The sequence below is a fragment of the Solanum dulcamara genome, chromosome 11, assembly GCF_947179165.1.
Source record: "Solanum dulcamara chromosome 11, daSolDulc1.2, whole genome shotgun sequence".
NCBI lineage: Eukaryota > Viridiplantae > Streptophyta > Magnoliopsida > Solanales > Solanaceae > Solanum > Solanum dulcamara.
The window spans coordinates 56910603-56976555 of NC_077247.1; the positions used below are offsets into that span (position 1 = coordinate 56910603).

At 33.0% G+C, this 65953-nt stretch overlaps 7 protein-coding genes and 1 pseudogene across 9 annotated transcripts in view; 3 read left to right on the plus strand and 5 right to left on the minus strand.

The window, feature by feature from the left end:
* Positions 1-5242, plus strand: part of LOC129873058 (suppressor of RPS4-RLD 1) — a 22141-nt gene extending 16899 nt beyond the window's left edge. Inside the window, exons 17-23 of the mRNA XM_055948055.1 lie at positions 1634-1720; positions 1985-2084; positions 2403-2494; positions 2609-2647; positions 2779-2869; positions 3847-3944; positions 4024-5242. Of these exons, the coding sequence (XP_055804030.1) occupies positions 1634-1720; positions 1985-2084; positions 2403-2494; positions 2609-2647; positions 2779-2869; positions 3847-3944; positions 4024-4312 (796 nt within the window). The 3' untranslated portion in view covers positions 4313-5242. The remainder of the gene's footprint in view (positions 1-1633; positions 1721-1984; positions 2085-2402; positions 2495-2608; positions 2648-2778; positions 2870-3846; positions 3945-4023) is intronic.
* Positions 5243-5912: 670 nt separating this feature from the next.
* On the minus strand, positions 5913-8752 carry LOC129873059 (uncharacterized). 2 transcript variants are annotated; one of them, XM_055948056.1, is made up of 2 exons: positions 6600-8750; positions 5913-6267 (listed from the first exon to the last, which is right to left on the minus strand). In XM_055948056.1, exons 1-2 carry the CDS (start codon positions 8350-8352, stop codon positions 6092-6094), a joined length of 1929 nt encoding a protein of 642 aa, XP_055804031.1. In that variant the 5' UTR covers positions 8353-8750; the 3' UTR covers positions 5913-6091. The 2 variants fall into 2 exon arrangements, with proteins under 2 accessions (XP_055804031.1, XP_055804032.1); XM_055948057.1 differs by having other exon boundaries at positions 6266-6354; positions 6600-8752.
* Positions 8753-15319: 6567 nt separating this feature from the next.
* On the plus strand, positions 15320-17516 carry LOC129874244 (lysine-rich arabinogalactan protein 18). Its single transcript, XM_055949504.1, has 2 exons — positions 15320-16023; positions 17177-17516. The coding sequence occupies exons 1-2, from the start codon at positions 15394-15396 to the stop codon at positions 17249-17251; spliced, it is 705 nt and encodes a 234-aa protein (XP_055805479.1). The 5' UTR covers positions 15320-15393; the 3' UTR covers positions 17252-17516.
* Positions 17517-20129: 2613 nt separating this feature from the next.
* Positions 20130-24502, plus strand: LOC129872740 (uncharacterized; annotated as a pseudogene).
* Positions 24503-26439: 1937 nt separating this feature from the next.
* LOC129875027 (uncharacterized) lies at positions 26440-27447 on the minus strand. The gene is made up of 2 exons (XM_055950460.1): positions 27182-27447; positions 26440-27065 (listed from the first exon to the last, which is right to left on the minus strand). The coding sequence occupies exons 1-2, from the start codon at positions 27432-27434 to the stop codon at positions 26866-26868; spliced, it is 453 nt and encodes a 150-aa protein (XP_055806435.1). The 5' UTR covers positions 27435-27447; the 3' UTR covers positions 26440-26865.
* Positions 27448-30160: 2713 nt separating this feature from the next.
* On the minus strand, positions 30161-34123 carry LOC129872919 (metal transporter Nramp3-like). The gene is made up of 4 exons (XM_055947872.1): positions 33405-34123; positions 32522-32658; positions 31749-32401; positions 30161-30817 (listed from the first exon to the last, which is right to left on the minus strand). The coding sequence occupies exons 1-4, from the start codon at positions 33929-33931 to the stop codon at positions 30602-30604; spliced, it is 1533 nt and encodes a 510-aa protein (XP_055803847.1). The 5' UTR covers positions 33932-34123; the 3' UTR covers positions 30161-30601.
* Positions 34124-40076: 5953 nt separating this feature from the next.
* LOC129873283 (E3 ubiquitin-protein ligase APD1) lies at positions 40077-42411 on the minus strand. Of its 2 annotated transcripts, XM_055948348.1 has the most exons (5): positions 42221-42411; positions 41123-41257; positions 40975-41044; positions 40576-40873; positions 40077-40461 (listed from the first exon to the last, which is right to left on the minus strand). In XM_055948348.1, exons 2-5 carry the CDS (start codon positions 41201-41203, stop codon positions 40383-40385), a joined length of 528 nt encoding a protein of 175 aa, XP_055804323.1. In that variant the 5' UTR covers positions 41204-41257; positions 42221-42411; the 3' UTR covers positions 40077-40382. The 2 variants fall into 2 exon arrangements, with proteins under 2 accessions (XP_055804323.1, XP_055804322.1); XM_055948347.1 differs by lacking the exon at positions 42221-42411 and having other exon boundaries at positions 41123-41429.
* Positions 42412-47603: 5192 nt separating this feature from the next.
* LOC129875256 (probable indole-3-acetic acid-amido synthetase GH3.1) lies at positions 47604-50108 on the minus strand. The gene is made up of 3 exons (XM_055950709.1): positions 49745-50108; positions 49496-49597; positions 47604-49242 (listed from the first exon to the last, which is right to left on the minus strand). Exons 1-3 carry the CDS (start codon positions 50062-50064, stop codon positions 47865-47867), a joined length of 1800 nt encoding a protein of 599 aa, XP_055806684.1. The 5' UTR covers positions 50065-50108; the 3' UTR covers positions 47604-47864.
* Between the last annotated feature and the right edge of the window lie 15845 nt (positions 50109-65953).

Consider the following 65953-nt stretch of genomic DNA (forward strand, 5'->3'; position numbering starts at 1 on the left):
TTGGAGGACTAAGACCTATTTCACTTTTGGACTTACCAAAAAAAGGAGGATTCTAGCATATATGATTCTTGAAGTTTGGTTGAAGATTTTGGAGGACTAAGACCTATTTCACTTTGGCTCGTCTAAGACTAAAATCATTAATTCATACTTAAGCCGGGATAACCAAAATATACCCTACTAACCATGTGGACTAGATGCTTGTGTATGAAGAGATCCCCCTCTAGAAGTCGTAGAGATATTCAAGAAATGCTACAGGATCAATTAGTTTGATGGACATGAATATCTTGGTTACTGATGATGTCAAGATATTCTCATTTTTAGTGTTTGGCTGTTTATTCTTGTTTTTTCCTTTTCGATTTCAGCCACACTTCTAAAGTAAACATTGCATGTGTGGTTGAACATCTTTCATTCAGCTGTGTAGATACTTTGACTGGGACTACCAACTTCTCTCATAAAACATCAGTTCACTGAACCTCCTGCCCCTGTCTTTCACGTTTGATGTGTAGTTTTCTCTCATTGCCTCTCTTCCTTAGTCCATGCTTTTGCATATATATCTCTACTTCCCTAAAAGGAAAATAGCTTCTCAGGACTCATGGGGTGCTTTAATATCTCTCTTCGCTTATGTACAGATAAAGCTCCTTGGTCCATTTCGGTGAAGGATTCTGTTTTTTTATTATTATTTAAAAAGTGAAGGATTCTAGTTAACTCGACTCCATCAAGGCATTGAAACTCCTCATTTAGGCCTGTCTTACTAGCTTGTGATGTAGAACCATGATTTATTGACATAGATCATATGTAATGAAAAATGATCATGAAGCTGAAAGGAGAAAAATTTTAACAGCTAAAATGATGTTGGCTGTTGTAAGCTAAAACAACAAACTGAAGGCTGAATAAGTTAAAGATGGAGAAGGATATCTTAACGCTGTTATCCAAGAGATTACTTTTGAGGTTCTCTAGTCACCCAGAAGATTTAAGATTCTATGTTCTCTTCAAACTTCTGTGATGGATTTGTGGTATTCACAAACATTTTGATTTAGAAAAGCTTTTCAACAGCTTCTCCAAAAAACAAAAGCAAAGCCAAGAGGTTTAGAAAATAGATTTTGCTTTTCAGAAAGTAGACTGGAATGTTTCCCAGAAACTGAATTGTCGCAATTAAAGGTTTTCACAGAAAGTAACACAAATGTTCTCCAAAGATATTTTCGGATAACTAGCCAGATTCAACTTTTCCTGAAATTGTCCAATAGAGATTTAAGACCCTAAACCAAATCCAAACACTCGCTTGTGTTTCTCTTGGTATTATCAGCTATGTATCTTAAATGGAAAAAGTCATGAGTTTAGCCTTATGCATCAATATATGGATGGAATCCTTGTTATATTTGCTCAGTCTCTCCATTACTTTATCAATAAAACTATATGCATATATTTTCTAAGGCTGTATGTAGCATGCGTATGGATCTTAAAAGTGTATCTCCTGTATTTATATTTTTCTTCCATTAAGCCCCCTCTTCTTTCACTAAGTCTGCATGGATCCCAAGAAATTGTAGGTCCTTCGAGACAACTTCCTTCCAAGTGGCTACAATTCTAATATGCCCCTTTAGCACTTTTTGATGAGAATTCTCGTCTTTTTGCATAGTGAGGAATTCAATACTGGATTTGGGTCTCACACTCCTCTTGTTCTCGGTCAAGCCAAAGTTGTTCGCTACTATCCCAACTTTCAGAGGTAAGAGCTTTACCTTTCTGATTAAGTACAAATGTATTTCCTTACTGTTATTTTTTGTGTAACACGGATACTGCAAATGATACCGATGCCATGATTGACCTTTCGAGCTCGTTGCAGGATGTGTAATTGATGCTACCCTTGTAATTTTTTTACAACACCTTGCTGCTGGCCATCTATAAAATTTCCTTTTAATGGTCAAAAAGCATAACCTTTCTTATTTGTATTAGCTCCTTCTCAAGGTTCTTATTGTCTGTCAATGTTCAGAACCTTGACTGTTGCCAAGGCTGTTATCAAGGAAAAGAAATCAGTGTGCAACAAGGAAGACAAGATAATTGATCTTTCTGAACCACATAAGTTACAAGAAGTGAGTTTGTTTGCTTATGACCTTAGTTCAATCTTTTGCACTGTTGTCCCTTTCTCACATTGTATTGTTTTTGATGGTTGATAATTGGTTTTTTGGTTCATGTCAAAATACTGAATTTATAGCATCTCCCATGACAATAAAACCATCAAGTTGAGAAATCTTTATTAGGCTGATTTTATATTGGTCACATTTCTTCCTTAGATGTATCTGATAGCTCTCTGAAATTGAACTAGATGTCCACTTGCTAGGATTACTACTTTTGTTGCCATGCTTTTTTTCTCTTCTGGTGGTAATCAACACCTGGACTGTACTTTGCAGATAGTGGCTGCAGAGTCCAGCTCTGATCTTTACAGAGTTGTTGGTCAAGACTTTTGGTTGGCCACCTGGTGTAACAGTACGGCACTTGAAGGGTACTTTTTCATATGTACTCCTCTTTATACTGTATAACAGTTTGTTACTCTTGAATATTTTCTCTGACCAGGGTCTTTTTTCTAATTTTCCCTCCTTTGTTATTTCCTGATCAGGAAGCGTCTTGAAGGAACAAGGATCACTATTGTGAAAATGTAGAACACCATCTAACCTTATTAGCATTCAACCTTTTGTGTGGGGAAAAGGAGGGGGTGACTTGAGTAAAGTATCTCTTATACCAGTTCTGATTTTTCTTATTCCTGTCAACTTTTGTTGTTCCTTCCAGGGGTGAGATTGGTTACGACTTTGCAATTAGAACACCTTGTACACCTGCTAGATGGGATGACTTTGATGTGGAGATGACATCAGCCTGGGAGGTATCCTCTTGATTTATTATCTAGAAAGTCATTTCTACTGCCATGACATAGTTTTTGGATATTTGAAAGCAATATAACATCAATGTAAAACAGTAGCAAAAAAATCCTTTAGGGGTCGTTTGGTAGGGTTTATTAGGTAGAATAATGCTAGTACTAAATTTTAGTACAATGTTTGGTTCCAAATCTCTCCTGTGTACTGCTAATACCAGTATTACTTATACACCCTATTCAATATTATTCTTATACATAGTAAACCGCGGCATTAACAATATCAATACCATTCATATACAAATACACCCTATTCAGTACTATTCTTGATAATGCAATGCATGTTTGATTGTTAGTTTTAATACAACAAACAAAACAGTCAATAAGAAATAATGTCAGCATAACTAATCCCAGTACCACTTGTTTTCGAACCAAACGGCCCCTTATAGTACAGTTTTTCATGGTTTATTCATCTTGTGCCTGCTCGGAGATGATCAGTGAAATCGTACAATAAGCCTATATTAATCAGATTGAGAATCTGTTCATCAGACTATGCTCTCACTTTTATAAAGAGATTTTGTCCCCCCATCCCTCTCTCTAAATTATTAAGAAACAACCAGAAGTAATGAGCCTTTTCCGGTCTGAGACATAGAAGTAAGTATTGTACCCTGAGATGCTCTGGGTTTTTTTTCAGTATAATCATTCTTAAATGATTTGGAATATATTTCTTACTTGACCTTGTTTGTAGACCTAATATTTGGTTCCTAACTGAAGCTTCATCTATGCCCATTCATTTGCTATTGTTGCTTGCTTCTGTTTGTGTAGCTACCATTCCCCCCTCCCCCCCTTTTCTTCTGTTAATTTGTTCTTGAGACACACATTTTTTTCTGTTTGGTATTTAAATGATAGTGTTCTAGTTAAGTTAACTAAGTTGAGACTTAAATGATAATGTTCTGGTTAACTAAGTTGAACACAAAACTGTTATGCAGGCTCTTTGTGATGCTTACTGTGGTGAGAATTATGGGTCAACAGATTTTGATGTGCTTGAAAATGTGAGAGATGCAATCTTAAGGATGACATATTACTGGTAAGATATATTAACTTCTATTTGGTTGATCTCAAGGGAAGTATATGGTTCTCTTAAATTTGGCTGATAATTTTTGCAGGTATAATTTTATGCCGCTTTCAAGAGGAACTGCTGTTGTCGGGTTCATAGTTTTGCTTGGATTACTCCTCGCTGCTAATATGGAATTCACAGGAAGCATTCCAAAAAGTCTGCAGGTGGATTGGGAAGCCATCCTGGAGTTTGACTCGAATTCCTTCGTAGATTCTGTGAAGAGATGGTTGTACCCATCTCTCAAAGTCAGCACATCTTGGAAAAACTACCCAGATGTCACATCAACATTTGAGACGACTGGATCAGTTGTTGCTGCTCTGAGCACCTATTCAGACTAAGGGAGATACGTCATTTATCGTAAGTTGCTGTACATATGAAGGAAACAAATTTCTCTACTCTATTCTGCTGGATATTTAGGTTTGCTGTTTGTAGTTCAACAAAATTTGGAGAACGTCCTTGTGTGTAATGGTTTCCCTCGTATTTCACCTCTCCAATTTTAGTAGGAGTATTCAATTATACTAAGACCATGCACTTGACAAAGGGCAACTTAATCTACTAAACAAAGGGGTGCGTGCACAATAGTCTTGAAATGAGATTCTTCTAATCTTTTTAGCCACCAGTACCAAAGGATTGAATTGTCGGTGGCTAAAAAGACTAGAACCCTCATTTGGGGGACTCTGGTGCTACGCACGAGGATTGTCAGTCAACTGGATGTTTTTGGTCTCTGCCAACTTGTAGCATCATTGGAATTAAAACCAAAGGAAATTACTTAAATTTTAAGTGGTTGAAGTATGGGATACAGTACTAACACCTTGACTCACAAGGGCATGAATGCAATTTGGCTTTGGTAGTTCCTGTTCATAAGCCCTAAAGTTTCTCTGAACTTGTTAATATATTTCAGCATCTAAATTACAATGCTTTTTATTGGTGAGAACAATGTGAAATCTGAGGGTACAACTACTTGAGTGGGTTGCTTCCATTTAATGTCTTAAATTTACCATATATTCGCTGCAAATAGGTTTCATCTGAGATTATTTATCCGGAGGAATTTAGCTGGTCCATTACCAGACTTGATCCTGCTGTGGATGAATTGAGGCGAGATGTTTTACATTGTTGACATTCTCCAAGTGTACCATTACTTGTGAATTGTTGTATTTTAGTTGTATTGTGTATGATCTGCTCTCTCATTGTTTCTTTTCTTTTAGATTACCATGTTAGATTTCAGGATGATTATTGGAAAAGAAATGAATAAATGGGTTTTCTAGTCTTGTTTTCTCTCTGTATTTTGTGTTTCTATATGCAGTTAGACAAACCCGTTTCTTCTATAATTTGCAGGGTGATGATGAATGAATGAAGAAATGGGGGTCAAAATTCTCACTTTCTAGCCCATGTAGTGCGAAAATAACCATTGAAAATGGTGTTTCTGAACTTTTGGCCCCTGTTTGCTGGTTGGCAGACTTTCCTCCACCATTTCCGTCCTTACACTCTTTATCTGCGTCATTTGAAAGAGGCAAGTAAAATACACAAAACGAGTCCATATCAAACGGTTGCATAGTGAGAAGCCATAAGGACTAAAAATTATATTTAAAAAAAAAAATTATATTCTCCAACTAGTGTGAATGAAAATAAAATAAAATAAACATAAGCAAATGCACACCAGTTTTCAGCATTTGGAACCAACAAATTCTACCTTGGCGGGTTAGGTACGATACGATACGATACCTCAGCAGATCTATTTTATAAATGTCGTCTATTTGGTATCCATTTATGGTGTATTTGTTGAGTTGTCTTGTCGAGGAGGACCATATCAAACCAAAAAGTGCATTGTCTGAAAAGGATTGATAAGATGACAAAATCACATCTTTCCTCCACTCTTTTGTCAGATATGCCCAAATAAGATTAACTTCCAAAGTGATTTTTGTTTCCACAGAGAAAAGGGGAAACAATGGACAAAATCTTATCTAAAAAACGCCAGAGTATGTCAGGTGGTAAAAATTGACTGGAAAGGTGAACAGGTGGAACATCTAACGATCGAGATGGAGAATATTTTTATTTCTGCATTTGAACAAAAGATAGGAATATCTTTCTCAACATGAAAAAAGACCCGTTTATGAATCTTAAAGTTCCTCAACTTGTAATGAGCTATCACATTTTTCTTGTACTTTTACATTTTTCTTTCCTTTGATATGCTTCAGTAATGGTTCAAGAACACCTCTGCTTCTCCGACTTGTTCTCCAAAGCCGTTCCTTTTTCAAGAGCAGCTGGTCCATGTCTTTCCCCTGGGTCGGCATGCCTGTTTGAGGACGACACCCCCAAATACGTTTATTAGAGATCACTAATGTTGTGTATTTTTGAGTGAACTAAAACTTCATAATACAATCTGTGCCAAAGCAGGACAAAAAAAGATCACATTGCTAGTGTAATTTAACATTTGGTAACAGGCATTCGCCTTATTTTTCAGGTTACTCATTGCTTATATTATAGGCTCTTTTACATGATCTAATAGCATAAAAAAATCTGTCTTTTCAGCTGAGACAACTCAAAACTTGCGCTATCTTGTGAACTTTGAAGCACTAAAATATGTAAAATACGAAATAAGAACAACAAAAATAATTCAGTACTTACTTTTTAGTAGTGCTTCTTCTACCTTCCCTTTCATTTTCCCACCTGCAACGCCCTGCTGGACCCTGGATTTTTGAGTTCCATTGTCATCAATGTCATCGTCAATGGACTTGGCAGCACCCGCGAAAGTCCACGTGGCTGTCATCTGTTTGTTCAACATGCGCATCGCATAGTATGGGATTTTCCTTCCATTGCTTCTGTTTCCATTCAACTTGCTGCGTTCATTGATGAACATCAAACAATCCATTAAACTTAGTCTAGCCAATCCTTTCATGTCATAAGCCTGCGATCTTCGCCACAGGCTCTTTATATGTGGCCTCATTTCACCTGATAAGCATAAGGCTCGAGTTGTATCACTAATAGCTAACTCTGCTTCACCTAAAATTAAATGACATTGACCTCTATTACTATAAAGAACAATCCTTTCTTTCCTTAATTTTAATGGACACAAATCTAAAGCCTTTGTATACTTGTATACAGCTTGTTCAATCTCAGTTGACCGAAATTTCTTGTTTCCTTCACGTTTTAAAATGGAAACCAAAAGCTCTGTTTCTTTCGCCTCTTGTTCGGACATGATTTTATCCCTTTTACTTTTTTCCACTTTCAAGTCCCAAATCTCTTCAATTGCTCTTTGTGATCCTTTTTCGTAGAACCTCAGTTGACCATATTTGATTTTAGCATAATCTTGTAAGAGTAGTTGCGTTATCATGTCACCCGTTTTTCGTCTTCCTTTGATAGTTCTAAGCTCTACTAAATCAGCAAGAAAAGGAGATGCAATGTTTGTTACTCTGTTTCTTGATTTTGGATCCTTTAGAAGTAACAAAAGACTTTCAATTGCCATGAATTGCCATTCATCGGAAGATCTAGAGAGGTTGCAGATATTTTCTACGACTTGTTCTAATTGAGCAATGTTTTTTCGACCATCTTCGCTGTCACAGAGACTTCTGATTAGGCCGATGCCGGAGAAAGAATTCTGGTTCGGTAATCCACCCCATATATCGCATAAATTCTTGAGAAACTCTTCTTTGCATATCAAATTGATGCTTCTTTTCTTTGTAATGAAGCAGTTGAGAAGGTAGAGAGACCAGCACTGCATTTGGCAAGCCCAAGACTCTGCTCTTCTATTCTCCATTTCGAATTCTCCGAGACCTTTTGTCATCAAAGAGCGATGATATTCGACTCTGTTTTCACTTTTCTTGCACACAAACTCGGTATAGATTGTATAAATGCATTTGGAAGCTGTGTCCATGGCTAGCTTTATAACGTCTATTTCATGGACCTTAATGTCTTCAAATGTTCTTCTATGTCGCGCAATGTGACCAAGTGCTCTAACAGCTACTCTTTGCTCAACCCAAGTTATCTTACCTCGTAATAGGTCTATTAACGGTGAAATTACGCCTGATTTAACAGCCAAAACAGAGAATCTAGCTTTGTTCATGGTGTAAGAGCCAATAATATGAGCTGTATAATAAGGAACATAAACGTTATGGCCTCTTGAAAGCCATTTTTGGTCATGGGTGCACCTGTTGAGAAGTCTAGCCATGGAATTAAAGACGCCAAGGGACGGGAATTCAGGGTCATCAGGTTGAGCCAGAGCACTATTCCAGAGGCATCTTAAGGTGAGAACAAGTTCCATATCTTCTATCAGATGCAAATCTTTGAAGCATTGAACTATTAATGTTTTTCGTATCGATGGATCTTTTTCTTCCATGGTACTGCACAACATGCAACTACGACCAGTACTGGTGCATTTCATGTTCAAATTCACGGTAGATTTGCCTGCGGCTGTTTTGTTTTTGCTCTCTGAGTAGTCAGAGAATGTTCTTGATGAAGTTTCTCTGGCAGGTTGTAGAGGTATTAGTTTTAGTGCACTCTCTAGTAGGCAGGTAAGGGTTCATTTTCAGAAGTAACTCTTAGTCAAAGTGTTTTGTCGTTATTCATATATGTCCATCTTACATTAATAACAAGTTGCAATCACCCCACACTTCAAAAAGAAAAGAAAAAACGAGAAAGAAAGTGTTTTGACAAACATGTGGGCTGAATCATGAGACCAGTTGGTCCGACTCTGACCAGAAGTTTGAGTTGTGAGAGTCGTAGATAGACAAAAAGAGGGGATGAAGGAATAAATAGGAATGATTGTACCATTGGAAAAAAAATTGTACCTATAAGATATCTCCACTAACGAATCATTTCAATAGTATAGATGTTGCCTTGCCACGAGGCACGACCATGGAAGCAATGAAAAAGATATGCTTATGAATTTACCAAACTTTTTTCGCCATCTTTAATTTTTTGGTATGTCCTATTTATTATTCTATTGGACTTTCTTCTTTTCACTGCGTGATAGGTCAGCAAAGCATGGGTGGTAGAATTTTAAGACTATTATAAGCATAGAGAGCCCTAGAAGAGCCTCCAAGGCAATCCCTTTTTTTTTTGTGACCTCAAATGTAGTAGCCTCGTGGTGTCTAGATTTAACTTGAAAAGCAAACAAAGCAGTAGTTTACTTTATTTAATGAACCGCAAGTACAAATGGGGTTGGTCTCAAGAAAATGCGGCTAACCTATGAATGAGTATCTTTTTGAGTTGAAGCTGAGTTTGCAACTTACTTCAGCATTGCTTTTGATGCCAAAAATAATCATTACAAATCTGGGATATAATAATACTAACATGCTTAGTCCAGGTCTCAACATGTCTTTAAGTAGTTATTAAGTACTCCCTTCGTTTTGACCATAATTTTTTTAAATATATTTAATTGTTAACGATCAAAACTAAAATATATTTTTTTATATAATTTTTAAATATATAAATTTTATTTTAAAAAAATTTAAGATTTACTCTTCGAATATAAATGGATTGAAAGTCCAACTTCTACCGTCCCAAAAACGATTTCAACTTTGAAACTCTCTGTTTGTTATTGGTCTTTATCCTTGGGCCCAAGCCCAAGGAATCTATGGGCCTGAACAACCAAAAGATGAGGGACAAGTATACCATTCTCTAACCCCCCCACCCCACCCACCCAACCCTCTAGTACGTGTAACCCAGTTATACTGTTTACACACGAATTTTGTATTATCATTTACACCCCTAATATTAGGCTAATAAGAGTTTGAAACAATGTTAATGACTTGAATAGTGATAAGAGGAGTTGCTTGGATGGTAAGCATCCCTCACTTTCAACCTTAAGATTTTGAGTTTGAGTCAAGCAAAGCTGAAAGCTCGGGGGAGGGGGAGGGGAAGGGGAAGAGGGGGGGGGGGGGGGAGTTAAAAAAAGGAGCTAACTTGAGTGACTAAAAGAAGCCTAGAGCAGCTCACTCCCGTAGTCCAGCTGATGGAAATAGATTGACTAATCAGATATATTTTGTGTTAAATGAACTCACAACAATTTTGCTCTAATACAAATAACAATATTATATTCAATATTGTTTTACAAGTAGGGTCTGAGAGTGTGACTTAGAAGCAGTCATTTTCCTGCCTTGCAAAAGTAAAAATGTTGTTTCCGATAGACCATCAACTCAAATAAAGCATATCAAATAGGGTATGGATAGAGAATACAATAGATACAAAATCATGCTAAAAATAATAGAGAAAAGAACAGTAGCAACAACAAATACTACAATAACAGAAGCAAAGAAAACAATATGTAGTTGCTAAAATCGAAGAATAAGATAATAGGAGAATACTTATAATAATACAAAAAAGGAAACTAGATATGATGAGACTATTTACTAACCTTCTATCCTAATCATCAACCTTCATAACCTCTCATTTATGGTCTTGTCCTCCTCGATAAACTGTAAGTGGGTCATTTAATGTCTAATCACCTCTTTCCAAATACCTTTTTGGCCTACCTCTCTTCAGACCCATCATAGTTAACTTCTCATACCTTCTTACTGGGCATTTGAGCATCTCTTCAATCTGCACATGCTTAAACTATCTCAGTATCACTTCCCTCATCTTGTTCACCACGCGGAAGCCATTCCCACTTTATTCCGGATATCTTTGTTCTTAATTCTATCTTTTCTAATATGCCCACTCATCCATCTCTCAATATCTCTATTTACTCTAATACCATGTAAACAAAATTGAGCCTTTCAATCCAAAATTTCAATGTTATAGTTACGTTGGAGTAACCTTAAACTTTTTTGAAATCCTTTCACAATCAATGAGAGTCGTGTATATATTATCTCTTACAATATAAGGTGTTAAATCTCCCTGTCAAAGAAATCCAATAATAACCCTTGTGGTCAGGCCCTTCCCCGGACCCCGCGCATAGCGGGAGCTTTAGTGCACCGGGCTGCCCTTTTTTTTATATTTAGCAATAAGCTTTTTATTTATTGGTTTTCGTTATTTTAAATGTAACATTGATATTATATTTTCTCTTCAGTAGTTATAGTGGGTACAGTAGCTAAGTAAGCTCTTATTTCGATTTTGTTACTTTCTCGATGAAATTGTATATGCATTTTATTCTTTGATCTAATCTCTACAAAAATAATTAAAAGAATCAAATGAAAAAAATCGTGAGATTATAAAAGTATCTAAGATCGCATCATACTGAAGTCCAAATGAAGCAAAGTTTTTTTTATTTCTAGTTTTTTTACAACTCCCAATCGCATTACATTTTTTATTTATTTAAAGTAAACAAAAGAAGAAACTTTTTTTTGCATAAATATACTAGGTAGTTGATTTCAGGTGGAAGCAAAGGAAATTAAAGGAAAGTTGATGATTGGAAAAATTAGAATAAGGCTCTTGAGTGAGACATAAGGGATATGGTTATTCTATCCCTAGTTACTTTCTTCTTCGACAAGTTCAAACTAGGAACTTAAATAATTATCGTGCCACGTCTCTTATATTTTTTCCCTTTTAGATTGTAGAAGCAAGTACTTTATATAAAGAGGAATAATGGAAGGACTTCTTAATTATTTATTTTTTATTCTACGAATTAAATGAAATAGGACTATGGTCCAAGTTACGTTATGTATAGTGGGAAGACGGGATATACATAGTTCACCCTTCATTGGTTTTGGGTTCAAAGTTTTTTTTTTTTGTTTTTTTTTATGAATAGAAAAAAAATTTAGGATGCAGTAAAAAAAAAAAGAGTTTAGGCAACGCAGATTCAAATTTATTATTATAGCAATAAGTTACGAATAATGGATGAATATAAGAAAAAAATTATTATTGTTTTTTTTTCTTTTTCCAGCGTAACCTTTTACGTTAAGCCTCTTTAGTTGCGAAATGCTCGAGCAAGGAAATGGCTGAGTTCGCCAGGAAGGAAAGAAGCATAGTTATAAATGTATAACTCATGATCTTTTTTGTATTGGCTGCTACACAAAGAACGTTTATTTATAATTTTAACAATTCTTTAATTTCAATATTTTACAAAATATATTTAGATTAAATGACAATTAATATATTTGACATATCTTTAATTTAAGACTACAAAATTCAATAGCTTTTAAACTTTCTTAAATTTCGTATCAAATCAAAATAGAACAAATAATTTTGTATCAAGTCAAAATAGAACAAATACTTTTATATCAAGTCAAAATAGAACAAATAAATTAAAATATAGTATACTAATTAATAGTCTAGGCTAGTCACTTATAAGCAATAACAAATAATAACAACAATAACATACTCAAAAGTATAATCCCACAAGGGGATCTGAAAAAGATTTATAAAATGTATATAAATTTTATTTCTATTTTTTATGTAGAGATATTATGCCGGATAAATCCTCGATTGAAAAATGAGGTCTAATCTAATTATTTCTCAATAATATAATTAAAAAATTATTATTATCATGAAATTTGAAAATTGGCAATTAAAATTTTATGATAATATTCTGAAATTTCATGTGCAAATGTGTCCATTAAATTATCTTCACTATAACGGCTAGAAAATCGAGATCGGGTTCTGACTTATTAAAACTTAATAAAACATAGAGCAGCTTTTTTCATACAAGACGGCGTGTTTTATTCTTTCTTTCTCCCTATATAGTAAAAAGATTAAACAGAGTTGGGGAATGGTCACTATCCCTTCTGAGTTCTACTAATCTTGCAAATGAATATAAACAAAGCAGCTGCTTCTTACAGCAACCATTGGGATTCACGTGTATACTATTTGGAGTTTCTTGGAAGCCCATCGTATCAAGGTAAATATAATGGCGGAACCAAAATATTTATTAAATGATGTCAAAATATAAAATAATAAAATACTTGTTGCTATTAGGATAGTACAGAATTACACTTAACTTTCAATTTGTGTGAAGAGGTATCAACACTTATAAATATATTCATTATATCAAATTTTAACCTATATATATAATATAATTTTCCGATAAAAAGTTTCGCTTGACACTCCTTGCCCGAGCCCTTGGATAAATATATGCCTCAAATTCCTATTGTGAAATGTTTCAATAATAATATCGTATGTCTAATTATTATTTTTAATTATTGTTATAATGAAATATTATCGTGTATATAAATAATATAGAGAGTAGTTAACAAACAAGTGAAATTTAGTGAAATTTCATGAATTGAAGTCGAAAAAAAATAAAGTGTAAGGCAACTCTTGTTTCTATTTAATAAAGGAGGTATAATATGGTATAATTTAATATGAAATCAAATAAAATATCGTTATAATAAATAAGATGGTTGTTACAGATAAATTTGATTGAACCTTTTTTTGCCCACTTGTATATTATCCAATTATTTTACTATTGGGTGAGTTGTCTTTTTCTTTCCTTGATGTCTTTAGCTACTTTTTTGCTCAATGCCAATGTAATCAATTGAAAGGATTTAGCAAGGCCAACTGTAAATTAATACCTCTGTGGTTCTATAGTATATGCCAAGCAAAAAAAGGGACAAACGAATTATCAATTGGACCCATAACCACCAATCATGAAATACTACCGTTACCACATCATATCATCGAGAACACGGGCACCTATGATTAAGTAAAAAAAAAAAAATTAGAAAAAAAATTGACTATTTGTTTTGTAAATGAGATAATTTTGTTTTCTGTTTTATTTTTAGCACAAAGATGCATTTACTATTAATTAAGTAGCTCCAAAATACTGTCACAGTTAGTCAAATTGTTCAAAATACTCTTTTCATAAACGATTTCTCGAAATAGATATGGTCAATTGTTCTTATGAACAATTCATAATATGACAATTTTGTCCTCCACTGCCCACAACTCAAAAGCAAAATTGACCATTGGTTTATCCAAGATGGAGCACCAGTAGAAAAAGATAATAACAGTACCAAAATTGCATAGGTTAATTTTAGAGTTAATATTTGAAAAGGTCATTAAATCATGAAAAATTATCTAATAAAGTTATTAAACTTTATTTTGTATCAATAATTTTAATTGTATCCTATTTTAATTTTAATGAACTTTTGCTAAATATATCTTATAACTAGATTAGCGGAACATGGGGCTTTATTTTCATTTTGGAAAAAAGTATTTGAATTCTTTTATATTTTTCCTTTATTTATTATCTATCGGATCATGAAAACTTCTACAATTATTTTTCATCCCAAAACTTGCTTCCCTTGGTTGTTACTATCCATCTTAGTTTTGACATTTGTTATAGTAGAGTAACGTAGAAAAATAAATTATTCAAATAATTGAGAAGGTTTAAATAAAATTATGAATGATTGAATAAGATCCAAAAAAATTATGTAGCTTCCACCGTATCAGCCAAATATAGAAAACTGTGAATGAAAAGAGTATATTTGAATCAATAGAAAATAAAAAATCTTTATATATCTATAGATGAACATAGGGTCAATATAAAATAAATCACTTATATTATGTGTATATATTTGATTACTTTTTTTCCTTTCCATTTTGGTTACAAGTGGGTTCAATTTAATAAATGACGCAAGGTCAATGTTACTGCGTTCGAGTAGTTCCTTGTTCACTAACAATATTAAGAAATCATATGCACCCGAGTTCAGTCTCGCCAATAATGGTGGAATTTAAAATTCAATGATCAAGCCTCAGAACATTTACTTTTTAATGTTATGATAGTTTCGAAATCATTATTATGGATTTACCTATAGAACAAATAAATTTTATTTATAAAATTAAAAGTGAAATAATTTTGAACGGTCACATTACACTCAATAAATAGAAGAGCAGTGCTAAATACTTGGTGAGAAAATTTTCTAAAAAACTTTTCGATAAATATTATTTTACGAAGTTCTGTAGAAATTATTAACGAAAAGAAATTTAATTTCGTTTTCAAAAAGATTTTTGTAAAAGAATGTTACGTGACTAAGAAATTGTTGGAAAAGTAGCTCCACCGCTAGGGTCCTACCATTGTCGGTGGAATGAGAGAGTCCAGCTAAAGTTAGCCAATTTCTTGTTAATCTTCTCCACAATCATCGCTTACGCGTATGGACTTGATTTGCTCGTGACCCAAACGGGTCCTACATCTAGCCATGTTCCAGCTGTAGGCTTTGCCATCCATCGAAGACAACAAATCCCACCTCCAGCTAGAGAAATCACCTCAGACTCCGCATAGCCCAAAACACCTGACGTGGTTAGCCCATTACCTAATCACATGGCCTATTGGGCCCATATTTTCTTCTAAATCCAGCCTGTTAAGAGGCTAATTTTGTATGTTTTTGCATGGACCCACCCAGATGTCGACCCTCCTCTAGCCGTTATGCCTTGTTGTTCCACATCTTTAATTTGCCTACTTATATGCACTCAACTTCACGCTCTTCAGCCACAATCAATACCCTCTCTTTCTGCTCTACATTTTCTTTGATTAATATAAGCCACAATGGATAGAAAATTTGTATTTCTAGTGTCAATTTTGTGCATTGTAGTGGCAAGTGTCACGAGTCAGACACCACCTGCCGCAGCACCAGCCAAAGCACCCGTAGGTGCTAAGACTAGTACTACTCCACCTGCTGCTGCCCCAACTAAGCCCAAATCTCCTGCTCCTGCTAAAGCACCAGCCTCGGCCCCACCTACAGCTGTTCCTGTTGCTCCAGTAACTGCTCCAGCCGCCGCTCCCACTACCCCTGTTGTTGCTGCACCCGTATCAGCACCAGCAAGTTCTCCACCAGCTAAAGCACCAGTACAATCTCCACCACCGGTGGCTGCACCAGTACAATCTCCACCAGTAGCTGCACCAGTACAATCTCCACCGGCTCCTGCTCCGGAAGCAGCTACACCGCCAGCCGTTTCTACTCCACCGGCTGCAGCTCCAGTTGCAGCACCTGTTGCTTCTGAGACAACTCCGGCTCCGGCTCCTAGCAAGGGAAAAGGAAAGGGAAAGAAGAAGGGAAAGAAACATAATGCATCACCAGCACCTTCTCCCGATATGATGAGCCCACCTGCACCCCCATCCGAAGCTCCTGGACCTAGCATGGACTCCGAATCTCCCAGCCCATCTCTTAACGATGAGGTACGTCATCTCATGAAAATCTCTTCAATTCCTAATTATTACTTTTTAAAGTTTTGATCTTCTTTTCCTGCCGAAGATATGATGGATTATTAGTGCGCATCCAGATCTAGTTACTAATGCATACAACCAATTATTATTCATAATATAGTAGGAGTAGTAGCTTATGATTTACACTAGTTGTATACTGCGGATCTAAGGTTCGCGCGGTTATGATTTGGCTGAGTTCAATAATTTTGATCAAATCCTAAATTTAATTAATGTAAATTGAATCAATATCCATAAGTTGAAATTTCGGGTAGTGAAATTCATTTTTATATTAATTAACTGTAGTTGATATGCATATAGGTGCATTAGAGAACAATGTACAATCTATTAGCAATTGGTATGAATAGGGTGTCATAGCGAATGTTAGCATCCGTCGGTGGCGAGTGATGTAAGTCAACTAAAAGACATTTACGTTTTACAGCTTTCACAATTTGGTCTTTTTTTATAGGCGGCTCCATCAGTTGTTCATGATGACATATCATGAAGATGTGACTTTAACTTTTACAACCTGGTTCACAATTGCACATTGTCTTACTTTCAAGTGTGTTTAAGTATTTCTGTGTTGGGCAAATTTGTTGGGTAATACTCTCTCCCCGTCCCATAATATTTGTCTGATCACTTACTAAATTAACATAAAATTAATTAAATTTTTTTCATTTACTCCTACAATTAATATGCTTTGAAAGTTTAAATAAATTTTGAAGATCTAATTTTTTTTAAGAAGCTAATTAATATGAATAAAGATCAAAATAGTAAAATTATTAATTTATTAATGATTTCTTAATTATCATGTAAAATGTTATGATGTTATGGGATCATATGGTGTCTGTGGAAGGTCATTAATGGCTTTCATATATTAAGGCTTATATTAATTGTAGTATTACTTCAAGACCAAATAATAATAGGTTGGAGAAAGAAACATTAAAGGTCGCTAAGCACGAGGCAACACAATGATGTAGGGTTAATCAATGCACATGCACGGCTTCTACTGTGTATTTGCATTATTATTATGACTACAATACATATTGTGGATCTGAATTTTACTCTTTTAATTATTTATAAATTAAGAATACAGATTTTAATACAATATTGTGGGGATCTAATGCAGAGTGGAGCAGAGAAATTGAAGATGCTGGGAAGTTTGATAGCTGGATGGGCTGTGATGAGCTGGCTCTTGTTTTAAAGAGTTCATTATTTTGTACAAGACATATTTTGTCCAGTACTTTGATGATATTTGACATGTATAATTTTATCTTTTGGTTATTTATGGTGCTTTATGGTCAAGGGGGTCCTCATTTGGATCCGCTTAGAGATTTGGCCACATTGGCTCCTTTTTTATATTCTTTCGTGGAGTGTAAGGGTAGAGATTTGTACTAGTCTTCACTACTTTACTCCTTTTGGACTCGCACTTTCCTCTATTACATAGATTTCATTTGTTTATTTGTCCATTTCTGATGTCACCACTTACTCTACACTGCATTTAATGAGCATACACATGATCCTTTTTTCATCAATTACTTCATCTGATTTAATTTATTTTTATTAATATCATTAGATGCAAGATTTAAGAAAATTAAATTACTAATATAAATATTATTAATGTCAATTTTACTAATGCACGATATTCAGCATGCATGCTATCAAACTACACCTTAGTGATTTTTCAAATTTCAACTTGCGATCATTAAAATTTTGTGAAGGGGTATCTGTGTACTTAGCCCTAGCAGCAATCATCTAACGTTAGTCGAGTTTATTTATAACTAGTGAGTAGTGAGTGAAAACTCTAAAACTTGTGAACGAGTCAAAAAGCAATTCCTAAATTTATCTAGGATTGGACTTTGAATCAATCTTGGGAAAAAGTAAATTAAAGTAACTTGTTGATTACTTAATGCATAAAAAAATAAAACCACAATTATTTAACCAGAAACGTCTGTTGTACGTATCAACTTAATCATCTTCAAACAAAAACCTTTTATATTCGGTTTAGGAAAGAAGATCAAACACAACTCTATCATGTTTCTTAAATTTAACAATACGTTTTCCCTTTGTCATATCTATTTTTATACATTACTTTTCGTTACCACTCACCAGTTATTTTGCTTTACGTGTATTACGAAAGAGAACAGAGAACAACAAAGGAAGCAACTGACGAATATAAGAAAATAACACTCACATGGTAAATCGATGTTTAGTCGAAAGCAGAGATTTGAAAGGGAATGGACTTGGTTAATAACATAGCTCTTTACTTGAATTCGAACTGAAATTCATAGGGATACTTTAGGTAAAATGTACACTTTAGCCATCTAGTTAACTAACATGGCCAAAGTATACACAACCTCACTTCGACTGTTTATATTGTATATAGATATGTATAGTGTAAGGACATTTAGAAATATATATAGTATTACCTATATATTGAGTACGTATTTTGTAAACCAGTAAGGAGAATCTTTCTATTTTTTTCGTTTTGTTTTGTTGAGGCACCACGCGCCGATCGAATTGACTAAACCAATGCAACAATCAAGAAGAATAAGGCGATCGAAAAGACAAGATGACCCAAATACATTGGGCTGTAATTTACTAGAGTGAGCACGTGGTTTATTCTAAGGGCAAATTACCTTTTTACACAACTTCCCCTAATATATTTACTTTTACTCCCATATACACCAAAAAATTTCCAAATTCCCTCCTTTTCCTTTCTCTCTCTAAAATCACTGATACATCCGCCCTATCCCTCTTTTCTTGCCCTAATTTGCTACTTCAAGTGTTAATCAGGTTCCAAATAAGGTAATGTATCAATCTTTCCTTATATGAAACTTTAATTCATCCTCATTCAATATGATTTCTCCTAAAATTTGTATATTTTGATTTCTTCTGAAAATCTTTTGATAAATCTTCTAATTTTTTATCATTTGCTTTCTTCTGTAAATCTATCTATTTGTGTTTCTCATACTTTAGCTTATACATATGGATTCCGTTCATGGTCTCAAACAGTCCACTAAAAATCAACGAATTCTTGTTTCTCCCGGGTCTGATTCGTCTTGGGAAGGTTACGACGAAGTTAGATCAAAACATCGTAACGATCCAGCAGTGATGAATAAGCTACGAGAGAATTTGAAGTCAAAAGCTACAGTTAAACATGCACCCAATGAAGTAGTCAAAAAAATTGAAGGGGTTACAACACGCCCTAATCTCCCAAAGGTATGTGTTCAATTAAGTTTTTTTGTTTTAGAATGCATTTTTTGTGAAGGTTTTAATGTTTCTGATACATATCATTTATGTATCAGATACATAATATCTTTTTAAAAGGAAATCTTTTGGAGGTTTTTTATTTCCGATACATCATGTTTAGGTGTCTGTTGTTTTAATTTTTAATGATTCTGATACATATACATTTATGTATCAGATACATATTATCTTTTTCAAATGTATTTTTTATGGAGATTTTATATTTCTGATACATCATTATTAAGTTTTAGTTTCTGTTGTTTTAATTTTTAATGACTCTGATACATATATATTTATGTATCAGATACATAATGTATTTTTCAAATGTAAATATTTGAGATTTACTATTTCTGATACATCATGTTTTAGTCTCAGTTTATGTTATTTCAAGTTTAATGAATCTGATACATCTACATTTATGTATCAGATACATAATGTATGTTTCATATGAAATTTTTTGAGAATTACTAATTCTGATTCATCATCTTTAAGCCTCAGTATTTGTTATTTCAAGTTTTAATGATTCTGATACATATATATTTATGTATCAGATACATAATGTATTTTTCAAATGCAATTTTTTTTGGGATTTACTATTTTTGATATACCATGTGTAAGTGTCATTTTTTGATGTTTCAAATTTTAATGATTCTGATACATATACATGTATGTATCAGAATATAATATATAATTGTTTCTGATACATCTTCTGTATGTATCAGAATCTCATCTTATGCATCAGATATCTTAATGCATATGATACATCGTATCCATGTATAGAGTTCAAGTTGTATTTAACTATTTTTATGTCAATGCAGGGAATGAAATACGTCATCAAGAAGATCCCGTCACACCCATTGAGATTCGGAACGGCATATAGGGCTAATTTTCTTGATGATTTTGAATCATCAATAGGTGAAGAAGGTATAAAGTTATTTAGGCAATCTATATTTGGTCACTACTTAGATATGTCAAACTGCAACTTTCAAGGGCAAATCATCAAATGCCTCTTACTTCTTGAGGTAGACCAAAAAAACAAAGAAGAACTGCACATTCGTCATGTGCAGGGTAATATACTGCGATTTACAATAAATGATTTTGCTATCATTACTGGTTTGCGATGCACCGGTAATATGAATGACTTCAAGTATTCTGATGATCAAGCAAGTAGATTATTGTCTTTATATTTTCCTGGTGCCAAAAATGGGGTCAACAAAGCTCGTTTCGTTGAGCGTTTTCTGGTTGGAGGATGGAAAACAAACGAAGATGCCGTTCAGATGGCCATTCTCTATTTCATCCATACTTTTGTTTTTTCTCAACTAGGTGATGCACCTATATCAGTTGATGATTTCAAGATGGTAGAAGATGGTAGTTATGAGCAATATCCATGGGGGAAATTAGCATATTCAAAATTGATAAAAGGAATGCGTCAGGAGTTTTCAAATGCCAAACAAATGTATCGTCTAGGCGGCATGCCATACGCTCTGAATGTTTGGATATATGAATGTGCATCTCAAGTTCCCTCTGAAATTGCTGTAAGAGTGGGTAATAAAATTCCCAGAATTCTTAACTGGCGTGTTGTCGCCGTGAAGCCAAAATTTGAGACATTCATGTCTACCATCTTCAGTGAGGTACATGCTTTGAATATTATTCGTTTATGCACTGATTCATTATACATAAAATCTAAGATACATTATATATCCATGACCTTGATACAGTATAATTTGATTCATAAAGTGGATGTATCAGCTCATATATTTATGTATCAGGATATAAATGTATCAAGATATAATGTATCTCATACATATACTTTATATAACCTTTCTGATACATATAATGGTATATATCAGAAAGGTATTTACAGCTCATGAAAACTCATTTATCAGTATTTACAACTCATGAAAACTCTATCTTATGTATCAAATTATAATGTATCTAGAATTACATCTCATGATACATCTGCATGTATGTATCAGATAATGTTGTTTTTCTATCAATTTAGCATGTATGAAGGAGTAATGTTTCTGATACATCATGTCTATGTATCAGAATTAACATGTATCAATTATTCATTTTTTTTGCAGTATCCATGCTCCAACATTGTCCAATCTCAACATGAAATGGAATCTATTGTCGTTCATGACAGCCAACGGAAACCTGAAGATTCAACATCGGCTGCCAAGGTCAATTTCAGAAAACCTCATGAAGTCACTGGATTTGAGGACTTCTCAACAACACCACCCACTGAATTTTTAAAGAGATCCAGGGATGTCGCTGAGACATCTTCTCCACCTTCTTCCAAGAGAATGAAGACTTCCCCTGCTAAAAAGCCAATTCAAGTAGAAACAGCCAACATGCACAAGGATTTCATACCACCAAATGAATCAGAAAATCTTGTTTCTCCTGACAATGAACCGGGGGCAAAGTCACCAAAGGAATCAGAAAAGCCTGTTTCTCCTGACAATGTACCAGGGGCAAAGTCAGCTTTAGGAGGTGAATCTTCCGGTCATTCGGATCGAATTATTCATATGCAATTCAAAGCATTGAAGAAGTCCATAAAGAAGTCTCTAAAGAGATACGTAAGTTATTACTTTAAGATGTATCACGTACAATATACTTTTAATTAGGTGATACATTCTGATTTTTCATATACATGTATCAAGGTTGACCGGAAGTTCAAGCGTTTGGAGAACAAAATGGATTCAAATCACATTGATCTTTTGAAAGCCATCGACAGTATGGCGAACCGAATGACTGGCATATCATCTCAAGTTAAAAAAGATGATTTTGATCAATCATTCCATGTGGTTGAACAACAAGAAGCACCTACTGAATTGGAGGTGCACAATTTTGCAAATAAATCTGACCCACCCCAAAAAAATGACAAATATAATGTCCAGGAAGATATTAAGGTACATACATCATGTAATATTTGATATTTATGCTTTTAAATTTCTGAATAATTTTCATTGTCATGTATCAATTGTAAATGTTATTATGTTTTCAGGGACCTGAACCATCCACCATGATAAATCAGGTGGACAACATATCGGAACAAAGCATTTTAGCAGATGTTCCTGAATTATTTGATCAGCAAGTTTATTCTGATACATTAAAGGTAATGTATCAGAAACAAATTGATGAATAATTTGATTCTGTATATATATTTTGTATAAGCTCTACCTCTTTAAATATATATATATATAGACATTTAGTACATATATATCATAAGTAAATGTTATTATGTTTCCAGGACGATGAACCATCCGTCAAGGATGTATCAGCACACCAAATGGAACCACAAAGAGCAGATACTGATCAGCTTATTGCTGATTCTGATACATTACAGGTAATGTATCAGATTCTTTATTGAGATAAAATCAACATTATTAATTTTTTTAATGACTTTATACATTACGTGTAGAACACTGTAAAGAAAGATGGAAGAGTAGCTGATGATAAATCTGCCAAAGTAGAAGAGCAAGTCGAGGAGATTGAAAAAGAAAAAATCAAACCAAGCACATCAGAATCCAATACTTCAGCACCATTTTCGTCAGAAACTCTGGATGTGATAGATGCTCTAATATACGGACTTCCATTACCAGCCATGCCATTGACAGCTGTTAGTCATGAGCAAGTTCAGGATGAATGTCTATTACGCGATAGCCAGCTACCAACCACTCTTCCATCAAAAGCTAATGTATTGTCTGACGATGCGAAGACACCATCTCGAAGAAGCAGGATTCCTTCGAAGATCTTACAATCGCCGTATCTTTCAAACTTTGGGTCGAGTGAAAAGGAAAAGGAAAATTTGTCAGATGTTACGCATCAGACACACCCTTTTGAAGGTTTTGGTATATGCTATCAACCCCCTTCCGAGCTTGTCACAGAATACTCTGAATGGATAGATAAAGGACTTCTAAAATCACATGGCAACAAGTAAGTATGACATATTCAACTTATACCCATACAAGTCGTGTATTATATTTGTTATGTTATTAAACTACAAGTTTCCATTCAGGAATTCGAAGGAGGATCATTACAGATCTAAGTGCTCTTCATTCGGATTTGAAAGAATGGACTTTGTTGTGGCATTTCCTAAAGATAAGAACTGGTTCTACCTAATGTCACAGCCGGACAGATGCTGGAACGATGAGGTAAAAATTTCATCATAAATAATATGATACAACTCATACTAACTACCTGATACATACATATTAATGTATCTGATACATAGATAGATAAATGTATCTGATACATACATAATCTGATATGTGATGCTAGTTGTTATATAACTAATACTTTCTTAAAATGTGCAGCACATCGATGTAATATTTTACTACCTTCGGAAGAAATCGAAGATGCAGTTGAGCAATCAGTATCGATACACAACGACAAATTGCATTTTCAAAAATTACATCGAATATGCACACACACGCTACTATCACCTTCCACCTAACATTTCTACACAAGAAGATATGGCAAGGGCCACTGTTACAGCTCATCAAGAGAGATCCGTGAAGAACATAATAAGAGGTTTCTCAATACCAGCCGGTTTGCCCTGGCATTTGGTAGATGAGGTATACATTCCAGTAAACTGCGACATGGATTTTCATTGGGTTCTTGCGGTAGTTGTGTTGAAAGAGAGGTTGATACGTGTGTATGATTCATCGCCTAGATGAAGAAGTAGCAACCCTTTCCAAGAGATCCAAAAGATAGCAGCAATGCTACCAACATACCTGCAAGACAGTGGTTTCTTTGACAACAACGAACGTACTGATTGGTCGTCTCTTGATTCATACAAGGACAAATCAACCGGTAATATGCTTGAACCACATCACCCATTAGCAGTTGAGTATGTTGAAGGAATTGCGCAACAGGGAAGTGGCAGCTTGTGAGTTTTAACATCGGCTATGTATACCTAAATCATTCATATGTCAATTTTACTTTTTTTAAATTCCTGTATTCCTTTATTTGCAGGGATTGTGGAGTTTTCCTGGCCATGTTTGCTGAATATCTTAGTGATGGAATTTCTATTCCAAGTACCGGACTAAACGCTGAATTCTTCCGTTCAAGATATGCCGCACTCTTATGGAGATATGGTTGTCAGAAGGCCATGGATGGTTATGTTAGCGATAACGACGATCCAAAAAAACCAAGGAGAGACATATCTCCAAACCAAGGAGAACTGATTGATGTTCAATAATTTTTTTTTGATAGTACACATTTTAGGTGATTCTGATTCTTCCAATGTATCTGATATATAAACTGTAATGTATCAGATTTAGTATATTTTAATATTTCCATACCTCAGATTTACTATGTTTTTCTCTGGTATCAAAATGGAATATAAATTCAAAGTTTATGTTTTATACTCTACTGTATCAAACTTGTATCGAGTATAATATTCATAAGTGTCACATTTTGTGAATTCTGATACATGAATCAAGTTTTTTTTATTATGATACATCATGCACATGTATCAGATTCTCATTTCTCAATATTTAATGATTCTGATACATTAATTTTTTTGCATAAGAATTCTGTCTCAAGATTTAAAGTATATGATACATCTTGCTTATGTATCAGATTTGCATTTATCAAGATTTACTGCATATGATAATCTACAACCTATATCAAATAGGATCTTATGTATCACCAACAACTTTTGTGTAATTATGGTTGTCGAAAAGACAAGAATGTTTATGTTTGGGAAAATAACGATACAAAAAATAAACCATGTGAGATTTGTCATTAATCCAAGTCATGGCGAACCGATGGAAGTCCTGTATTTTATTTTAAAAAAATTGTAGCAATAAAATGTTCTAATCTTGATACATAAATAAATTGTCACTAAAAGATTTTTATATTTATGTCACGTGTCAAATTCAAATATAAAATATAATAATAGATGTTATTTTATGATTCAATTAGAATGTACACCGAGATACCACAAACATCATATCTATTTAGGAATGAAATTACAAGTCTTTCTGTTGTGGCCTTCGTGGCCACAACGTCCACAAGAATTTGTGCTACTTGTTATTTTCTCATTAGCAAACTTTTTTCTCCCTTTCTTTGGTCTTCCTGGCATCCTTTTGTATATTGGCGGCAAGACAATTTCTTCCAAAATTTCCTTCGGAGCAGTCCAGTCTTTCTTATCTGGCATTGGAACCATTGGTAATTCATAAGTATTTGCCAACGCCTCTGGTTTGTAGTAATCAGAACAATATGGGTGCAGGTCAGTAATGTTCTTGCTCTTCAACACTGCAATTGCATGTGGACATGGTATCTCGTCTAGTTGAAATCTACCACAAGTGCATGTTTTTCTCTCTAGACACACAATGTATCTTATACCTAATTTGTAAACAGAATAAAGATACTCTGATGAAGCAACAACCTGCAGGAATTATATTTCAAATTTATGTATCAGTATTGCTTCCTCACATACACAACTATGTATCAGAACTGATGTTAAAGGGTAATAATTATCACAGGATATACATATCAGGTGAATCAACAATCAGCAAGAAATAAATTTCACATATATGTATCAGAAAGTACGTATCAATTACAGAAATGATGTATCAGAACTGATGTATCAGTATGTATTTTAAACATGTTATGTTTATATGTGTCAGTACTTATGTATCAACTACACATTTTGATGTATCTGAATTGATATATCAGTGTATAATGAACACAGGCTTTACTTGAATGACGAAGCAACAAACTGATATAAATAAACTTCACATATATCTAATAGTACTTATGTATCATCTACACTAATAATGTATCTACACTGATGTATCAGTATATATTTAGAACAATTTATGCATAACTGATTAATCATCAGCCTGAAGGAAAATAATCTTTACATATATGTATCAGAACTTATGTATCAAATATAGAACTTATGTATCATAATTGAAGTTTCATTATTTAATTAGCACATGTTATACATAACTGATGAATCATCAGCCACCAAGAAATAAATAACACATATATGTATCATAAAGTATGATTCAATTACAGAAATGATGTATTAGAACGGATGTATCAATATATATGTATCAGAAAGTATGTATCAGAAAGTATCTATCATGTATCTACACTGATGTATCAGTATATATGCGTCAGAAAGTATGTATCGTGTACCTTCATTCTCGAACACTTGATCGTGTTTGAAACTAGGATATCTTCGAATTTTCTACCCAAAGTATGTTTTGTATAAGATGCTATTTCTCTATTTTTGCAGTTCCAAGAACCAAATAACATTCTCGTTTGCTCCAAAAAGTCAATTATAGGCAGCTCTCGTGCTTCAACAAGACATCCATTGATACATTCTGCGATGTTAGAAGTCATCATTCTACCCCTGTTGACAGTGGCATGAACCCTTGACCACTTTTCGTATCCTGCATTTTTTAAATATTGTGCCACCCGTTGATCGATTCTTTCAACTTTGGCCATTAATTTATCGACTTCATCTTTTCGGTATGCCTTGGCCATTGAATAGAAGATGTCACTTAGTACAGCTTTGCTCCTTCTGTATTTAGTACACACATTTTTTCATATATGCCATATGCATGCAAAATGAGGAACATTGGGAAATACCATGCTTACACTCTTGATTATGCTTTCGTTCCTATCTGATACAACACACATATTGTCCCTCTCTCCAAATGCATTCTTGAAATTCTGAAAAAACCACGTCCATGATGAATCATTTTCCGTATCAACAATACCATACGCCAACGGCAATATGCAACCTAATAAATCAATAATAGCGATACAATAGTTATTAGAATTCATCAGAATCACAACAAACGTGAAAAATGAGATGACACACTATTATTCAATAAGACACAGTATAAGAAAGTAATACCTGCCCCATCAAGTGTGCTAGCTGATACAAACGTCCCTTTATAAGGTCCATCAAGATGTGCACCGTCAACAACAACTACTGGTCGACAAAACTGAAACCCCCTCATCAAGGGCCTTAACGCTATGAACAAATACATGAATTCATCAGTTGATGACTTGTGCATACTTATGTACGAATTTGGATATACGGTTTTTAGAATATGTATATATACAGGCAGCTGTCTATATCCATCAGCAGGTTTTCCCCTTAACATCTGCAAAGCATGCTCTTTTGAACGCCATGCCTGTTGATAGGTAATATCAATTCCATACGCTGATTTAATATCCTCTCGTATATTATTAGGGGTGACAATTCTCTTATGATTAACCAATTTAGGGGCTGTGAATGCACTAACAAAAGCCTTTGTAGCATGAACTTTGTTGAAAATCCTATCTCTCAGTGCACATGAATGTTCACTATTGAAATATCTAACTTTGAATATATCCGTTTTTTTCCAACATGAAGCTTTCATTCTCCAACAACATCCTTCTGAAAGGCATACTATCACATAACTGCATTTGTATTAAAAAAATGACATGTATCATATCAATATTTTTTCATTTATAATATGAACAAATACAGTGACATACTGATAGGAAGTGTGTCAACCCATGTACTTGATACATGCTTCTTTGTATGTATTGTTAAAAAAACATCTGATACATAGAGTATTATGAACCTGATACATACTGACAGCATTATTATCATTTTTTAACTGAGTTACAGGAATGTAGTTTTGATGTATCATGACATGAAAAATTATTTTATTTTAAGAATGTATCAGATACATACAGTAATATGTATCTGATACATACTGTTGGATACTATCCAACATCAAAATTTCCAAATGCAGAAATGGAGTTTTGATGTATCATGACATGAAAAATTATTTTACTTTAAGAATGTATCAGATACACACAGTAATATGTATCTGATACATACTGTTGGATACTATCCAACATCAAAATTTCCAAATGCAGAAATGGAGTTTTGATGTATCATGACATGAAAAATTATTTTACTTTAAGAATGTATCAGATACACACAGTAATATGTATCTGATACATACTGTTGGATACTATCCAACATCAAAATTTCCAGATGCAGAAATGGAGTTTTGATGTATCATGACATGAAAAATCATTTTACTTTAAGAATGTATCAGATACACACAGTAATATGTATCTGATACATACTGTTGGATACTATCCAACATCAAAATTTCCAGATGCAGAAATGTAGTTTTGATGTATCATGACATGAAAAATCATTTTACTTTAAGAATGTATCAGATACACACAGTAATATGTATCTGATACATAATGTTGGATACTAAACAACATCAAAATTTTCAAATGCAGAATATGCGCATACCTTTTACTGTCGGATCTTTTAACCTTGAAATTAAATTCATTATTGATTTTGTATTTGGCCATTACATCAACTAGAGTTGCTTTATCCTTATAGAATTGATTCTCCTTCACTTCCGCACCATTTGTATCATCTATGTAGTTCGTCAACTCCGATTCTGCTATATAACAACTTGCAACTTTACCAGATTCTTCTAAACCAAAATTATGGAACTCATTCGCATTTGATTCGGCACAAACGATTGCTCCAGATGTACTGTCGAATGATTTTATCTCACATCTTTTTATATCAAAGCTTGATATGCAAAGGGGATAATTCACGAAACCAGGCTCTTTCTTCTTCAACTCTACGTAAAGATTAACACCCATATCATTACGAATATATATTGGCGACGAGTTACCTTCAACTATGTATCGGATTTCAATTTCTTTCTCTGATTCATCCACACTCAATTCAGCAGCGATTGCTGCTTTTAAATTTGAGTAAGATACATTGTCACCGACAACGATTCCATCACTTTTGTATTGTTCATAAGTAATATCGGATTGCCAAACTCCAGAATGTCTCAGTAGTATCGGGATATTCATATCGATTAATTGATGAAACGCGAAGTTTGCTTTGAATTGATGCTCTGTTGTTTTTCTTGTACTCGATGCTCTGACTTTTGACTTCAAAATTCATCTACATAACTGTCGCCTTCTTTAATAGATCAGTAATTGATATAAAGAGCCAATCTTTTATCCATAAATAGCTGATGTGCATTAACTATTATATAGCTAAAGTTATGTATCAGATACATAACCTATGTATCAGCAAAAGTTGAAAAATAAATGAAATCAACTTCGGTATGAATTGATGCTCTGTTTTTTCCATTCGAGACGACGCTGTGTTTTTTGGCTTGAATCTTCATGGACATAACAATTGTTTTTTTTAACAATTGATGTATCATATACATAACTGATCTATCAGATACATAACCCAAACTGGAAAAAAAATGGAAACGAAATTGGTTTGTTTTTATGCTCTCTTTTTTTTGGCTTAAATCTTCAACTGCACAACCGTTCTTTTTTGGGCCAAATTAATCCCATTAATTAGATCACTAATTGATTTGATACCAATCATCCCTTATATTAAGATAATATCCATAAATAGATGATCTTCATTAATTACTGATTGGATAATTGATGTATCAGATACAAATCTAATGTATCAGAAAAGTTGAAAAAAAGGGGATATCGGGTAATTTTGATACAATGTGGGATGTATAGTAATTAAACTTTTCCATTATGGGATTTAGGTAAAGTTTACTTATTCTAAAGTGGTTTTTATCTTAAATTTCTTTTAGACACAGCCACAATTGATTCTTGGCCCAATGGAAGGAATTACATTTTTGTAGGCTGACCATAAACTTAAACTCAAGAGCCCCTCCAGTAATGCATTTAAAGCCAAGAAGTCTCTGGACTTCAGCCTGATATGAGCATAATTGAATGCAAGAAAATAAAGAAATCCCCAAGGAGGAAAAGGCAAGTAAAATCTTTGACTCCTAAACAGAATTCCAGAGATCAAAAGTGAGATGAGCAGAGGAGTGTTTATTTTCCATCAAAATCTAAAACTGCCGGATCAATACAAGTGTTGGCCTATTTAATAAGAAGGAATTATTACAAGCTCTAACTAATTTTCCCAATGCACGTGCTACTAATTACTAACTACACTCACTGTCTCAGTTAAGCATACCCAACAACATGGGATGTAATCACAGCAACTCCAAACACATACAGCATAGTCCAAACCAAAAGGCTAGTGTACATTCTTTTCCTTTTCCTTGTTGGTAAAAAAAAATGTAACCATTGATCAATGATATACAAATACCCAATTGAGCTGCAATCACACTGTCAGCCTGGTTGATTACAGCTTAATGCTTCATAGAGCAATGGCTTGTATAAAGTGTAAATATTTAAGCACGGGCTAAAAGGGTACAACATGATCTCAGCTTTCTGGTAATAACATATATCAATTATCTATGCTCGAGATACTCTTGTTTTTTACAAACCAATTGGAGAAGGTAACTCCACATGAAATGAGGTAAACAATGAAGGCAATGTATGCACCCGTAAATGCAATTACAACAGATGTAAACAACACACCACTGACTGCAGAAGATAAGGTGTCCATCAAAAGATAGCCATTAATCAGCATAACCAGCACAGCAACTAGCCATGATATCACCTAAAAGGAACAGAAGAAACATTAGATGTAAGCAGTATGAGAACCATCAAGTATGCAAAGTTGGATCAGAGAAACTACATTCCCCCAACACAAATATCCATTCTAAGAGACGATGAAAATTCCAGTCAGATTATGTCTAACAAAACATGTGAGAGTATGATCTGAGCAAGGCATATACTAATATTTCATCTACTATTCTGAAAACTGATAAAATTAATAAGCAAGAGTCTCAATCTGCATAACTGCACGTTTACGCCCATAGCAGCTCCTCGGAAATTATACATTCAATCGAATCAAGATAAAATAAAATGTAGGAGATTTAATCTCCTAGACAAGTAAAAATCTAAAATGATGTGAATCAGACAATTCCCACATCTTAATGTACTTTGCTGATACTCTATTAAGGTTAGCAAAAAGACAGGACACAATTAGATAAATAATAGAAAGAAGAAGGTGCTCCAAGTCCTAAGATCTAAAACACCACATAATTCTCAACAAATATACCAACAGATTCTGTCTGGGTCAAAGAGTATTTAGATTTCATACAAACTGAAAAAGCTTGTGCATATCGCAACTTCAGTGGAGAAATGCACCATTTAAAGAACAAATCAAATAGTGGGACAAAAGGCACCTCTAACTTCAATCCATTGTCCACATCCAAATTTAAAGTGAAACTTAATTAATAGTATTCCTTATCTTTTAAGAAAATTCTTTATGAAAAAATATACTATATGGTGCATCGAAATAAGTTACAGATCTTGATAATTTACAGATTTAAGATATTCTGACCCCCGACCTATTGTAAAATGATGGACTGTTAATTTTTGTGGATAAAACCAAGTTCAAGAGGAAAAGGATGAGAAATAGATCCAATTCTGACTTGTGAAAAAATCAGTTCACTCAATCAGAGCGTTTGAAGATACGAACATACCTTCACAGTAGAGCCAATCTTGAAAACACCCATGATTTCTTCTCTGGATACAAGACAAAGAAGGGGGATCAGGGCAAAAGGGATTTGGACAGACTGAAGAACATTGAGCCACTCGTTGAGAACATCTAATGATTTCTCAGAGGTGTCAAAAGCAAGAGCAACCATCAGAGTTGGGAGGATAGCACAACTTCTTGTTATTAACGCTCTCTGCCATTTTTTCAACCTCATATGTAGAAAACCTCCCATAATAAATTGTCCAGCATAAGTACCAGTTATAGTACTACTCTGTCCAGCAGCCAACAATCCAATAGCCCAAATATAAAGGATGGGGAACGATCCCCCACCATACTTTTCCTGAAGATATTGACCAGCATTTTCTAGGCCAATGCTATTGGCTATTTCACTACCATAAAATGACTTTGCGAACACTGTTGTAACAAACAGATTGATAATGAATGAAATTGCCAAGGCAATTGTCGACTCTATGGAGTAGTATTTAAGTGCTTCTCGAACTCTGCCAACCTTACGGTTGTCAATGTCTCTAGACTGCACTAGAGCAGAATGTAGAAACACATTGTGAGGCATGATAACACACCCTACAATTCCCACTGCCTGCTTTATTGTCTTGGAGCTCAGTTTTGGAACCACCACACCTGCAGTTACAATTGATCAGGAGAATTTAAGGTCATGCATAAGAAATGGTTTATGATTTGGACACTTGAAAAGTAGCATATATTAATATTGCAATTATATTTTGTGCTGCATTTTCTCACCAACAAGAAGTTCAACTCCATTAGGTTTCGTTTCTCCAAACATCCACGCAAATGAGACCGCCATAACTGCAATAAGGACGGCAAAGAGTGCTTCCAGCTTCCTCACTCCATAATTCTCAAGAAATAAGAATACAAAGCTGCATACGAAAAGGATTGGAAAGGCGGTTCTTGAGCTCAATAGGCGATTAAACAGTAAACTGAATCACTATTGTGCTTCTTTATTCAAAGGAAAAGAGAAAAACTGTTTTTAAATAAAAGAAAAAGAAACGAAGGAGACACACATGGTTCCAAGTCTTGATAATATAGAATGCAACCTTGGATGGAGACAATTATTTAAAAAAGGTCAACCATTCAACTATACTTCAATCCAAACTAATTAGGTCAGCTATTGAATCATCTTTATCCATTTCATGGACCATTATTAAAAAATTGAATACTATACTATTGTGCATCACTATTTAACTATTTGACCCAACAAAAGTATAACCATTTCTTCTCTTCTGTCCTCTACTTCTCCATTATTCGAGGATATACAAGAAGTTACTGAATGAAAAGACTCGTTAATCAAAATCTGAAATGAACAGTTCTCTTTGTCCCCAATTTAAGTATTTTACTTTCCTTTTCAGCGGTTCACAAAAGAGCGTCTCTTTCTACGTTTAGTAAGGCTTTCAATTCCAACATTCTAACTATGATAAGTTTAGGTACCACAATATTCTAAAATCCTTGTTTTATTTCTTAAACACCATGCTCAGTCGAACTAAAACATTTAAATTCAAACGGGGGGAGTACTATTATACTGAATATGTTAAAAATCAAAGCTTTCAAATGTCCTAAAAAATAATAATTCGAAAAAGGATAAGAAAATAGAAGAAAAAGAAAATACCAATCGAGAGCAGTGATGACGACACCAGACCAGAGAGGCAAGAACCCTCGACTCAAAATCTTTATAGCAATAGCACTTCCAATAACCTCCTGAATATCAGCCCCAATTAGAGCCAATTCAGTCATGATCCACAAAAGCAATCTAGCCCATTTAGGATACTCATCCCTACAAAGCTCAGCCAAATGTCTAGAGGTAGCCACTCCCAAACGAGCCGCTAAAAGCTGAACAAGTAGTCCCATAGCCGTAGCCCAAAAGAGTAGCCATAACAGAGAATACCCAGCGATAGCCCCTGCCTGAAGATCTCCTTCAAGATTACCCGGATCCAAAAAGGCTATACTCATCAAGAAACCCGGCCCAGTAAAAGACCATAGCTTTTTCCAGGAAAAAGGAGGAGCTTTGGTGAAATCTTCATCATCGGGTTCTTCGTCGACTCCGATAATATGGACTTTGTCGGAAAATTCATAGGCTGATTCTTCCTCGTTGGAATCGAGTAATCGCTGGTGTTGTTCATCATCATGTGGAAGCATTTATTTATTTTTATTACACAGCAGAGAAGAAAAGAGAAACGGGTGAAGAAGATTTTGCGGTTAAAAGTTACGGGTGGGTTCGGTCTGTAAGGAAGTGATGGTCTTTATAGTGAAGTATTTATCTTTTCTCGTTTTTTCTTTTCAGACGATAAGACGCTGTGACAAATATCATCACGCTACCTTTTGCTTTTTTCTTTTTTGCCCTTTTGAACTGGTGTCAATTTAGCTAAAATTGAAATACAACATAAAGCCAAATCTATACATGGGTAATCCTATTTAATTTTCTTGTTCAATATATTATTTAAATAATTGTTTGTATTTATCCACTTAAGTAGATTAGGAAAGAACAAATTACTTACTATAAAGATGAGTAACACAGTTCAAACTACAATCATCTTCTCTAACATTCTAATTTTATAACAGACAAATTATTCATAATTAAATATATTCATCTCTTTCGGCACAAGCTGAATCCACGAAAACAAAAAGTATGATGCAAGGTTGAAAAGATAATTCAGTGGGTGTGTTGATGAGACCAGAGGCGGCCAGCTTATGGTCATGGATTCATCTGAACCTCTTTTATTAACAATTATATTATTTATAAACAGTTAACATAATTTTTTATATGTATATACTAAAATTTTAAATTTCTTAATTAAAATTCTAACTCCATGACTAAATGAGATATGTGGTCATCTATACAATATAATTATATAAAGTTACTAATTTGACAGAACTCAATAGCTATTAATTATGTTTAAGAAATTATTTAATATAATATATAAATAATATATTAAATTTTTTTAAATGTTCAATCCATCCAGACAACGATTGACTGTACATTAGCCTCTTCGAAAGGAACCATTTTTTTGTCTTCACCAATCATCCTCCTCCAATAATATGTCCCCCTGTCATTCCAAAATTCCAAAACTTGATTTGATTTGCCAAAACAAGATATTCACGCGTCACTCAATATAAAGAGATTAGAAATGGGTGAGTTTTGAGTAGGCAGGGACAAAATAAGGAAACTACGGGGAAGCCGAGTCTGGCGTCGCCAAGTGCGAGTGTGTGCCGCAATAAGGCAAGCGTGTGTCACTATCGTGGCTGCTCAAGCTTCTCCGCTTCCGTTACGCGACAAACTCCCCGCATTCACCCCCATCGGACATTGCCTTTGGGTTTCAAGTTGTTTGTTGTTTTTATTAGAGATTCTCTGAGCACTAATAAAACAGATTATGCAACAAATTGAAGTGCTCGCCAACGAGAAAATAACAAAGTGCTCTCTCGGATATGTTTAAAATAATCCTTTTAACTATGTATTAAGAATTTGGTCGTTTGAATTTGCTAAAAATTACTCCCTCCGTCTCCCAATGAAGATGTTTTTGTTTGAGAAAGAATTTCCCTTTGATTAAAATTTTCTCACTTTTTAAAAAATATTTTGAATCATTAAAAAAAATTGAATATATAATCCAAATGATAGTCATAATTAAATGTTTGACCCAGTATTGCAAATATTTTTGCATAAATTAAAATAAAAGGAGTAACACTTTACGCATTCATCAAATATTAAAAAGATTAGTGGAAATTTACATTTAGAGGTGTAATTTTTGTATTTTTTTTATTTATTAGTTATTTCTAAAGTATGCAACTTTCTAAAGTGTAATTTCTTTCTAATTTTCTATATATCTTTCTAGTGTTTAGTGCCGATATGATTTTCTTGATGTTTATGATTAAAAAAACTTCCCCATAAAGTTTAGTAAATATTTGTCTGGACTAAAACTGTTCTTTTGTCAAATTAAAAGAACCAAAATTGTTGAATAAATATTTAAGAAACTATTTTAAACCTGCTCTCATCATTTCCTGTCTCTCCAACGCCAAATGTTTTGCTAAAGAATTGAAGAAACAATTGTTAAGTCTAGTGCAAGGCATGAAAAGCACATTTTAATCCTAAAATTTCTCAATCCCTTAGTTTATAATGTATACATATCGTGATCCTAATTCGTAGCTAGTGCTGGTTCATGCTGCTTTTCACAACTATAAGTCACTATCATGTCCACACTATCACACAGCAGCCATCACCTATAGGCGCCTGTGCATTATTATTCTACTCACGTTCGAGTAGGCCTGCATCAGAGGCTACCTAAACGATGTTGAACTTCTTTTTCTTTTTTTTTTGCTTTTTCTTATGATTATTTTCAATTATTTGGATTTAATTGGGATGCGTAAGAAATTTATCTGTTCCATCAAGATTCTTTCCCCCCAAAATAGTGCCTGAAGCTTTTTGGCGCTGTGACAAAATTTAAAAGAAAAAAAGACCAATTGTTGCATCAACTTTTAGTTTAAATTCGTGTTATTTGTCCTTGCACAGTAAAAAAAAAATACTAGTAGTTTTAAGCAATTATAAATATTCATACTATGTTATTAACTAAGAATGTTAAAGTCTTTATTAATATTAGTTAAGCTTTACCAACATTTAAAAAGTGTTAAAATATAATTATCACTAATAACTATCTCTAAAAAAAATAATTAACAAAAAATTAAATTAATTAATTATCAATAAAAATCATTTTTGATGGCGTAACAACTGATTGACTATTTGAGCATTTGCTTTAAGGAAACGTGAGAAGCTGGTGTCTGCAAGGAATATTATAGGGTGGAGGGGTGAATCCTCATGAGTTGGTCAAGCAAGGTCACACTGGGACTAGAACACCAACAAAATATTCTCTTAATTCCATTGACCAGCTACTGTGCAATGCTGCTACTTACTTCCATATTGATGTTTTATTTCACAAGATAACCCATCTATATTAGCACACATTAACTGAAAATGGGCAAAAAAGGTTATTCACATAGGCTTAGCTTAGCCCCTCTTTTGTGGGCTATCACATACAAACTGTGGCTCTACCATTAAAGAAGAATCCTAATTCCACTAACGTAATTATATATATTTTCATTCGTTTATTTTTACTTATTTATTTTAAATTTTATACGCATCTTATAAAATTATAATTAAAATAAATATTTTATCATAATAATCATATTAATAGATATTTAGTATTAAAATTTGAAAATTAATTAATTAATACTAAATGTGAAACATCATTTTTTTTAAATATAAAATTTATGAATAAAAGTAAAAAGCTATCTTTGAATAATGGACAAATAAAATAAACGAGAAGAGTATGGGATAAACTAAGTAGAAAGTTGCAATGGTCCATCCAAATATATATTCTTTTCTCACTACGCTTCACGTACGAATCATGCCTGCTTTTTCAGTGCTATTCTAATTTGCTGGCTACTACGCTACGTGGATTCTTTTTGTTCCTTATTTTATTTTTTGTCAAATTTCAAATGCTTTCACGTTCCTTAAATATCAAGTTGGGCCATTAAAAAGTACTTTTTCAGTTTCAATTTATTTATTTATTTTTGATTTGAGATAAATTTAAAAAAGAAATAAATTCAAAAGAAGAGTAACTAAGAAGATATTAATTATTAAAGGTTGAAATGGACGTTGTAGCACTAAGTAAATAATCTACTAGTTAATACGTACCACTCAATTAAAGTACATGTGAGCATCTCTTTTTATTCTTCTTTTTTACTCTTTTGTATGGATGCGTGTTAAAGCATTTCTATTTTCTTTTAGATCAGTACAGACAAATGCTTTGTCAGCAGCTTTATTCTCGTGTGATGTTTCACTTCTAAATTGAAACTTCAATAGCATGCTGTAACAAGTTCCAAATACTCCCTCCATCCACTTTTATCTATTCACAGTGAATAAGTTAAGTGCATATTCTATTATGATGAGTACCATATTAGTTGGCATGTTGTAGTCCATTAGTCAGAAGTTGGTATCAAATAGTCATGTTTAAAGTTTTGGCAAAATTTGTAGCCCACAAATTTCTACCTACTTCCTTAAAACATAAATTAATAGATTTTAATTTTTCTCTCTCCTCTTTCTTTCTATATTCTCTCCATTGGAGTCCCAAAATACCTTCCCTATTTTTATCTGCCATATTTTACCTTTAAAATTAGGTTTTCAGTTAGTGTTGCGAAATGAGTATTTCATGACCGATGATTTAATACATTTCTTGTGTGATTTTGCTTATAAATTAAGAAAAATTATCTAAATACACAACTTATTTTAACATATTCTCTAAAATTTTCTATCATTTGAAAAAATTACAAAAATTTCCACTATCTCCTATTCTCTGATACATCACTGTACGCGATGTATAGATTGAATTCATCACTTTTGATGTATCAGGAAGTCAGATACATCACTTTATGCGATGTATGATGTATCCGAAAGTGACCAAAAAAAAGAGATTTCGGATAATTTTAAAAGAGTAAAAATAAAGTGTAATTGGGAAGAATCATTATGGAATTTAGATAAAAATTACTATAAATTAATGGGTAAGAGAAGTTTTCTAAAAAAACTATTGATAAAATTCGGGCTAATGATTTCGATTCCGAAGATTCCTCATCTAAAATTTCAAGTTCATCACATGTAAGATCTTGTTGGAGCAAAAATCAAAGTTGTAGCGAATTTGAAAAATGAGAAAAGAGGTGAATATGCAAATAGGTTCACAAAGAAAGGATTACATAAATCTCGTGTTAAGAGTTAATTACATTTTATCTCTATTCTTTTTCAAATTATAAAAATCCCTTAAATTTGGTGGAATCCGCATACATTCCCAAAAGTACCGATACATCACGTAAAGTGATGTATTCGATTGATACATCGCATAAAGTAATGTATTTGGTCTATACATCGCCTAAATTGATGCATCTGACATCCCGATACATCACGTAAAATAATGTATTCGTTCGATACATCGCGTAATGTATCCGAGAATAGAAGAGTGGAAATTTTTATAATTTTTTCAAATGATAGAAAGTTTTTAAAAATATGATAAAATAAATTATGTATTTAGATAATTTTTCATATTTTTAGATCTATAATTTGCTTATTTGTTTTTTTGGCTATGTGCGTGCCAATTATGTAATATTTATATCAATCCCTCCTCATTAAATTAGAAGAAAAAAATTCTTGGAGCAGAAAACATCAAATCATAATTACTTGTCGTAGCTATTGTCTAAAATAATAACCACTTACTGTTGAGGCTTAGATTAAATAGCTAAATATATTATCTTTATATTTGTATATTGTGGGGCTCATATAAAAATCTTTAATTTTGGGGGACTCTTTCTAATTTGGGGGCTCATGTATGTTTATCAAATTTGGGGGCTCATATATAAATTTCTAAATATTTGTATACAAAACGAATTTGAGGGTTCATATGCAAATCTCTAAAATTTTGTATTTGTATACAAAAGAAATTTAGGGGCATATATACAAATCTCTAAAGCAAATTTGTATAAATTATTTAAAATGCAGCAAGATATAAAAATAAAAATTGATATAGCAACTGAAACTATGGCTATGAAACGTAATTAGGCGAATTGTGGCTAAGAAGGCTAATTATATTTCATCACTTAACTATTTATGAAATTTTCTCAATTTTTTTTCCAGTTACTTTTGGGTCAAAGAGTTTCAAAGGCCCATAAGATGAAAAATCTTCAAGGGCTTAAATAGCCAGTATTCAGGCCCATATTAACAGCTTGTATGCCAATAAAGGCATGTCCAACATTGCAGTAGAACAAATGTAATGTGTTGTGGATAAGGGAGGCATGGTACAATGGATACCGAAATGAAAATTTGTAGCCGCGATTTTAATAATATGTTATATATATTTTGGTATTCAGTATTTATAATGATTTATTTTATAAATGATGAATACCAAAACATATATATATATTTACATATACAATTTATATTATATATATTAATATAGTACTAACAAGTAACAAGTTTATAAACAGAGTACATTAGTACGTGACTAATTATTTAAATATTAAAATTTTTAATTACTTTATTTTGATTGAAATTTCTTTTTTGGTGTAATTGATTAGCGAAAGTAATTAATTACTTATACTTTCTTTTGAATATAATTGAAATATTTCTTGAAAAGCTACAATCATAATTATCTATTAGTAATATGATTACATATAAGTCAGATGCCAAATAAACTATAATTGTTGATTTACAAATACTGAAACTAAACTTAAATATATTGAATCATACCGATTTAATTTGATATAGTAATAATAATAATAATTGAAAATTGAAATAACGAATCAAAGTCACTGTACATGCCCCTAGTTGTGGGCATTACCTCTTCCTATTATACAACTATTTTTACAACTTTTCCAAATGGCACTCGCCACTTAGTAATTAGTACACACAAACAAGCATGTTACATCATATTTTACCTAATCCTGTCAAATTGCAAGTCAACAACTTGCTGTAAAAATAAAAAAGTAGTATACTAATATTACCATCGTCGAATTAGAAAGATTCAAGTGCAACATTTACATGAGGGAAATAGTGAGTTTATGCAAGCAGCACTCTTCTTACTCTCCGAATTACTCTCCGGCAAATTGGGCAGTTCTTATTTTCTTCCTCTGTAATCCTGCATATCAACAAAAACAATCCCCACTTCAAATAATGTATAAATCAGTTAAATAATGTAGTTTAAGTTTTTATATTGACGATGCTTATAACTTAAATGCTCGGTATATTTTACCTCTTGGCACATGAGTGACAAGTAGCACAATGGCCACAAGGAATAAAGAAGCAATTTCGTTTCTTGTCATAGCAAACTATGCATATGTTTTCATCATACAAATCATCTGATGAACTAGAACGACTGCAATTTCCCGATTCCAAATCATCTTCATCACACGTTCCGTATGTCAAAGAAGCACTCGCTTTCGATATTAATCTGTCCGTCTCTCTTCGTATAGTATCGTCATTTCTTGCCATTTCCCCATCACAAACTCCAAGTAATTTGATTAGCAACGCCACAACCATCAGCAACACCACTGGTTAAATAAACAATCAAACTAGAAATGTCAATTTCATACAGTAACATCAATTACGCCCATGATTTTTGTGTCTTGCACAAGAGACTATTGAAACTTACGGATAACAGAGGAGTAAACGGCCACATTAAGAAAGTACTCTAATGCAGCCTGTCGTTGATCTTCATCTTCCTGTGACATTTCAGCAAATTCGATGAAAGAGTTGCTCTCTCTCAATTCAAGCTTTTATATAAAATAATCGACAATTACCTGGCTTGAGGAGACCAGGATGTGGTATTGACTGAAATTGAGTTGAATTGGACCTGGTACTAGTACTTGATTGGAAGACATCTTCTTTAAAGTTCTGCTTTTGCCAGGATGAACTGCAATTTAATTTGCCCCTATCTGGATCGAATATATTGATTGAGAGGTGTTACTCAAGGCATCATTTGAAAAAAAGAAAAGAAGAGAACTACTGTTGAAGCTTTCGTAGAGATTACGGAAATATTAATTCTTCGATGACATTGATGAAAGTTTGTAATTATATAGAATTATGTGCCTTCTTTATTTTCACTTTCACAGTCTAAGTTTGCACTATTTAAAGTGGAAAGCAAAAGGGAGGTACTCTCTTACTTTTAATTTTTTTTTTTTTGATTATTAAAAATAGAAATTTTTATTTTTATTTGTCATTTTTAACGTATCAAGAAAAAAATAATTATTTTTTCATATTTTATTTTTAATAGTAATTACTTATTTCTTAATTCATTATCCAAAACTTAATAATATAGGCATTATTATTTTTTAAAATACCTGCAAAGTCTAAAGTGAACGAATCAAAATTAAAGGAGAGAGTACTCACAACATGTATTCTTTATTTTACTTAACCTGGCTTGACACAATTTCCATTAAATTAAGGGTATTAGGAGTGAATTTTATGGATTAAATGGGTGGATATAATATTGAGTTGAATATAATAATTAAATTAAGAGGAAATTATAAGTAAACTAAATAAATATTCATGTCACGTAAGTGCCACGTAAGATGATAAAAGAGGGGGACATGACACTTAACAGTTTCTAAAGTTGGATTGTAAAGACAAATATATTAAAAAAGTATGAGTAAGGATAAATATAACCCTTTTCTAAAAGTACAAAAATAAAAATGACTCTTTTTCAATTATTAAAATAGAGTAATAAAAAGAAAACTTTAAATTTTAGTATAGGTGCAAGTAAAATAAAACCGAGGAAACTGCACAACTAGATTCACACAAAACAAATAATCCAAGGAAAGGAATTGTATCGCCCAAATTTTTTCCCTTAATCAAGAAAAAGGCATAAAATTAAGTTAAAAGTAGGAAACTTCGCTTACATGGAAGAAAACAGATCCAAGTTTAATTTCTTCTGAGGAAATCAATGTATAGAGCCAAAGAAGAGAAACAAACAACTCCACTTGGAAATACTATAAAGAATCCAAAGAAGAAAAGGTTTCTTCTGAGTTGGATTTTTTTTTATAAATAAAATGATATGGCTCCACTCACAATCGATCCAGAAAGAAAGAAAAAAAGCAGCAAAATGGCGAACTTGCAAGCACACGTTACTTAGAAGAAGAGGCTTTATAATTAGGAATGGTAGATAATATGTCCCTGTCAATAGACCGTTACTAGCCAGAATCAATTCGAGTTCTGACTTGTGTGGATTAGATATCTTGATATTGAGTATATTAGGCACAAATTTTATTTTTTTAGGAATGATTTACTTTCACTATAAGATTTTTCGTAAATTCAAACATAAAAAAATAAAAAATTATAAGGCAGGAAGAAACACAAGCACATGTAATATTGCTTTTCTTTGGGATTATTCCTTTACATCAGCTTCGAAGAAGAAATGCACTCCTCCTCTAAACAGAGTAATTATTTAATCAAAATAATATTCCGATAATGTCTACCATTTAGGTGGAAAACTTAGTTTAATATTTTTGACTTTTGAGTCGTACCCCTAACTACATGTCCTTCCTGAAAATTGTCAGTACATATTTTAAGGGGGAGACGGGGGGTTGGATCTATTGATTAGAGTTAGGTAGATAATTGTGTTGAACAATTTAATTTATTAGTAATTAGTTTTAAAATATATCAATTTTTTAATTCATAAGATATCGATTAATTGGTTTTAAATATATTAATTTATTATTCAATTCATAGGATATCGATTGATTCAATAATGATTAATAATGATTGGATGTTTATAGAGCAGTGTATAACTAACGCTGAGAGATAATTAAAATAATCCATCTTCTATTATGAAATTAAAATCACAATTTTCAGTTCTTTTGCAAATATAAAACGACGAAATCTTGTATGTTGTATAGAAAAATCAACCCAACTCCTAGCTTGTTCCTAAGCTAAGAAGTAAATATCGATATTGGACCATCCTATTTTGTCCCCCACCCTTTTGCAACAAATCAATTACACCACGAAGTTTTAGTTTTGACCATTTTTTTTAATTGTTCGTAATAAGCACTTCTCCTTAATAATATAACTCCATTTGGATTAGTCCAATCAATAATTCCAAGCTAGAACAAAAAGGCAGACATGTTCCATTCTCCTTTTCGTGCAACAACAACAACAAAGAAAAAAAAACAATAGAAATGGTCCCACTCCACCACCCGTAATTAATGGATTATGATATTTATATGGAGGGCCTCAATTTTTTAGTCTAATTATATTTCAATTCTTTGTTATTTTTGAAAGTTCTTAATTTTAATATTAACTTAAATTGGGCTGTTATGTTATATTTTGGTTAATAAGTTTGCAGTTGGATTAATACTGTAAAAATTTACCTGCACTTGTTGCCTACACCTAAAGATACTAATCGAACATGTTCAAGTGATAAACTAAGGCATGAATGTGAATAGTTAATATAATTTTATGATAATAATGTAAATGAAGATATGTGTCATGTATATATTAAATTGAATCATACATTTTCAATTGTTTCAGACATTTTTTTCTTCGTACAACTACAGCTTCGTTTGATGTTTAGTAAGTTGCAGGAAGTCATCTTCAGAAAAAAATTCTGTAAGAAAACGTTAAAAAATGTTATGTGTCTATGTGTGTTTAAAAGAAAAAGGAACTCTAGAACATGGAGAAATCATTTTAAGAAAAATAAATCTCATGAAATGATGAAAAAGTAAAAATAGATATCTGTAAAAAAATAATCTTATTATATAATACCATATCAAATAATATATAAAATTTATTTTCTGCGATTTTACTTTCTGTTTAATTTATTGACAATTGAAAAATGAAAAGTATTTAACACCTTGGACAGAAGTTGATAGGGCACATCACTAATGATGGTGCCCATCATGATTAGCTGATCAGTTAGTTAGCTTTCACGCAAAGCATTCTTCAACTGTTTAGAAAATGATTTATTAATGTAATAAATAAAATATAGGTCCCAAGGAAACTTAATTCAAAGAAAAATGCCTAATTAAATACTCCCCGTCGTCTATTATAGTTGTCTTGACTCTAAAAATAATTGGTTTAAAATAATAATTTCCCAAATGATTTGTCAACTTATAAAATAAGAGAGAATTAATTAATTAACATTATCTTTTAATCCTTATAACTAATTATTTTTGAAAGTGCAAATAAATTGAAAAGTTCCCAAAAAAATATAGTAAAACTATTCTTTTTATTTTATGATTTCTTAAGGAACCAGTAAAAGGAAAAAATGAACCACTAATACGAGGAGACGAGGTGTAGACAAGAGAGATATTTGTTCTACTAATAGTATATCCGTTAGTCAACAAATTAAAACTTAAAAGCAACATATTTAAATGGATGGGTAAAAGCGTATGTGCCACCCTTCTATACGTTTATAGAGTTATTAAATTGTTTTAACTATTAATTTAAGTTTTTTCCTTTTCTTAATTTCATTTGACATGTTATAATTACTCGTTGAGTTAACATTACAAGATATTATATGTTCATTTGAGACATTCGTTTATAAGTTAACGACTCAAACCTAATATTTCAAGGAGATGCTTGTGAGAGTTATGTTGCTAAAGAAATTATCTAAACTCATCGAGCAAAACATGAGAGGCTAAAGTGACATACATGTTTTCATAAGTTGTTTTTAAGTCATTGACTCAAAACATTTAACTCGCATAATTAATTAAATTGACTATTGAAAACTAAACATGGTATGTATTTTGCGATAGAGGGAGTACATATATGTAACAATTCTTGTAATTGCAATTAAATCAAATATACTCCCTGGACAGAATTTTGATCACAAAATAAACAGGCAAGAGAACTTCATTTGTATCAAAATTTGAAAACATTATAGCACTCCTTATTTCTTTCAAAAAGAAAAATTATTAAGCACAGCCAAATCAAGTGTCTAAAACTCTAAATGAAGTGGTTATATTGGCTTAATAAAAGGCAATCTAACTTGATTGACAAAAATACCCACCCTCTTTCATGCAATTTTTTTTGTGTAACTTACGCAAATTCCACTAGTCTAGAAGATAATTACTTAAATACACGTTAGTTTATAGAATTTTAATCTTACTAGATTTCGGTGCATCCAAATACGTCCAGATACATGTATCTCACGATATATGAAGTCAAAATTAGATGTAATTTATTCTAAATACATTGTATCCAAAAGAATTTGCATGTTTCTCGAAACAAAGATAAATTTTGCTCGCCATACATGTATCTCAGAATATATGAGGTCAAAATTATGTGTAATTTGTTCTAGATACATTATAATCAAGTGAATTCGTATGTATCTGGAATATAAAGATAAATCTTACTTGCCTCCTCCCATCTCGCTTACACATCTGGTATTCAGATACATGAGATTTGCACCAGATACATCCGGATACATGTATCTAGTGTATATCTGATGTGATTCACATGTATCTAGAATATATAGACCAATTTCTCTTGCCTCCCTCCTATTCTAGCTCACCTCTCTCCCTATTCTAGTGTATCTAGTAGCAAAAAATATGTATCTAGATATATTTGACCTGGAATCTGGTATGAAATAATTAGTTATATAAAATGTAAATATATTAAATTATAGAGAGAATTAGTAAATATGATAAAGAATATTTGTGTAATTAGATAGTTTCTCCTTTCTTTTTTGAAAAATAAAACATAATACCTTCAAGGTCCGATAATCGAAAAGATTACCTTGAATTTTGAAGGATGCCATATGGCCCAGCTAAGTTAGACAGCCCATTAGTCATCTTCTTTCAAAATACAGCCTCCGAGGCGCGGCCCACTATGAATGGACGCTCTCATTATCAATTGGGCCTATGACTATGAGCAAATTTGAAAGATCACATCCGCTATTTACTCAAATCTGTTAATTTGTATTTGTATTTTTTCGTAAAAATCACTGAAAAATACAACTGATACAATATATAGTAAACTCAAACTGTAGTTACGGATAGTAAAATATTGAAACTGTATCTACTATTTCTCTTATCACGTTTTAAGGAAGATGCATTAACGGCAGACCAATGTACCAAAATGGTAAAGGTATAAATTGCTTATATTATCATGCGTTGCATCTATATATGAATTAAGTACACTCTGTGACGCGATTTCAAGTAACTTAATAATTATTAGCCTAAAATAGGTGTAGATCAACTTCTTTTTTTGACTTATAAGCTGTTTTCAACTTATAAACTGTTTAAAATAAGTTCATTCAAATAAACCCAACTATTTATTGAGACTTATTTTAAGCCCAAAATAACTTTAAATTGGCCAACTAAATACTCAAAAAAAATTAAAAACAACTTATAAATCAGTCCAAACAGCCTCTCTATATAGCTAAAACCAGAAATAAAATAAACACAATATTGCAAAGTCACTTCAAAAAGTCAAATTATTGAATGCTTAAAGTAGAAAAATCATCATATGAGCAAACCGACCATTCTCAGATACTTGTTAATTGACTCATAATTTTAGATATTATTATTACTGACCGCCATCTCTTTTTGACTGAATTTCATCCACTCTGAAGTTTGAACAAAAGACGCAAAGAGGACAAAAAGAAGAATGAAATGGAACACGAGAAAAAGAAAATGCGATAAAGTAAATACTCCACCGTCGTAACTTGTAACTTATGCGATAATTTGACACAAAATTTATGAAATGAGTAATGTTTTTTGAAATTCATTGTCTAAAATAAATATTAACTATTTATGGGTCTATAAATCATTTATCAAGAATAAAAAAAATTAAAAATTAAATTATTTGTAATTATAAAAACTTGACACCATAGGAATACTAAAATAGTAATTTGTGGTGGTTTTCAAAATATATAGTACTGCATGGTGCTGACGTTAGTCTTGCCAGTGGCCAGCTTGTATTGGGCATCAGGGGACTCATACAAGCAGAGACATCCATAAACTAAAAGTTTCATGATGTACTGCCAAAGCCTGTTAGAATATATGTAACCTAACATGATACAAGTATCAATTAATTAATTAACTCATCTTCACTAGCCTCTATACTAATTTAAGAAGAAATCCTAATCTGGACTGACAATTTGCAAATTAAAGACTAGCAAAGCTTGTTAATTTTTATAAGAAAAAGGGGATTTAAAGAAAGAATCGGGAAAGAATATACACCAGGTGCAATAAAATCCATGCACGTAAAGACCTGCTGCCTATTGGTAAGCCATAAATTTTTAAAATAAAAAAAGAAAAGCAAAACATATATGCATCAGGATTCAAATCACAACAAGCAAAACATCCATATATAATATAATTAATTACATATACTAATTAACGACTCTTTACATCAGCAAAGAACATATTCAACATCCAACAGCAGATCAGATACAAAAAAAAGCAAATTAAAGTGATCAGACAGAGACGAAGAATTATAGTACTAATTCCTTTTTTTTTTTTGGTCCACTGTCCGAACATTTTTTATTTCCCACACTAACAAGACTACTAAGCTTGATAATTAAAATCACTTGACTTGTCTTCAACGTCGTCGTTCTGGGGTCCAGTGAGGAGCAGTTGGACTGAAATGCACCGAAATCACCCTGGAGTCCAAAAGTTCCACAATAGGAGTAAAATTGACACACCTTGGTGCCTTATACTGATTAATGGATGCACCTCTCGAAATTGCATAATCCATCAGCTCCTCAAATGTACCATTTTTCACAACTCTAATCTCCAGTGGCCCGATTGAATTATCCGCCACGCGACACTGCCTGTACACCGAGTTCAACGATTCTTCCATAGCGAGGCAGCACTGATTCAACACTTGTTGACTCGGCGGGTTTGCCGGGTCCTTTACAAGTAACTCCCAGTAAATAACGTAATGCCCCGGAATTGTATTAGTATCAGCAAAACTTGTGTACTCAACCAAATTAGTATCATATGGGCGCAACAGTGTTGTCGCATTTTCAATCGCAGTTTGTAATTCGGACTCATCGGTTTTATCAGCGTCAATGCTCAACAGCACGTTTTTTCGCCTGACGAATTTGAACTGAGGCGCCGAGTTGTAAAAACCGGTGACTTGAAGTATGTCACCAACTCGGTAACGGCATAGTCCGGCATAAGTTGTGATCACGAGCTCGTATTCTTTTCCGATTTCCACGTCAGCAAGGTCCACGAGATGTGGGGGTGAATCACGAGAGATTTGAACCGGGGTGACCGAGTCATGAGGGATGAATTCAAAGTAACCCATATTTGGCATGATGGTGTAACAAACATCAGAAGGCTTACACATTGGTTTTAAATTTAGTCCAAAATAACATTCGGATGATGCGTACATTGTACACACCTTAGGTAGACTCCCACTATAATAATCCAAAGTAGGTATATATTGAGCCATTGCACCTGTGACTATCACATCAAGGTACTTTGTGTTTGGCCAAATTCTAGTAATGATTCCTTCCCAATTTTCGCCTTCACATTCCTTAACAATAAGCTCAGCAAGTTCAGGATTTGGTTTGAGTATTTCGGAAATGCAATTTCTGATAGACGGGTCTGAAACTCTAGAGTAAAGAGTTCCAGACGCGATATCCTGAGACAATTGCTTCCAGTTAAGTTGAAGAAAACGGATGGCACGGAGTAAGCCAGAGGCAAAAACAGCGCCAACTCGTAGGACTTCTTCTCTCATGAGAAGGCCACAAAGCATTTGAGAATACATGCTTTGGAAAGAATCGACACAGAGAATGGCTTCGTTGGGGCTTGTATAAACATTGTAAGGATCGTATGGCCTTGTCTTGAATTGTTCACTCTTGTAGTAACTTGTTAGGACTGGACGTGCAACGAGGCCACCCGGCGTCTTGGTTTCTGCCTTGATAAACAGAAAGTACAATCCCTTCCCCTTGTCCAGACCAGGCACATACCTGTTTAACAGTCCATGAAAAACCCAAAATTAATCTTTTAGCAGTTACAATTTTTCAGTACTTTTCGCCATAAGGCTAATGTTAATTATTTCAGAAAGATAAAAAGTTCCTTTAATAGGAGTTATATTTTACAATTTTTTTCTACATCGAATATAGTCTGGATTTTGCTAGACAAATTCGATGTAAGAAACATTTCATAAATAAAAGATTTATGCATGTTATAGCATACTAACCATAGGGGTAGATCACTTACAGATTCATCACAGGCTGGAGAAGGTTGTAAAGTTTCTGTCTGCGTTCTAGCTCATCCGCAATCGTGGGCATCAGTTTTCTCTCTCCGGCAGACGTCCCCGAACTATATATAACCAAAACAACATGATTTCATCAATATGATATTATACAAATTAGTAGTAACTATTAATAATTACGTACCTCAAATTAAACAAGTATAGTTCTACTAATTTTAACAAGTATATGCAAGACATATTGTGTGAAATCGGACCTGGTAAGGAATTCGGAGATAGGGTGAGATGAGAAGATTGGAGAACGATCACCATTAGCAATACGATCAATATCAGGTTTAAGATCCTCGTATGTGACAACGGGGACCTTAGACTTGAACGTTTCGCGATCAATAGCACCAACAACGTTGAATCTTTGGAGGTACTCAGTATTGGCATTTCGAGTTAGTATTTCAGCCAATACATTCTCTTGTACTGGATCAGTATTTTTCGTCATGTCTTCTATAAATTGAAGGACTTTGACATCTTTTTCACATGCCAGAGGACCAAGAGGAGATGGAAGACCAGAATTAATAGCCATAATTAAAAAGTGAAAGTAGGAAATATAAAGCAGAATAATTCTCAGAACTTGTTTTTAATTTCAATTGTGTGGTTTGGTTGCTGAGGAAGGGAACCTATTTATAGTAAAAGGAGGGTTTTAATCTTCTATATTTACCACGTCATCGTCCACCTAAGCATGTACACGTGGAAGACATAGTAAATAAAAATCTTGGTAATTTTAGGCATGGACTTGGACGAAGCATTGCCGTGCATCGACTTTGCAATATTTTTTGTCGGGTTTACAGTCTACGGAAAAGGGAACATGTGGACCCCAGAAAACGACATTTGTCTGCTCAAGTCAGAACTTGTGGACCCATTATGTTTGACAGGTCAGCAAAGTCCAGCTAGGGTTCTTTTGTCTTTTCTGGTGAGTTTGTTGGTCACGGACAAATATAGGCTGCCGGCGAAGGAGCAAATTTCACTGTTCAACTGAAATTAAAGAAAACCTATTTCTTAGGAGCTAATATTAATTAATTCATTACCACTTAACTAACCGTTAAATTATCTATTTTTTTGTTAGAACTGTCAGGAGATTAAAGAAATTGATGGGGTTATTATGATAATATATTATGTAAAGATAATTAATCAGTGCGCAAAAGAATATATTTGTGCAGCAATCACATGAACATCCTCGGGGTTATCACTAGAATTCCTGCATTGTTCTTTTGCTAATTGTCTACTAGTATAGCACCCCGGCCATCTAAGTTCTACCAGGATGCCCCTGCCATAGTTTTCATCGCCTAGTCAATTTCTTGTCTGCTATAATATAATACATGTACAAAATTAGTCCATAAAATCATGATCCGTTTAATTCATTAAGATTTGGATAGATATACAATTGAGATTGTCCCATGATAAATTTTGCTTAAAAGTATTTAGGGAGAGTCAGAATACAAGGGGAGAAAGTTGATTAGGTACTTAATTACAAAAAAATAAATGAAGTATTTAAAATTTATTAAGAATTGGGTGGATTAAATTATGATTAGATTTTCATCCATTTTATCTCAAGTAACTTTTGGGCGAATGGATAATCTGTTTATTTATTAATTCAACATATTTTGACAATTCAAAATTTGGTCCAATCCATCCATTTGACACTCGTAGTAGCTGTAACTACAATTTTCTTTATTTATTTTCTCGTCATATTGGTGAATTAATTAATTGTAAATGTTTGATTAATATAATTTATTTTGTTTTTACAGTATGATTTGTTTTAACTAGGGCTTCTGTGGAACTTTTTTCATATTTTAACGTGGGTTGTGTTTCATTTTTGAATTACTACCATCAGTTGCGGCGATTTTAATATGGTTTATGAAAAAAATTCTGAAACCTAACCCGCTAACTCATTTGGTGAGTTTTTTATTTTCCATTGTTGAAGTGAAAGGTTCAAACCTTATTACTTATTAGTAGTATAGCAATCAGTTTTTCTTTACCCACTCTAGATGTAATAAAAAAAATTATTCTATTTTTATTACTCCATAGTTTAACACGAATTTCAATATGCACTTTATTTTTTTTCCATTCGTTTAAATATATAATCGATAATTGTGAGATTGTTGAAGAGTATCATATTGAATGATGAGTAATTTTTTTCATGGACTTGGACAATTCTTTCTTTATTAACTAGATTTTTGGGTTGAGTTAGACTCTTAATTTATTTCTTTACATGATATCAGACTTTCATACTAATTATTATGTACCGCTATTGGACCTGGATATTAAATTATCCATGCTCTAGATGTTTAGTCCTAAGGGTGAAGAAGGAATTGAAGAGTCCCACATCAGATCAGATAAAAAAAGATGGAGTGATCTTCTTATATAAACTCGTGCAATTTTTATCTCGTAAGCTAGCTTTTGAAGTTGAGTTAGACCAAAATTCAAATCTCATTTCTTTTCTGAGATCATTTCTGAAAAGAAACTGTTTTGAGCATAAACCAAAATTCTTGACATCACGAGAGGACCCATATAAATATATTAGTAAAAGAATGCAATATGCTGAAGAATCAGTTTGTTTTTAGATAAGAACAAATCAGGTAGGGGACGATCACACATTTTTTCAAATCGGGCAGTTAACCCTTTTTTAAATCTTTTTCTTTTTGTGTGTGCGCGCGCGTGCGATTATATCATGTTTCTTGGTGTTTATGTTACACGATTTTGGTAGAATGCTTTCTAGTCGTGATATTCACAATTCTAAGTGTATTTTTAATAATACCGTGAAATCAAGTCCAATTTGGGAGTTATGGGTGCAATTCAATCAAGAGTACAAATTATATATGTTCTTGTTAATAGAAGGTTATTTTTATGATTATAGTAGGTAATCTGTCTAATTGTCAACGTTATAAATCCTACCTTTTGAGGATAGATTAACATACAGGGCAGATCTATGTTGACACATGGCAGTTTTAGAAATAATGAGTCTTGTGGTGTTTAGAATTCTAGACTTTTTGTAAGTAAAATTTTAACTAAATCAATAGAACAAGTCTAAATATTGTTATGCAAATTTGCTAATAAATATTAAGTATTATCTTGCTGTACGTTGAAGGTTTTGCCATAGGTTATTGGTCATAGCAATGTGGCACTCAGATAATTTAAAATCATGAATCCGTCTCTGTTAACATATACATATTCATTGAGTAATCTAATAATATCTAAAACAAAATTGACGGTGTATATAATTTAAACTCACAATTATTGGTGATAAAGGCAATCTCGTCTTTCATACTGTTTCGAACGGTCAAATCAACATAAAGATGACAATCTCGTGTGTGTTAAGAATTTCTGAAATGGGAGAAACCAACTTTATGAATAATGTTTATGTTTCTTCAGTTATGGTTTGATATCGTGGTGGGCACTAAGACTAAATGGACCTTGGCCTTGATAATTGCAATTATAGACCTCATGATAATGAGGGAACAATTGATGATGAAAACACAGTACGGTGGACCTAAAATCTTGTACTTTTGATGTCCTTTTGCCTGCCCTCATATAGACAATTGTAATTTTGTTATTGAAATTTTAACTAATTATTTTCAATGGCATCAAGATTCTTTACAAGTGTATTAGATGAAAAACCCGGCTGGTTATTTCGTTTTACATGTTGGGTTAAATATATTTTACATTATTGTTCATTTGATATTATTTAGAATATACTCTTTAGTTTTTGAGCCTAGGTATATCGAAAACAATCTATGTACTTTCAGAAGGCAAATGATACATTCTTCAAATCCACGTGTGTGATTCCGCTAAGTAAATTGGTGTATTGGTGACAATTAATTTCACACCAAAACAGTAAGGCTGGCTTATGGTTTCTAGCTATCTATATTTAATGAATTGATTTTGCATTTAAAAATTATTTATTCAATGTTATACTTATAATTGATTGACTATCTGGGCAAGAATTAATGTATTAGAAAGTGATTCGTGAATAAAGTAGAATTATATATATTTGCAGCCTTATATAATTAGTTAATTAGGGAGATGATAAATATCCTTTGTAATTACAAATTCTATTCAAGTACAATTATACAAATATAGGGATCCCACAAATATAGTAGTGCATATATTACTTTCATTAAGAGAATAAGAAAACAAAAAGATTCGTAACGTAAGATTTCATTTGTTAATTAATAATATTTCTATGCAAATCAATTTGCTTGACTAAGTTAGGATTGTGAATAGAATTATTGTTTTTATTCAAACTGATAGGATTGTGAATAGAATTATTGTTTTTATTCAAAGTGATAGGATTGTGAATAGAAACCATGCATTTTTTTTATTTTTTTTGTTTTGTGGATGTGGAATCTTTGGTACTATGTTTTTGTTGCACTTTCCGTAGAAATCATTGGCTTCTGGTATACTTAGTCCCTCCGGTCCATAATAAGTGAATTGTGGGATATGACACATTCCTTAAGAAAAATATAATAAATTAAAAATTACTTTCTTTTATTAATTATTCTCTTTATTATTTCCAAACTATTCTCATAAAAAAATGAAAGGTAGTTAAAGAACTCATTAAATAATGGATAAATATGAGGAAGTCCTAACAATTCTCTTGAACCTTGAATAATTTACTTATATAGAATTATGGGGAAAAAATCTCAAAAATTTACTTAATATGAACTAAAGGGAGTATAATTTATCGTAAATTATCATTATCAGAAATCATGATACTCTATTTACTCCATACTATCTTGTAGACTTGTACGATCTCAACATGTAGTTGGTGCATGTATTTTTGAGCTTATAATGTCTTGCAAATGCCTTTTATAGCTACGTGTAGTTAATTAGGGAGATGTAAATATGCTTTGTAATTACAATTTCTATTGAAATACAATTATGCAAATATAGTAGTGAATAATTTAATATATTACATCAATTATGCGAATAAGAAATCAAGAGATTCGTAGAATATTTCTATGTAAATCAATTTGTTTTACTAAGATTGGATTACGAATAGAAACCATGCATTTTTTTAATTGTTTTGTAAAAGTCTTCCCACAATGTTTCGGTTGCCCCTCCTGTAGGCTTAATTATTAGCTTATGTTATGTAATGTATTGTAAATTCTTCATATCTGTTTTTGCCTAAGTGAACAGAGTTATTTTGATGCTCCTTGTTGGTGGAACCGTGGAAGGTGACAGATATCTCATGAAATTAATAAAGATGTGCGAAAACTAGTCTGAACACCTCGATTATAAAAAATAAAATAAAAAGTCAATCTTCATTTTCCCTAATTAACCTCATTGACTTTTAAGAGTCTTGCCGTGTACAAAACATTCTTGGAGGTTGTTTGTCTGAGTTTTCTTGGAAATTTAACAACATATATAGACTATAGATAGTAATAGTCGAAGAGCCTGTAAAAATAATAATTTTGACTAATGATACACGTTCATGCATTTGTTTCCGTATGCAGAGTCGTGGTCGTATTTTGCTTCCCAAAGAATGAGTAGACAAAAATTCTAATGCACGTATCATTGAACTAAGATACAAGAATATATTATCAGGTCGAAGAAAATTTTACAAAATAGAAAACGTAAATTCAGATCATGAATTTCTTACGTACCTTAGCTTCGCCCTTAAGTATGACTAAACATAAATTTAAATGTGTTTTACATGTCCATTTGAACATAGATTTGGATTTTATGTGTTGACAAAAAAAAAAAGATTTTGGATGAATTCCTATCAAAATTTGTGATGTGGAAGTCAACTCCGTACCCACGCTGCTAATTTCTACTTGGCTAATTAATGCGTTTTGGTTGTCATCACATACCGGTAATTAGGCAAAATTATTTCCTGTAAGACTTTTGCAAGTCTTAATTAAGACCAATCTTTCTTGATTATCCCACAACACGAAAAATTTAAAACAAAGAAGTCATAGTTTAAGATTTGAAAAAAAGTAAAAAAAATGTCTTAGCATAGACTTTTCGTTGAGGAGTTCTAGAGAGATAAGGCAATGAAACAATGATTACCAAAGGGGATATATAGTCATATAGATATCCCCCTGTTCTAATATCTTTTAATTGAAAATTAAAAAAAAATAATACTTTCTAAATTTAATACTAATTTTTTAACGGCACAATTTTTTACAAGATTCACAATTCTTTTTTTTCTTCAACAATTAAAACTAAAATATACCCCGTGTTCAATCAAACTAAGATATACAAAATGAAATGAATCAGAATGGTTGTAGTAACTTATCATATTTTTAATTTTTTTTTTCCACCAATCTCTTTAACTTGCTGTATATGGTCTATATATGTTAATTTCTGCGTAGTTGATACTTCTTGTTCCTTGAATGGCAGACAATAACATCCATTACAGTACGTATTAGAATCTCCAGTTCTGAATGCATGCATATTGCATGGTAATATGAATATTGTGTTCACACATAATTTGTAGTCCCAGAGTTGAATACCTGCAAGTTTGGCTGAACCTAAGGTAGTAATTCTGGTTTGACACTATTTGGAATGGCTCTCTCATATTGAGAAATTCTGTCTAGTGGCATTCGATCACAGAATCCATTGACAGCTGCATAAATGACTAGAATCACGATTTGAGTAAAAATCAATCCAAATCAGAAAAATCAAATGAAATCAATTTTTATTTCCTTTGAATTGATTGATTTTACATTTTTAAAATTCGATAATATTGATTTTGTTCAAAAAAATCGAAAAAATAAACGAATTGAATTGATAAATTATATACATATCTTTTTATAATAATATATACATAATATATTATTCTTTATGAATAATTTTACAAGAGAAAAGTGCAGAGCACTAATTAAAAATGGTAAGGTATGATATGTCTTTTATTTGTGTAGCAAATAGCAATATTGTTATTCAGTATATTATAACCGAACCAAAATCGATAACAACCAAACCGACCCATGAACACCCCTTTTAATAAAAGTGACTAATGAGTATGATAGAGGTTAAACATATATTTCAAAAACTTACATTATGAATTTTCTAAATCATTACAACGATAACAACATATTATACCAAATGTAATCTCACGAGTTAGATCTAAGAAAAGTAGCGTGTATGCAGATCTAAATTACCCTAATTTGTGAGGATAGATATATTGTTTTCGATATATCCTCAGTTCAAGGAAAGCATTTCAAAGCAGCTTTTAAAAAAGAAAATACGAAAGTGAAGAATTCTTGACAAATAGTAGAAAGAAATTCCAAAGAAAGGAATAGTAACAACAACTAAATAATACAATAATCGAAGTATAAGAAAAAACAGAAATCGAAGAAAGGAAAACTACGAGAATAATACTAAAACTACTGGTAAGCAATTATGGCCCTCCAAGCTACCACCAAGTCTATTCTACTACAGTAAAGCGAGGCAATGCTCAACTATCTAGTAATAACTATCTAGTCGTCTACCATAATCCACAATCTTCATATCCTTCTATCTAAGATCGTGTCCTGGCGCTGTAAACTGAAGATATGTTATGTCCTGTATAATCATGTCCCACAATAGTTCTTCAGTCTACCTCTCCTTAAACCCACCATTTGGCAACCTCTCGCACCTCGTATCTTGTGCATCGGATTTCACATGCGCGAACATATCATTTCTAATCTTATATGCTCACCTTTTCTAAATAATTGTTCGTTTAGTTTCTGCTTATACAGACATTAAAGCAGCAAGTGGGACAAAAAGAACTTGACAAGTGACAAGAAAATTAAAAACGTGTTAATCAACATTTGATTAGATTAATTAATCGTTTAAAGATTATGATAACAGTGCTTAAGAAATCTACACCAAAAAGGCGATATATATTGTCATAATATTGCCGTTTGAATTATTTGTTACTTTAAGCAGAATACATGTTTCTAGACTTGAAACGAAGCACATGAGTGATGGAAGCTAAAAGGAAAGCAGTAAATAATAGTAGTACGCTTTTCATAAAGCTTGAAGGGATGGAACATCTTTTTGGTCCTAACATATATACCATCACTTTGCTTAGATTCCACTCTTCAAGGTTGTCAACTGGAATTTAACTATACAACATGTTGAGGATGTGACTACTATGGGAATTACAAGAAACTTGTTTCCTGTCATAAACTGCCTACATTTTTGGCGCTTCTATAACATATTTATTTTTGAATGGCAACAACGGGGAAATTTCATCGATGATCATTCAAGCATTAATCTATCATCGAAACATCAGTACTTTTTTACTTATCACGTAAAAATGACTCAATTGTTCACCGATCCATTTAAAAGATTTTGCAGATGGCTCAATTAGCATTGTCGTATAATTGAACATTTAGAAGGGTTCAATTCCAGGTAAAGGTTATAATCCAACTGTCTATCATACATGCGATTAACAATGTATGGAAGTTCCAAAGTTCGAATAAAATTAGCCTACAAAAGAAATCTTTCTCTCTTGTAACATGAAAACATGTTGAGCTGACAGCTTTTCTGAACCTTTTGGAACTTGCAATAAAATGCATTGCTGATTGTAATGCTATTTCTAGTTATAAATATCCACTAGACATATATGAGATGTTTGCTTTTTTGCTTCTTTACTTCCATTAATTGCAATATAATTTGTTGTCGTTTGTCATCCTTTTGTTGGGAACTAAACTGTACATATTGTCCTAATTAGTGATGAGGTGGGTAAAAGAATCAAGGAGACTGTCTCCACTCTTAACTTTTTGCTTTTCTGCTCATTCTTCTGACGTGTTTTAGCTTTTCTTGGCAATGCTTGATCACACATATCTTTTCTGTTTGCCAATTACTACCTTCTTTCCCATCATCACCCCACCCCCTTGTTAAATTCTTTCGGAGTTTTAACTTTTACACACTGACCATATAAAAACATTTTTCTGACCCTAACAGGTAGAACTAGTTACCTAGAAAATAAGGCATACAACTTATTAAAGCAGATTAAATGACGCTAATAGGGTCAAAAAAGGTCGTTAAATACTTTCCATTCAGATATTGCAGAAATTGGTTCATCATTGGTATCCTTGATTGTTTAGTGTAGATTGGGATGAAAAAGTACAGAAAGTAAGAGAAAAGGAAAGTGATGGGTTCTGGAATATAAAAATTAAAGCATAGTGAGGCAAAGCACATGGGAAATGACTGTGCAAACAAAAGCAGATTGATTTATCCTTAAAGTGTCTGTTAAGTGGAGAAACTACTACTTTGTCTAAAAATACAAAATGGATCTACTTTGGCGTTTGCATTTCCCCCCATCCTTGCATGTTTATTTGCCGATCATGACACTAATTCTAGGGTTTATTCTTTTTTTAATCATTTTCTTTTTCAGCTCAGCCCCTCACACATCTGTTCAAAGACGGCCTATTTTTCTTTACAAAAGCACCAAGAGCTGGTGAGTTTTTTACGTAGACAATCATTTTCGCGAAGTGGGCAATTAAATAAAGTTGAAAAGAACGAAATGACAACTCATCACTGGGTGAAATCACTAAAGAAAGTTTATATTAGTGATCCTTAGGGTCCATGGCTTTGTGTATGTGCTCAACTATAGCTAATTTGTATGCAGGAAATATACCCATCCCGAGCAGAAACAAAATTTAAGAAAAGGTACCTAGGTAGGTGACTACAAATCTGGGGTATCACTAATGAAATAAGCAAATACTAGATGATTTCTTTGCATTTGTGAAAGTTTTGGTGGCCAACCATTATGACTGTAAGTTGTGATGGTGAGAGGTAGAAGATACCTAGTGAACTAGTCTGCGTTTTACCACCATTATCCAACAAAAAAAAAAAACTTAAGAATATAGTAGTTTATTTAGGTTTAGAATATAAAATAAACCAGAAAAGAAATTAAGATTTAGGTATAGCTAGTACTTAGTAGGACGTTAATTTGGTGAGCGTAAATGATATTACATGATAATCAACAACAGAAATTAAGGAGGGTCTAAATTGTAACAGTGCATTTCCCCGATTAGTAAGTTCGAAAATAGGGGCAATGTTGTTCAAAGATAAAACGTGTGTTTTGCATTAATTAACAAGTCAAATGTCACCTGAAATTGCAACACTTGACCAGATATTATGGAAAATGATTACTCTGCTAATGGGTGATACTTAAAACTCATCAATTGGTGACCAATAAAACATATGTATCAACTCAACATCTTAGAATAAGGTAGCCGAACAGATTAGAATTCAACTCACCGAAATAAAAAAATCCTCATTCCAGAAGGTCTTTCATTTTTTAAAGAAAAATGTTTTCCATCCAAGCGGAGCAGCTATTTGACCATCAGTTTTTGTTTTTTTTTGGTTGTGATTTCCGAGAATTTTTTCAGTGTCAACCCTTGGGACAAACCACGGCCTTCGAACTCAATGACAACAGATCTGGCCCTCTACCCTCAGGCTTAGTTCACTTGTAGCAAGACCCAAACCTGTAATCTAAGTCACAAATCCCTCGATCATTAACAATTGAACTAAGCCATGTGGGGCAAGCATTTGAGGGTGAAATTACAAGCTACCGGGTAGATAACGGCCCAAGTCAGCTGGATCACAGTTGCATGTATTAACAGTGCTAATATTTTGCTAACATTGTCACTTTCTGCTTCCAGAAGTTATTGTGACAAGCAGAATGGTCCACTGCGTAATGCAAAACAACAGCAATCATGCACCCATGATAAATAGGAAGATGTTGCCAAGGCCATGCGCAAAATCAGAATTCTCTCCTATTTTTTTAGTAGAGGGTGGCTTTAATTAAATTAGAAGTTCAGAGAGATGAAAATTTAGTTTATTTGGTAGAGCAGAACATGAGCAGTATGACCCAGAATCAGATTTTCTCGGGTAAAAGGATCATGTTACGGCAATCATTACATAGCTTTCAGGAGCTTTATCCCATAAGTGATGGCCAATCCAAAAATTTAAGTACTTCAAATAAAGAAATGTTCTCTATAACATAAAACTGCAAGGACTACTATAAGTTTCTCCTAGAGAATTATCATTTTCAGGACTTTTAAGAATTTCCAAGATCAACCCAAAAATAACTAGGAAAACAAATTGAATTTAGAGCTTACAGCTTTGTACTTCCACGGAAAAGTTTACGGAAAATTCTCCAAAATGTTTGGTACAGCAGCTTTTCCAGCTAATACGTAATGCATCCTTAAGTACCTATGGCAGATAAAAACAGAGATAAAGCCTGTATTGAATAGAAAACTAGCACTTATAGTGAGCTCAATAAACATAATAAATTCCTCTTCTTGTTCTGAGATATTTGCCTGACCCCCTAAATCCTGCTGAGCTTGTGAATGCCATATGACTAATCAATCAAACTATCAATTGTTCTATAAGCTGCTAAAAGAATGTATGGGGGAAAAAAGAGGGTGATGTTGCTAGAAGCAGTATAGAGTTATGATAGAAGTATCGATCTCATGAATGTTATGTTACTAATGATTGAACTAATAAATTATCGAGTAACACTCAATGAAAATCACACTGAACTAGTTCTAATAAAACAATTGACCTGAACTGAATAACACAAACAGAATCACAGATTATAAGCTAAACGGACAACTAATGATCCACATTTAACAACATGGTTAAAAGATGGCTTGTCACTTTTTGCATCTTATCAGTTTCTCAAACACATCCTATGGGACATAAACCCAACCGTTTTGGATTGATTTATTTGCCAAACGAAAATAGAGCAACTACATAAAGTATAGCCATGCTTAACCTCATTTTCATACAATGACTCTATATGTCTCTATCCTAAAGAATTCCAGTAAGAACCAAAAGAACTTCAGATGAATCAACTGTCTTGAAAGGAGCTCTTCAATTTTTGGAGAAAATCTTCTTCATTTTTGTTATAAGAGAGAAGCTTTTTCATGTACTTCAATCAGAGTTCTTCATTTTCTGTACCATCACCTGATTTTCCCTCTCTGTCACTCAGCTCTTTATCCTTCCCTTCAAAGTAAGCTTGTAAGCTATCCTACTCCAGTCTCTCCAAGACACTTCCAATACTCTATGGGGATACCATCTGGAGGACAGGCTTTTCTAATCCTCATATTCTCCACGGCATTGTTTACCTTTGCCGGTCCAATTCTCTGAGTGTTGCTGAGGTTTCAATCTCGGGCCGATGTATGGAGAACTAAAGCCAATGGTTCAAGTTGAACAATTGATCACTGTAGCCTCCCCATCTCTCCTTGATCTCATTATCTCCTGTCAACGTTGGTTAAAAATCGTCTTTAACCCACTTCACCTTATTTAAGTCCTTAATCCTCTTCTCCTTCAAGCGCGCTGGCTTTAAAATTTATTCCTCGCCTACTCGTGTCCCCAACTTTTTGTACAAATATCAAGTACTTCCCCTCAAAATTTGCTAATGGGCTTATTAGTAAATCTTCTCACCTATCTTGTACTCTTCAAAGGCTTCTCCATCTTGTGTTTTATAATTAGAGATCTGAAATCATAGGATGTTTGGTATTGGGCATTTGGATTCTATGATGGGATGAATTTGGATGATCCATACTCATCTGGACAACTCATCCTTGCACAGTTGCACTAAAAATCTATTAATAGATTTACGCTAGTACATTGACTATAGACGAAACTTGTAGTCCTAAAGTGTCATGTCTTTGGGTGCATCAGTGAATTGAGGTGTGACACTGCAAAAATGTGTGATTTGTTTAGATGGCTATAATTTTAAGTGAAAGCCAGAATACTTTACGAGAAGTTCAAATCACCATGTGCATAAGCATGTGCACTTTCACACCTTAATACGTGTAATAGCACATTAAAGTAACTTGAAGTCACGTAGCTTTACAATGAAACTGCATCATGCTATGGTTTAAAAAACATTTGGGCCTTGTTTCAGTGGTATTACATGATGTTTTGCTTAACTAAGGTTATGTTAATGTATTTAGCAATTGAAAAGAGAAGACAAGACAAGTTGTCCCTCATTAGCAGAATAAAATACATAAGAAACGAAGTGTTTTTAAGCACTTCCAATACCATTTGAAATATAAAATTCTTGAAGAGAAATTTGGAGAAGTCAAATTTAATATATATAATCAAAGATGTGCACTTAATCACTTGCGCCTTCAGCGTAAAGGGTAGCCCAAAATTGCATATTTTACTTCAATCATCTTATTAATTTTTATAATAACATTTTTATTATCATTATTATTATTCAACAAGAACACAAGATGAATATTTTAGAGTAGAGTAGAGAACGATAATTTGATCATAATTATTTCGTTTTGAAGGTTATAGCTTTAAAAAGTCAATCAAGACATGAATGTTAAAAACAATCATATTTATTTTGAAAACAGACTTAAATAGCAATCATCCAATTTAAAATTTCAAAACATTTAAAATAAAATTAGATAGTTGGAGTAAAGAATATTTAATCAGGCTACTTTTAAGCCCAATGCCCAATGCCCAAGTGCCATGTTTGACCATATATATTATATAGTAATTTTGACATCCCCTCAAAAAAAATTCTCCAATAATTTCTTTTAAGTGGCACAAAAAATGTTTTAAAACAATTCTTTTCTTTTGTATTCTACCAATGAGGGACATCTTGTCTTATCTTTTCTTCTCAATCACTAACTACACTAAAAATCATCCACTCAATGATTGATGTAATTATTTATGATTTATGCATATAATATGTGTCTTTCAACTTGAACCCAACTACTTGTATAAGCTTTTTAAGACCTTGTCGAGATTGACGGTAAGATAATTCTACTAATCCATAATTCCTATATTGACAGTACAAAAGATTTATACACATAAATCATACAAACTTTAGATTGTGTGCAGCATGACCTTAGCACTAATGAGCCAAAAAGTAAACTTAGAGCCGGTTTGGATTGGCTTATTTTAAGTCTTTTAGGCCAAAATAACTTCAAAATACATTTGTAGTATTTGGGTAAAATAAAAAAGTGCTTTCAAGCACTTGTTTTTAAGTCAAAAAGACAAAAATAAGCCCATTCAAACAGGCTCTTATTTGACCAGCTTTTAAGCCCATCCAAACACCCTCTACATTATGGTCTTAAACTACCTCCATAAACTCATAAACACTTCCAAACAATTTATTTTCAAACTTTGATTAAAGTTTTGTGTGCTCGTATTGGTGAAGATTTAAGCAACCTTAATATCGATTTCCTTAGTTGTTAATCCAAATTTTGATCTACATAAAGAATAACTTTGTAGTTAGTAGTCGCCCTCTTTTTTGTTTAAGAACTGGAATTTCCGATACTTGCAAACTGTCACAACTATAACTTGCTTTAACTTTTGACAAATCAAATTTCTTTAGACCGAGTCAGGAGCCTAAAGGGCATCTTTTTCAAGCAAACCAACCAAAACGGTGGTTGGCCATTATATTTACTCATGACAAACAAGTTGTGGCAGATAGCTCCCAAACAGACAATTGTCCATGTACCCAAATTTATTTATTTTTGGAAAAAAATTGTAAGTCATTTGCCTGAAAAACAACTCACAAGCTTTAGAATGTCGTTCGTCACGAAAACAACTTACAACCAACAATTTTAATTTTCGGCTTGCTAGCCATTTGATTTGTTTTAAAATAATTTCCGCTGAGTCGTTTGACTAGTAAACGACTTAAAATCTTAATATTCAGATTGTAAGTTAACAACTTTAAGAATTTTTAAAAAAAATCTCACTTTGTAAGTCATTTGCTAAGGGAACGACATGCTTGTCTTTTTTAGTGGTCCGTGTCGTTGAAACCCTAGGCCAAAGCCATATTTTTCAAGTTAAATATTATTTGACTTTAAATTTCAAAATATTAAGAATTTTTATATACATAACAAATAACGGAGGACTTAATAGTCAAATTTTAGCTAAATTAAAATTCTTTTATATTGAAAAAATAGTTAATTAATCTTCATTAAAGTAGTCATTTTCACATCAACTAAAAACTCTTATAACCACAAGTGTTGGACAATATCAACCACATGTCACATGTGTGAGAAGATGACAATAGTGGATGTTAAGAGACGCAAAGGTATGCCGAAGAAGAACTGGGAGAGGTGATTCGGCAGGAGATAACACACCTCTGACCTACCGAGGATATGACCCTAAATAAAAAGGTTTGAAGGTCAAGGATTAGGGTAAAAGTTAGTAGGTACGTAAGTGTAGTAGCACCTTTATGAGAGAGAGATAGGGGGCTAGTCTCCTCTTCTTCTTTCTCCTTCTTAGTAGTATCACTATTTAGTACTTAAGTTGCATCTTTTACTTTACCTTTTTATTTGTTACTTCTTTGCTTTATTGGTTGTGCTTATCTTGCCACTTTCTTGCTATTATTTTTTTTCTAGCCTATTTTAATAATGTGTCGATGTGCCGAGAGTCTAGCAGAAATAGTCTCTCTACCCCACAAAGGAAGGAGAGTTAGGTTTGCATACGTCCTACTCTTTCCAGACCCCACTTGTGGTATAACAAAGGATATGTTGTTGTAATTTTTATCTTCTTACCATAGAACTCATTACACATTAGAAATTGTGGGATCATAATCTATTAATTAAACTTTTAGTAATTTTTCATAATATTTTTTTATATTGTGTCGAAAATGTTGGGTTCATATGAATCCATTATTTATATTCTACATTTGACATTAGCCAAAGGAGCAAATTTGTCAAAATAATCTACTCCTACCTTTTGACAAAATCTTTTGGCAACAACTCTAGTATTAAACTATATTGTTCGAACTCTTCAAAAATGTTGCCGCACCCGTGTCGGATTCTCGAAAAATAGTGTATTTTTGGAGGATCCAATGTGCACCTGGTGCCAAGTTTAAAGAGTTTGAGCAACATAGGTATTAAACACACTTCTTTCCATCTGCATTATATCAATGAGGGACAACCTAGTCTTCTCTTCCCAATCACTAACTATACTATCATGTTCTTAATCATTGATTACGCTATCATGTTCTTCTACTCTTTTTAGAATTATCACCCCCTAGTTCAATAAATGGCACCAAAAGTGTTTCATCAGTTCTTTTTTTTTTTGAGACCGTCTTTCTATGTTCCAGCTAAAAGTTTATCACTCATGGGGGTGAAGAAACACAAACAAAGGTAGAACTTAGTCTTTTTTATTAATCTATTACACTTGGAAATAATGGAAAAAGTAAAATGATGAATCAAAAGAGGGAATGCAATAAAGCATTCTCTATTTTGATTTCAAAATCAACCGTGACGTTTAAGGGAAAGTAATCTTCTAAGATATAAAATCAGGCAATCCTATAAGGAGAACAGAACTCGAAATGTTGATCCTCATGAACAAGTACTTTTCAAAAATGCTAGTTTTATCATGCGGAAATTAGGACTCACAATTGAAAACTACCGATCAGGGCAAGTGCGACAGAAAAAGGTACCCTGAGACAACTGGCAACAAGTGCGTGCCTCCATTTG

Excerpts from the sequence above, each read along its gene's own strand:
- LOC129873283 (XM_055948348.1), bottom strand. The coding sequence starts at position 41,203 with ATGTCTTCCAATCAAGTACTAGTACCAGGTCCAATTCAACTCAATTTC. Across the intron at positions 41,045-41,122 it reads TCCTGGTCTCCTCAAGCCAG|GAAGATGAAGATCAACGACA; the intron begins GTAATTGTCGAT and ends GAAATGTCACAG. Across the intron at positions 40,874-40,974 it reads CGTTTACTCCTCTGTTATCC|TGGTGTTGCTGATGGTTGTG; the intron begins GTAAGTTTCAAT and ends TTATTTAACCAG.
- LOC129875027 (XM_055950460.1), bottom strand. The coding sequence starts at position 27,434 with ATGTTAAGGGGAAAACCTGCTGATGGATATAGACAGCTGCCTGTATAT. Across the intron at positions 27,066-27,181 it reads TAGCACACTTGATGGGGCAG|GTTGCATATTGCCGTTGGCG; the intron begins GTATTACTTTCT and ends TTGATTTATTAG.
- LOC129872919 (XM_055947872.1), bottom strand. The coding sequence starts at position 33,931 with ATGCTTCCACATGATGATGAACAACACCAGCGATTACTCGATTCCAAC. Across the intron at positions 32,659-33,404 it reads GTCATCACTGCTCTCGATTG|CTTTGTATTCTTATTTCTTG; the intron begins GTATTTTCTTTT and ends TTTCGTATGCAG. Across the intron at positions 32,402-32,521 it reads TGGAGTTGAACTTCTTGTTG|GTGTGGTGGTTCCAAAACTG; the intron begins GTGAGAAAATGC and ends TTGTAACTGCAG.
- LOC129873059 (XM_055948056.1), bottom strand. The coding sequence starts at position 8,352 with ATGAAATGCACCAGTACTGGTCGTAGTTGCATGTTGTGCAGTACCATG. Across the intron at positions 6,268-6,599 it reads AGAAGAAGCACTACTAAAAA|GCATGCCGACCCAGGGGAAA; the intron begins GTAAGTACTGAA and ends GTCCTCAAACAG.
- LOC129874244 (XM_055949504.1), top strand. The coding sequence starts at position 15,394 with ATGGATAGAAAATTTGTATTTCTAGTGTCAATTTTGTGCATTGTAGTG. Across the intron at positions 16,024-17,176 it reads GCCCATCTCTTAACGATGAG|AGTGGAGCAGAGAAATTGAA; the intron begins GTACGTCATCTC and ends GATCTAATGCAG.
- LOC129875256 (XM_055950709.1), bottom strand. The coding sequence starts at position 50,064 with ATGGCTATTAATTCTGGTCTTCCATCTCCTCTTGGTCCTCTGGCATGT. Across the intron at positions 49,598-49,744 it reads ATCTCCGAATTCCTTACCAG|TTCGGGGACGTCTGCCGGAG; the intron begins GTCCGATTTCAC and ends GGTTATATATAG. Across the intron at positions 49,243-49,495 it reads CTCCAGCCTGTGATGAATCT|GTATGTGCCTGGTCTGGACA; the intron begins GTAAGTGATCTA and ends ACTGTTAAACAG.